At 40.1% G+C, this 72,089-nt stretch overlaps 1 protein-coding gene across 1 annotated transcript; it reads left to right on the top strand.

The window, feature by feature from the left end:
- The first annotated feature begins 18,666 nt into the window (after positions 1-18,666).
- LOC126176876 (uncharacterized) lies at positions 18,667-69,686 on the top strand. Its single transcript, XM_049924070.1, has 3 exons — positions 18,667-18,803; positions 18,908-19,074; positions 68,484-69,686. Exons 1-3 carry the CDS (start codon positions 18,761-18,763, stop codon positions 69,543-69,545), a joined length of 1,272 nt encoding a protein of 423 aa, XP_049780027.1. The 5' UTR covers positions 18,667-18,760; the 3' UTR covers positions 69,546-69,686.
- The last annotated feature ends 2,403 nt before the right edge of the window (positions 69,687-72,089 follow it).

Here is a 72,089-nt window from a genome sequence, read left to right as displayed (position 1 = left end):
TCCTTATTCTAATAATACAGCTTAACTAAAAGCGCCTTTTCAGGCAACAACAACATGCTGCGACTTATGGCGCATCTGATTCTCTCTCTCATTACAGCTCCTTTTATACACGATTGTCATGCGCAGTCACTGACATTTTGCTGTCCAGCGCCATCTGTCGGAATTTTGTGAACTTTGTTTTTTTTTGTTCTAATAAAACCCCATGTCATTCCAAGCATGTGTGTCAATTTTTACCTCTCTATCTACATTATCCTGTGGTTTATTAAGTTTTCAAATTTATACTGACTTTTTGATCACCCGGTATATAAGACAAGAGTTAAAAAAACTCTTTTAAACGTAGCTCTATGTAAAGGATACTACAAGGTTTGACGTTAACAATAAGAAGATTTTAAACTTGTTATATCAATAAGGGAACAATTCCCAAAAACTTTAAGTAGCTAGCTTGTACTAAGCAAAAATAGTTGTCTCTTGCCAGTTACATAACTTATATTTGTTACAAGATAAATGTGCATAAGCCAGCACACAAACCTTCACATTAAAGGCTGTTCCCAAAAAAAATTTTTTTTCTTAGCACGGTGAGGGAGTGACACGTGTAAAGGGGCCCAAATCACAATAGGTGGAATAGTTACTGGTGGTCTGCAGGGCCATAGCAGATCAGCCCCAAAACTTCCATTACAAGCCGCCACCTCCCCGAGTCACTCAAAACCAGAAGATGTAGCAAGGGAGGTGCCTGCACAGACTCCGAACCACAGAGACCCGTGACACCGACCCTAAATCACTCAATCAATGTGTGAATGAAAACGGCCCGAGCAAGAAGCAATTACCACATTCCCCCGGGCAGGCAAACGAAAACTGTGGTGGGACGATCCCAACAAAACCACTGGTGAAGAAACCCATACACTTCACTAGAACTTGAAAACCTTCTCTTTTATAACTCTGTTACATAAAAACAGTACTCAACTTCTCACACTCCATCCCAGTGCCAGGAACACGTTGCACTTCCTTATGCTCATCAGAGCCAACCGCTGCCAGTGGTTTCAATGGCTGATAAGAAGACATACGATCCCATGTGCTGATCTCCTGCGACATAGCTTCTAAATTTCATAATCCACGTACATTCGGGTAGGGCAGACTTAGCCCCTGACAGCCAAGATGTCGGCCAAAGCACATGGCGTGAGGTTGACGACCCCCAACAGCAGGACCCTGCTCATGCCACCACCTCTCTCGGTCACCCCCCAGTACGTACTCCTTGATCGTCACGTGACCATACACTCGCTCCACCTCCTGCCAGTGGGCTGTAGCGATCCAAACAGCGCGCCAAACCGAAAGCGCCACTGCAAACACTATACGCGAAGTGAAAGCACTCCGCCTGGTGAGCTTTTTGAAGAGCTGGACACGACTGCAGCTCACTTTCATTGCTTATGTTTAGGTCATTTACATAGAGTAAGAACAGAACAGGACCCATTACTGATACTTCTGGCACACCATATTTAACATTCAGTTTTCCTAATGACATTATCCCTTTCCTGATCTATTTCTGCATATTGTTCCCTGTTCTTAAGATAAGAGCTGAGCCAGTTGTTAGCTGTTCCCCTAATGCCAAGATTTTCTAGATTGTGTAGCAATTTGTCATGATTTATGGTGTCAAATGCCTTTGACAAATCTAAAAATATTTATTATTTCATTTAAGATAGGTTTATATTTTTTAAAGTAACTATCGAACTCCTGAGTTGTGTTGTAACTTCTTGCACTATTGTGAAGGTACCGTTTTCTAGCACAAGATTTCCTTATACCACTAGTAATCCACTTGTTGTTTTTAGTGGTTTGGCTTGTTTTGGCTTTCAATGGAAAAGCATGATCAAAATAATATTAAAAAATATTCATGAATGTCTGAAACTTATCAGAAATATTTTCTGTTCTATACACTAGCTCCCCTGATTCTTGTTGGAGATAATTCTGGAATGTTTGTACTGTAGTATACTGAAAGTTCTGCCCATGTGTGTAGTCTTCCTCATATAATTATAGGATGGATTAGTGTTTACACCAAAGCTTATAGCCTGTGCATGATGGTCTGCCAGTCCAGCTTTAATTACAAATGATTTATATTTTGTTTTGGAACTAATTATTATTTGGTCTATAGTAGTACTAGAATGATTTGTTTCATGTGTAGGGGAGTGGATTGTAATCTCCAAATTATTGTCTGTTAATATGTTCATCAGCTCAGATTTTGAATTGCTTCGCTTGTTAAAGTCTACATTTAGGTCTCCACATTTAAGAACTGTTTTTCGATTTGTTACTACTTTATTTAGTAATGTATCAAGCCGAGTGTTGAATTTTTTAGGTGACTATCTGGAGATCTATATAAACATGTGACAATTAACTTGAATGCTGGAATTTCTATGCCTGATATTTCAAAATCTTTCTCAGTGTTTAAGGATTCAACATTGTCTAAGTTATTGAATTTGATATCTTTTTTTATGTATATGCAGTTCCCTCCATGTGGAAACTGATTTCTACAAGTTTGTGCCAGTAACACATAACCCATTATTTTAACTGTCTTTAACTCATTTTCTTTCAGCCAGTGTTCAGTTAAGCAAAGTATTTTAACATTTCTGAGTTCAGTTGATAGCAAGATTTCAAGCTCTCTTACTTTATTCCTAAGTGACTGTAGATTCTGATGAAGAAAAGTGACCTGGTAGGATTTTAGCTTTGTTATGATTGTACTTGGTTGGCCACTTACCTTTATTCCTGAATTTAAATTATGTGGGAAATCTTCATTCTCATCTTGAAACATGAGTTGGTTTTTCCATTGGTCATACGAAAATGTCCTGATGGTGAAAAGGGGCAGTTTTCCATCTCTTTGGTCATTTTACTTGTGTGGTCGATGTTGAGGTGGTTTCTGTTTTTGCTGCAAGGACTGCTACTGGAGGTGGCGTTGACAGGTGCACTAGTTATCCTAATTTGGTCTTGAATCTTTTTGGGAGTAACAAATCTTGTAGATGACATGGTCGCCTTACATTTCTTCTCACTGGAATTGCTGAACTTCCACGTGTTGGTGAGGTGTTAGTAGTTGATTGTTGGTGTTCACTGATACATGTAAAATTAGATGTCCTTGGTGATACTTTTGAGACTGGATCTGCTGATGTCCTTAGTGGGTCTCCTGTGGGTACTGCTTCTGGTTTCCAGGACCCAGTTCTTGTCGTATCTTGAATATCTTCAGGTGTGGAACTTGGTTCAGTTGCTTTTTTTGGGTTAGATGCTTTTTCCGGTATCACAGCCTGGTTTTGTCGATGGTAGTTTTATTTTGCTGTGTCTCCTTTGACTGATGAAGGTGTAGTACAGTTCTTTTTTGCGTCTCCTCGTTTATCTTTCATAACTATCAAGTTGGATAACTTCCTTTTTTGCTGCTGATTTTTCTTGTGTTTTCACTGTCATATTTGCTGAAAGGTCTTCACATTGTATGTATGTTAGAGCTGGTATTTGGAGATTGGGACCTACTGCTAGCTGTAAATGTCTACATAATTTCTCTTTGCCTTCCATTGCTTTGTATAATCGCTTCTGCTGAGGAGTGTATTAACATCCATTACCATTACATGCTCATAATTTTTTGCATTGCTCTTTGAGAATTCGTTTGTAGCATCGATTCTGTTGTTCAGTTTTGGTACATCATATCTGTACAGAATTGTGCACAAGATAACTTTTGTGTGGATTTTCTTACGAAGAGAATCTGTTAAGGCACATTTGAAATTTCTTTAGGATGTCGTTTGTCCCACCTATAATGACGACACTGTCATTTTTCGAATATTCGAATATTCTTCCCGTCTATGTTACAAACCACGTCGTTTAACTGTGCGTTAGGTTTTATAACAGAAGGGATGTAGTGTCTTTGACTTTGAGAGCTGATCATAATTTTTGCACAGTGACGACCGTATACAATATAGCCCATTAGAGAGAAAGCAACAGAAGACTCTGTTAATGTTCTTCAAAAATTATTAAGTGGTTATCTGAAAATGGATTCTCTCTAAATTTGCAGTTCTCTGCAGCAGAGTTTGTGAAAGGTGAAGGGGTTGAATGGAGGGCTGGCTGGGTGAGAGGCACACTTAATTTGTGCTAAGAAACTGCCTAAGATAGGGTGCTTCAAACTATTTCACACATTAATAAGTCAAATGTAATGCAGATCTCACATACACTGCACAATTTCATCAGACCTAAATGTCCTGTCAGGAAACATATTAAATGAAAAGTTTGTATCTTATTTTGAAAAGTGTGCAGTTGATTTTCGTGCCAAATACACCAGGGATATTAATACAGTAGAACTAGTTAACGAAATATCTGCTTTCAAGCTCTAGGTGAATGGAATGATTAAGGAATTAATAAGGTCTCCCATTTGAATATTTTGAAGAATTTTTTTAAAAATATGGATTGTGTGTTAAGAGATGCTTATCCAAACATGGAAACAACTTTGAGAATATTTATGACACTACCAGTGATTACTGTGAACATAGGTTTAGCAAACTAAAGATAATAAAAAAAACATTTAAGACTAAGTATGTGTGAAAACAGGGAGTGCAATTTAGTTAATAATATGTTGCTGGTAGAATAATTTGTAGACTTCGATTATTTATGATGAACAAATAAAACCTGCTCTTCGTTATGCATCAGTTATAAAACCAATGTACAGTAGTTGCCATAAACAATAAGATATAGATTTTGTTTTCTTCAAATTTTAGGAAGTTTTTACTGTTTGTAATTTATTTACTACAGTGATACTGTTAATTTCTTGCCACATGTGCAATTTTTTAAAAAGTATAGTTAATTTGAAGAAATATCTTTCATTATGCTTCGTTTTTATTAAGCTTACTTAAGAAATTTGTAAATATCCAAATAAAAATTACGGAAAGGCAATTTTAGGGAGGAGGGAGGTACAGATTTGGCAGTTCTGCCAAGGGCCCAGGATTACTTCGCTTCAGTTCTGTGACGCATACAGTGAATCATCGCAAATGTCATGTGTTCACATGACCCAGCTTTACTCTGTTACTACTTTCTGCCCTCTTACTATTAGTGGTTTGTAAGAAGTATCTCAGATAAAGTAAGAGCTAGTAAAGTACACTGGTCTTAATGAGTGGAGTAGAACATCATTGAGTGGAATATGTCTGAGCTCTGTCATTACACACTGTGGCTTGTGGATGTCACAAAGACAGTTTTTCTCATTTATAGATTAAATAAAGCATTGACTTTAACAATTAAGAGATCTACTGTATTAATAGTACATATGCTATCCTATAACTAAAATACACTCCTGGAAATGGAAAAAAGAACACATTGACACCAGTGTGTCAGACCCACCATACTTGCTCCGGACACTGCGAGAGGGCTGTACAAGCAATGATCACACGCACGGCACAGCGGACACACCAGGAACCGCGGTGTTGGCCGTCGAATGGCGCTAGCTGCGCAGCATTTGTGCACCGCCGCCGTCAGTGTCAGCCAGTTTGCCGTGGCATACGGAGCTCCATCGCAGTCTTTAACACTGATAGCATGCCGCGACAGCGTGGACGTGAACCGTATGTGCAGTTGACGGACTTTGAGCGAGGGCGTATAGTGGGCATGCGGGAGGCCGGGTGGACGTACCGCCGAATTGCTCAACACATGGGGCGTGAGGTCTCCACAGTACATCGATGTTGTCGCCAGTGGTCGGCGGAAGGTGCACGTGCCCGTCGAGCTGGGACCGGACCGCAGCGACGCACGGATGCACGCCAAGACCGTAGGATCCTACGCAGTGCCGTAGGGGACCGCACCGCCACTTCCCAGCAAATTAGGGACACTGTTGCTCCTGGGGTATCGGCGAGGACCATTCGCAACCGTCTCCATGAAGCTGGGCTACGGTCCCGCACATCGTTAGGCCATCTTCCGCTCACGCCCCAACATCGTGCAGCCCGCCTCCAGTGGTGTCGCGACAGGCGTGAATGGAGGGACGAATGGAGACGTGTCGTCTTCAGCGATGAGAGTCGCTTCTGCCTTGGTGCCAATGATGGTCGTATGCGTGTTTGGCGCCGTGCAGGTGAACGCCACAATCAGGACTGCATACGACCGAGGCACACAGGGCCAACACCTGGCATCATGGTGTGGGGAGCGATCTCCTACACTGGCCGTACACCACTGGTGATCGTCGAGGGGACACTGAATAGTGCACGGTACATCCAAACCGTCATCGAACCCATCGTTCTACCATTCCTAGACCGGCAAGGGAACTTGCTGTTCCAACAGGACAATGCACGTCCGCATGTATCCCGTGCCACCCAACGTGCTCTAGAAGGTGTAAGTCAACTACCCTGGCCAGCAAGATCTCCGGATCTGTCCCCCATTGAGCATGTTTGGGACTGGATGAAGCGTCGTCTCACGCGGTCTGCACGTCCAGCACGAACGCTGGTCCAACTGAGGCGCCAGGTGGAAATGGCATGGCAAGCCGTTCCACAGGACTACATCCAGCATCTCTACGATCGTCTCCATGGGAGAATAGAAGCCTGCATTGCTGCGAAAGGTGGATATACACTGTACTAGTGCCGACATTGTGCATGCTCTGTTGCCTGTGTCTATGTGCCTGTGGTTCTGTCAGTGTGATCATGTGATGTATCTGTCCCCAGGAATGTGTCAATAAAGTTTCCCCTTCCTGGGACAATGAATTCACGGTGTTCTTACTTCAATTTCCAGGAGTGTAGTTTCTGCAAAATTGCCGCTAATAAAGTGATGTTTATCGTTATAGAATTTGGCCATGTAAAAGTGTAACAAACAAAATCATTTAAGGTCGATTCATAATAATCAGTGGAATGGTGGATGAAGTCAGCATCAAATGGATGCATGTTCACAATAGATGGAGCATCAATGCAGGTCCTTAACTAAGCCCATTACTGAAAGGTGAAAGTGAGGATTACATGGTAACAACAGTGACACAAAAAACGAGAATATAGTGTCATAATTTAAGAGATAGAAACGATAAAATTTATTAATGGCAGAGCAAAACTCATAATGTATGTCCTTGATAATGATGTTAAGGGGAGCCGGAGCAATCCATCTCCTCCATGTTAATTTTAGCAAATAGAAGGAACATTTTTTTCTAAAACCATTAAATATATTGCTCTGAAATGTGGACTACATGTTCAGCGAATATTTCTCTACAAAGTTATACTGCCATGTTAAGAAATATTTATAGTTTTTGTCTTACAATTTTTTTAAACAGATGCTGATTTTTTTCTCTAAAATTTTGCACTTTTTCTTCTATAACTCTTGAATCATACAATATTTTTTTTACAATTTGTTATAAAAATGAAGGAAAAGAAGTTAACGATAATGTGTATAAATTTCATTGATCTACTGTTAGCATTTTTTGAGAAAGTGTTCCTCAAAGATGAAAATTTTAAAGTTATGGGAAATGGCTTCCAAAGATTTTTAATACATTCCTGCCCTATATAATGGATTATCAGCATCCTCCTCTTTTTTCAGTGTTAGTTTACTTTTCACTAGTCTTTTCTTCCCCTTTGCTGCATGTCGTAGGTTTTGTCTCTTCTTCCTGCAACTCTTAGTCTTTCTTCATCAATTAGGCGCATTGTGGAAATGGTGTTGTGTCCTGGTTGGAAACCTAAACATTTCAGCACATCACATTTGATAATGTTTCCTTCAAAGTATGTTGCCACTGCATCATACACTCCTAAATGCGATGTTTTTATCTGTACAAACACTCTTTTGGGAATCAAAATCCAAATTAAATTATTTACACTCTCATTTGGATTTTGTGTTTAACCATGTAAACACTTTTCCAATAAACTTGGCTGTGATAAATCTCTGAATATCGGCTTAATTACATCAATTACAGATTTGGGCAAACTGTTTTATGGGCATATTCCTTTCCTGACTGGTACTTACACCGTGAGTCTCCACCTGTGGGGCACAATGCATGTTGTGGGTGCTCATTTGTTGATGCAGTATGAAAAAATTATGCCCATACTGCTCTCCTCATATGCTCAATGCCCCTTGTATTTTGCCTAATTGCACACCCATAATACCTCTGCAATCTATCAACTGCTTCACCTGTCAATCTTCTTCTTCCTCCAAGGGTCTTACCTTCACTAAGCTTCTGGGATCCTAATGTCTGCTTTAGTTTGCACAGGAGAGCCCCCATGCGCTTCTGCACATGTCCAATGCACTCCTGTTTTTTAATGTGAATTTCATTGCCATAAGGTTTGAGTTACTCTACAGCTTTATATCCATTAGGATCACCATCTCCTAGACAGATGGTGTATCGTACATTATACCACTCCTGTGATCTGGAAAAAATTGCTTTCACTCCCTCTACTTCCATCACTCCACTCGTGCCATAAAAATTTGCTTCACAATTTTCACTATGTTCGTCCTTGGTATTGCCCTTACATCTACAATGTTTTGAGAGAATAGCAACATCAATTACTTTGCAACTGTCTCCACTGGTAGCTGTCACAACTGCACATAGTGATGTACGACCTCTATGTTGCCATGATCCATCTAAATCAACAGTTCAATCTCTACAATTCCCATTATCTGTCACAGCTTCTTCAACTGCTTTCTTCATTGTTGCTTGAGCAATTTCTTCAGCAGAAGATCCCACCAATTCATTATAAAATGCAAACTTGGTTGGTGGTTTTGGCAAGTTCATAATTCCACATAACATTGTCCTTGCTGCACTGCCCTTGCCAATGCAACGAAAACCATACACTAGCCTAACATTTATATCATACACCTTCTTTCCACTATTACCACTGCGAGGAATACTGTTAGAATTAGAAACGAAACTTTGGCAGCACATTTGCTACACTTAAATAACATTTGATATGCCAAACCAATGTGTGAAGTTAATTTCAATTCGAGTCCTCTTTCTTTGCAAACTTGGCATAATACGTTATGTCTCAAAATATTAGAGAGCAAGGAAATGTCAATTATTTCATTCACATCATTACTGTCACTTCCATAGTTTTCAAATTTTTCTTTGCTGTCACAAAGTTTCTTGCTGGAAGAAGTTCTATCACATTCATTTGGTGTTGTCGGTGAAGCAGTCTGAGCAGCATCTCCCTTTGAAACAACAAATGATTTCTTCTTCCACTCGTTGTGCCTTTTCTTAAGCACTTGACTGCTGAAACGGGGCATACTGATATCCACAAACCAAATACATAAAACAGGCACAAGCAAAATTCGTCAAATATGCAAAATTGAACAGCTAAACAACACAAAGCAAACTCCACATGTCAACACACACGTTATAGCGTTTATGTTTACCGATATGAACAGTCACTTGTCAGAGATAAAGCCATACAACGCTGGAAAACAAAACACTGTCTAATTCCGCAAAGATACCCTGCTTGCAGCCAGCAAGCAGCACCATCAGAGGTGACACACCAACTCACTTCAACCGTTTACGTGGTGCGTCAACTTTACAGCGATAAAAAACACACTTAGACTTCACTTAAAAGGATGAAACTTGATTTGTTTCATTCAGAAAACTCCAAATAATTTTATAATGAAAAAACCAAAAAATGTTAATTGTGTCATTTTCATCGTTCCGGCTCCCGTTAAGTTAAACTATTGAATAGTGCGGCAACAGGAAATGTGTCATCCAAACATTTCAAAACATAGACATTTTCTTTAATACTCAAAATGTATACCTAGAAACACATGAAACGCACCATACGATATTTGTAAGAGAACACATAGAACCTGTTTACCACATCTACTGTGTTTTCTTTTTCAATGTACGACATAACGTCAAAAGCAACTATATTTTTTTCACTGTTCAAAAAAATTAATTACTGAAAATTGCTTCATCAATTTGAATTCTTATTAATAAACAGAGTAGGTCTTTCCTCTGACCAGTTGTTATAATACCTAAATCATTTTTGAATGCAGATATCTGGCCTGTCTTGTGGTAGAAGAATCAATGGAAAAAAATATCTAAGTTTTCACTGAATATTTGCACTGTGCTATGTAGGCAAAGCAAAATAATAAAATAGAAACTGAGGATAAGCAAAACAAAAGTATCTACCACTAGAACACGAGTGAATGAGGCGAAAATTGATTAACTAACGATGTTAAGGAGACCACACTACCATTCTCCTCATCAATATCAAAACTTCCTTCCTGAGAAACTTGATGTTGCTTCACACCCCATTCCATTGAATGCCATTGACATCTGCCACTATGTCATGTCATGGCACCATTATGCGAAGGTGTATTCATATTGGCCATTACATCACTTTACTTAGCCCCATACCTAACGAAGCAAGTGAGGTAGTGAGATAAGGCTAATGCAGACTAGCCATCACAGCACCACCACATGATGGCATCATCATGTTAAGGTGTATTCACACAGTATGTCACGCCATGGCATGTCGAGTTAATTCAGGTCATGTAATCTCAACTCACATGGCTGTCCTCAACTGTTTTTTCATGGGAACTGCGATTTTCACAAGATGATTTTCAGCTGCTTTAATGTGTGAAGTGCACATTAACACAATACAGTATCTTATATATGTGGATACTGCAGTCCATATTTGTATGAAAATGACATTTAATGGACTCAAATGGTTTGCAGCTTGCAGGGAGAGCATGCGTATTAGAGAAGGACGACATAAATGCAATCCAACACAAAAATGAGAGTGGGTCCGAAAAATGTCATTATATTGTACTGAAGTGGAATTTCAGACTTTATAGAAGTATTTTAGAAAGTTGAAGCACCTGTTTTTTCATTTGTTACGTCAAATCGCATCCAGAATTACCAAAAGGAGCACAGTGTTATCAGCTGCCGTCACATCCCATCACAAATTGTTTTGTTTAAGTATAGCTAAAAGTTCAGAGCAATTTTTTGTGCAATAGTCATATCTCCCTCAAAACCTGTCGCTTCAAGGTGTATAGGTTTTCTTTACCTCTTGTATTTGGCTTTTAATAGTTCAAGAGCCTTATTTGCACTGGGTTCAGCCAGTGAAGCTACACAAATATTGACCACTAATGCCTGCAAAACTGTTTCACACACAGTCCAGGTAGCTACTTAACAATTAATAAGCCTGCCACAATCACATATTAATTGATGCATATTTCACAGGAAAAGCATTTTGCCACTGTTGTGGGGTCTGAAGGTTTCAGTCTATATCTTTATGAAACATGACAAACGCCTGACAACATTCAAATTTTTGTATATTGCCTACTCACTAAATATGGGGTGCCTAGGAAACCTGCTTTCTCAGATCGCTAGACAACCGTTCAACCAAATAGTATTAATGAAGCGTATTACAAAAGGAAAGGATTACAATACTTAACTTCGTGAGATACAGACGTGTGGCGAGCTAAGGACGATGGACAAACAAGAAATTCCTTCAGTATATATAATTCGTAATACAAGATGAGTAATACTGTTCCTAAGTAGCTGATATACAAGTATCTATTCTTGATGCCGCTGTGGAAGTCACAGATCTGCTAGTTTTCAACTGGGCAGTGGCCGCCAGTTTGTTTTTCTAGAGAGGGGTCGGTTTGCGTACAGTTGGCTGATGTCTTCTTCACAGACTTCTCTGCTCAACGTTCCCAACTGGCGTGCCGGCGCTTGACTTTACGACGAAACACCAATAAATTCGGCTTACTAATCAATATGATACTATTCAGAGTACGTTTCTCACTTCAAATTGCAAACATATTGCAATGCACTTTATCACAAAATATTCAATATGGTATCGATATCTATAAAATTTCATTTGTTAAGTGGATTAGATGGTAAGTAATTTATTACACTCATGCCATAGAATTTAGACTACTGAGTCACTGCTGCCATTAATCTTTCACCACACATTATATAAAATTATAAATTGAACAAAAATAACAAAATGAAACAGTTCATTACAAATAACAAACATAACAAGTAAAAAAGACTTACACAAAAAGTGATTTCAACCACAAAAACCAAGACAAAAGGAAATATTGAGATTAGCTCATGGCTGGATATTGAGAGGAAATGAGCTTGGGGTGAGACGATGACGTCAGCCATCACAACTTTCTTCCAAAGAAACCTTGATGTTACCCTGATGTGGCATGATGTGGTGTGATGGTCAGTGTGGATTTCACCATTTGAAGTGGATTCAGAATGGTTTTACAGACATGATGGGACATGTCATGAGGCCAATGTGACCTGGCCTTTACGGTCTGTGATACAAAAAGTCGGAGTATAGTATCGGAATTGAGAAACCAATGATGATAAAGTTTTTTAATGGCCAAGTCAGGCTTCATAAAGTATGTTCTTGATCGTCTTTGTGTGATAATGTGCTGAGAAGTGAAACAATATTTCAAAACATCGATATTTATCTGCAAACAGAAATTTAAAGATACAAATGCATCAAACAATACAGAGGGGTCCATGAAAATGACATACCATTGCAATTCTTGCATGAGGGGGGTTTGGGATGATTATTTTATGTGGTTAAAGTGACCCCCATTAGCAGCTAAATGACGATCATGCCACTGAACTATAGACTGAACTATGGCTGCTAGTGTTGCAAGTGTGATAGCTGATCAGAACACCATGATGATTTCTCATGACTCGTTTAGAGTCGCTGTCATGTGTTGATAAATTTCATTTTTCTAGGTCCCCCCATATGTAGAAGTCAAGAGGTGTAAGGTCTGTACACTGTGATGAGTACTCAAGCTCCTCTTCAATATATCCATCATCCACATGGATTTTCATCCATTTAGCTCTGACATATCCTTGGTAGTGCGCCAGAGCGCCATCTTCTTGTAGGTAAAATCTTTCCTTTCCAAACAACTCTAGGATGGCAGGTAAAATCTATGTTTCTCGCATATGGAGCTACATGTCACTGGTTACGGTACTTTCAAAGCAGACTGCATGATGGCAGTCCCCACTACGTGTTAACACAGTAGATTGACGGTTCATCTACGTGAACGTGAGGATTTTCAGGAGCCCAATACATGCAGCTGTGGTAGTTTACAGTCCTGTTAAGTTTGAATTGTGCCTCATCAGACAAGATAACTATTCTTGCAAACAATTCATCCTTGCGAAGCATGCCTTCAAATCACTTGCAGTACTGCATCCTTCAATCTGGGTGGTCCTTGTTCATAGTGCGCAGCGATCTTCGAATGTACACTGTCCACTTTGCAGTCTTCAGAACTCGTTTTACACTCGTTCGCCTTACCCCGTTGCATGTGTACCCTACTTCACAGATTTCTGCAGTGACCTAGTAAAATGCTGCAATGCAGCAGCAGCTGGGAACTTAACTTGTTGATGTTTTTCTACATCTACATCTATATCCATACTCCGCAAGTCACCTGACGGTGTGTGGCGGAGGGTACCCTGAGTACCTCTATCGGTTCTCCCTTCTATTCCAGTCTCGTATTGTTCGTGGAAAGAAGGATTGTCGGTATGCTTCTGTGTGGGCTCTAATCTCTCTGACTTTTTCCTCATGGCCTCTTCGTGAGATATACGTAGGAGGGAGCAATATGCTGCTTGACTCTTCGGTGAAGGTATGTTCTCGAAACTTTAACAAAAGCCCGTACCGAGCTACTGAGCGTCTCTCCTGCAGAGTCTTCCACTGGAGTTTATCTATCATCTCCGTAACTCTTTCGCGATTACTAAATGATCCTGTAACGAAGCGCGCTGCTCTCCACTGGATCTTCTCTATCTCTTCTATCAACCCTATCTGGTACAGATTCCACACTGCTGAGCAGTATTCAAGCAGTGGACGAACAAGCGTACTGTAACATACTTCCTTTGTTTTCGGATTGCATTTCCTTAGGATTCTTCCAATGAATCTCAGTCTGGCATCTGCTTTACCGACAATCAACTTTATATGATCATTCCATTTTAAATCACTCCTAATGCGTACTCCCAGATAATTTATGGAATTAACAGCTTCCAGTTGGTGACCTGCTATTTTGTAGCTAAATGATAAGGGATCTGTCTTTCTATGTATTCGCAGCACTTTACATTTGTCTACATTGAGATTGAATTGCCATTCCCTGCACCATGCGTCAATTCGCTGCAGATCCTCCTGCATTTCAGTACAATTTTTCCATTGTTACAACCTCTCGATACACCACAGCATCATCTGCAAAAAGCCTCAGTGAACTTCAGACGTTATCCACAAGGTCATTTATGTATATTGTTAATAGCAACGGTCCTACGACACTCCCCTGCGGCACACCTGAAATCACTCTTACTTCGGAAGATTTCTCTCCATTGAGAATGACATGCTGCGATCTGTTGTCTAGTAACTCTTCAATCCAGTCACATAATTGGTCTGATAGTCTATATGCTCTTACTTTGTTCATTAAACGACTGTGGGGAACTGTATCGAACGTCTTGAGGAAGTCAAGAAACACGGCATCTACCTGTGAACCCGTGTCTATGGCCCTCTGTCTCTTGTGGACGAATAGCGCGAGCTGGGTTTCACACGATCGTCTTTTTCTGAACCCATGCTGATTCCTACAGAGTAGATTTCTAGTCTCCAGAAAAGTCATTATACTCGAACATAATAAGTGTTCCAAAATTCTACAACTGATCAACATTAGAGATATAGGTCTGTAGTTCTGCACATCTGTTCGACGTCCCGCCTTGGTCGACAGACATGCCTTATGCACGTCCTGAGTATTATCGTGAGCTTCAAATTTATCCCCAACATGATAAATTGTTGTAGCTGTTGGTGGCCGAGTTCTGTACACATCACGCGGGTCAACTGAAGAAAGGGATACAACCCATCAGCTTTGACCAATGACGTCATAGTTTACTCATGGATATTAATGTATTTATTTTAGAGCCTTTACTCATAGATATCAATGTCTTTACTTTCGAGCCATAGACAGTAGATTGGTTATCTGCAGTAGTCCCCATTACTCCATTGCTGTTGTACCTCTATCATGTTTTCGTCTTTACAGTACCACTCCAATTTGATCTTGTGTTGCTCAAATGACAAGCTTACTTCATTCACTGCTGCATTGTCATCTGCTGGAAAACTCTTGACAGCTTACCACTAATAGATTGTACATGTTGACCCCAAGATAATTTATTATCTAAATATATCCACACGAACTTAACATAATCAGATCATCTGACAGAAGCTTGTCTTTCAGACATAAAACCATGTTCAGTGTTTCATCGTCATTCAATAAGAAGCCATTTGCTTTAACCCAGTTGGAAGCTTGGTCCATTGTCTTTGCAACATAACTTTTAAAGCTGCTGATATCATTAGTACAGTGAAGAAAGGTTGTACCATCTGCATTTAGAACTGTACTAGACTTTATATATGATGGCAAATCGTTGATCATTATTAGGAATAAAAAAAGGACCAAATACAGATCCTTAGGGAATACCTACCTTAACTTGTTCTATTCTCGACAGTTCCTTGCCAACACAGACAAGTTCAGTAGATACGACTTCAATAGTTTAAGGCTGTTAACTTCAGTGCCATAGAATTCAATTTTTTCCAGAAGGAGTGTGTGCATTACAAAGTCCAAAGCTTTACTTAGATCACAAAAAGTGGCTTGAGAAAAACCTTTATCCTCAAAACTTGATGTATTTGACAACAGAGTCTATAACATCAACTGCTGACAAATTTTCCCTAAAATAATACTGTGATTCATAGGTTTTCAAAGTAAGCATATAATTGTTGGTAAATTACACATTACAGTACTTAAGAAAAAGCCAGGACTATAGAAATTGGCCTGTATCTTGAAGGTGAGCCTGTATCTCCTTTTTTATGTATTAGAACTACCCTAAACACCTTAAGCTCATCAGGAAAATGTCCCTCAGCTTTGCACTTTTTTATACAATACGTTAAGAGATACACAATACACTCTATTACTTTCTTTAGTTGTTACAAGATATGTCATATATACCTATACTGTTTCATGGTTTTAGCTGTTTTACTATTGTTAGGACAAGACTAGGAGAGACCTTGGAGAAGGCAGACGTGTGTGTTAGTTGGTATTTACAAACAGTTTTTGCAAGAATCTCTGATGAACTAATATCAGGTTTCATAATAAAATTTCCTACCTCCTCAACTGGTTTAGTTTTTGGGGACATATATTAATTTTCTTGTTTCTTTCATTTTTAGCACTACTATTTATTATTTTTGAAGTGGCGTTGCACTTATTGGTGAAATTCTCAATTTTGCTGAAATTGTGTGCTTTTTTAGCTTCCACAATTGATTTTTTTATACTCATACCCATATTTAACGTAGACTGATCTGGCATTGTCAGTCTTGAGACTTTTATATACATTGTGCAACAACATAACTTGATTTTTCAGATTTGATAGGTCTTCACTATACCATGGATTTTGTTTATTTGTGGCCTTGGTTTGGAATCCTTTGTCAATTATTTTGCATTGCTTTATGGGAATGCTGTCATTAAATAGTGTCAAAAATACTTTAAAGAACCTTTCAAGTGTTAGCCTTGTTGACAAATCATTACATAAGTTGTAATGCATGTCACCCTAACTCTGGCCAAATCAGTCTCTATTTGCAAGGGACTTTCAAAACCTGACAATTTTATCATTTGTGACAAGCCTGGTAATTACAACTTTTGGGGAAGGCCTTGCAGTGTTACTCTTATGAGCAGAGAATCTAGTTTTACAACTTAAGGATACAGACTCATGGTCCGAAAATGCAAATACTGTTGCATCACATGATTCTTCTGTAGTTTAAAATTGACAGAAATGTTGACAAGGCTTGCTTCATTTTTTGCGGGTCTGTTATTGATAAAATGTAAATTGCACAGTTGTAGAACATTTTTCAGCACAGTGGCACAATGCTTGTGTGTTGTTACATCAAAATCCGCATTCAGATCTCCACTTATTACAATGTCATAATGCAACCATTTTGCTGTTCTAAATACATGTAACGGCATGTCCAGTTTTTCTAGAAATACACTGATGATACCCTTTGGTGATCTGTACAAGGATATTACTACTAACTTAAAAATTCTGTTTGTCACACAGGTACTCTAGATCCAACATATTAATGGAATAACTGAGTGACTGGTTAGTATAGATTACTTCACAACCTCTTATTTACAGTTTTCTACAGCAACTATTAGCTACGTTAGCCTTATCTGTAAAATGAGTGAGAGTGACCAAAGAAGGTCAACTTTCGATGCTAGCAGGCGATGGCAGCGTCAAATCTTTCTACCCTAGTTGTCTCGACGTTACGTGACAATCCGTTAATAACCCGTTTGAATGTCGCTATTTTAAATACATTGTGGAACAGTTTGACCTGACGTGGTGTGATAATTAGTGTGAAATGGCCTACAAGTTAAAGTCCAGTTCACAACAGCCGTCACGTCACGTCGAAACAGTCCATACTGCGTTTCAACTGCTGGCATTCATATAGGCTGTAACGGTACATCGTGTTACGCCTAGTTTTCTTCGGAAGGAATTTTTGGCTGTCTCATCGCCTGCTAACATAGGAAAGTAACTTAATTTCGATGTGCTCACTCGTTTTAATGGTAGTGGATTTCGTACTCCTCCTTAATCTGTGTCTTATTGTGCTTTATTTTCGTGGCAAAAATGGAAACGTTCCATAGAAACTTGGATAATTTTACCATTGAGCGTTCTTCCACGAGTGGGATCAAATATCTGAAAGTTAAAAATTATATTCGTTTTACAGCAACAGAACAGATCTGATGCCTACATAGTATAAAAATGTCGTAAGCTGATAACATAAATTTCGTTAAACGACATTTTAAGTGAAAAAGTCATCTCTAAGAAAGGGGAAAAATACAATTGTGTGTATCGTTAATCATTATGTAAGAAAAAAATATAATGGATGAGATAAAGAGGCTCTACTTATTCTCCTATAAGAACTGATTGATGTATTTGTGTGTATATATTTTCACTAGCAAACAAATGTCGCTCTTTTGAAATGTTGATTCATTTCTCGGCACTTTACCACACAAACTTGTTCAAGAACATACGTTATGAAGTTTGCTTTTCCATTACTAAACTTTACCGAGAATTCCAATACAGACAGACTTTTGGTATCACAGATGGTAAGTCAGAATCTCACTTTCACCTTTCAATACTGGGCTATGTGAATTGATGTGATATGACAGACAGAGTGAATACGCAATGGAAGTATAAAATTCTTCACTCCATGGAGTTCGCCCTGACGTGACGGTGCCGAGACGTGACGCGAAGACCAATGTGAATTGGCCGAAACTAACGATGTTAAGAAGACTGCATCACCGTTCCTCTGGTCGGCGTCAAAACATACTTCTCCAGAAACTTTGACGTTCCGTACATTCCCAATCCGTTGAGTTGATGGATTGCTTAAATAGCGCCATTTGAAAAAAAAAAAAGAAAAATTATACGGTGATGTTTAAGAGTACAAATAGACGTACAAATTAATTTTCAATACGAATGTAAAATGACTCGTTACACATCATGACGATTTATCGTGCAAAATGATCCATGGAATGTAACCAACTAACTGAATGCATTGTGGGATGTTCCGACGAAGTTCCGGCCCATTTCGCTCCGATAAGTGTAAATCGATCTTTATCGTGAAAGAATGTTGATGTGTAGTTTTTGCTTCGTTGCTAGTTTGCTTTGGTAATATTTCGCGGTATGTTTGAATGTCTGTTGCTAGGCAACGACGTATTGAGGACAGTTCTGCATTTGTAGCGAGTTTATTAAGGAAGAAAACGTTTGAGTCCAAAACTGTTATAAAATGTCAGTCTTCTAAAAATGTATTTTGAGACAGTTTATGGATTTATGATTTTTTATTTTTGTGAGTATTATCCAACCTCTTACACTGTAGTATATAAAACTGTAAAATAACCTGGTCGTGTTTCCATTTTCTTGTGTTACGTATGGGATTGTGTGTTGTTACAGGCATTGAAAAAGTAACAGCGCTTTCATATCGACCAATTAATTGGAGCAAAGCACCAATTAAGAGTATTTATAATAAAGAACGAATGCGTTATCATCCAGCCTACAATGAAGCTATCCCAGCTTTATGTGATTTAACGGAAAATTGTGATATCTGTTGTAGTGATCCGGTAAGAAATTCCAGCGTCTTTTAAATCAGCGTTGATATGATTATCAAATTTACTTTTATGTAATTTTAATTTTGTATTCCTATTTTCTGTAGGGATTTTAAATAAAATGTTGAATAAGGAACTAAATTTATATGCTGATCATTTCACCACAGATGAATGTTGCATAGAGGTGTGAGAGTTAAAATCCTAATGATATTTTGTAATCAGGCATCCCTCCAGCACAAGATTGTGTCCCATTTTGCCGAATGATGCAGTAATGACACGTAGAGCCCACATGTACTGCTTTTATTTGGAAAAACTGGGAGTCTAATTTCAGCCCTACAAACTGGGTCAAGATCTTAAATCGCTCCTTTCAACTGTTACACACTGATATATTTTATTACTTGTGTCACTGTTAATAAGAAAGTATATGGTTTTGCAGATGTTATTGTTGGCAGAGAACATCAAGGGATCACGAAGAATCAACATTATTCATGTGTTTGTTTTGAAATGCCTAAATTTTTAGCCATAAAAATCTAGATGGAACAGAATAACAAATGAAATAATACAGAACTAATAGACCTGTATCTGCTTATATGTGATACATGAGATCGTAACATTAACAGAAACCACAGCTTGCAGCAAGGCGTCTGCTTGGTCATTTATATGTGCTTTTAATCTATCACTGATAGCATGTTACTTATGTCACTGCACTGTTATTTATTGAGAATAACATATAAATACTGCTGTGTTGAAAACTGACAGGGCAAGACCTTGTCTGTGTGAAAATACAGCTTAATTCCTACAATAAGATGAAGGCAGCTACATGTCACTGTTAAAACAATGCCATTTATTATATGCAAATAGCATTGTTACTTGTTTTGAACTGATTGGTTCAGTGTCAGATGGCTGTTCCCATTTTAAATGGCAAAGGTAATACTCTTGGAATCTGGAATACAGAGATTCATTAGAGAATATTCATACACGTTCCAGAAGTGAGTGGATAACTGCCAGTTGTCTTGGGGGATAAGCTGTTTTTGTGTCATCTACAAAATTTGGCTAAGACAGAAGGGAATTACAAATGTTGGCTGCAAGTGGGCATTGATTTAAATCAGTGGGGGAAGTTGAAAATTTGTGCTGGACCAGGATTTGTGTGTGTGTGTGTGTGTGTGTGTGTGTGTGTGTGTGTGTGTGTGTGTGTGTGTGTGTGTGTGTGTGTGTGTTTTTGTTTGTTTGTTTGTTTGAAAGAACAGCCCCACCATTTTGATGTACCAGCCACTATGAGTTAAAGAGACAAAAGAATTATGGTCATTGGCTGTGAATGGGCATTGATTGAAATCAATAGGGAAAGTTGAGAATTTGTGCTGGACTGGAATTTGAATGTGGGTCTGCTGTTACTAGGCAGATGCTCTGACCCATAATTGGACACAGTGGCAACTGCACAGACTACCCTATCATGCCTGTGTCTGGTTGGGTTAGTGGTCAGAGCATTTGCCTAGTAAGCAGGAGACCCGGGCTTGAATCCTGGTCTGGCACAAACTTTCTACAAATCAGTGCCCACTCGCAGTCATGGTCTGTAATTCATTTGTGTGTTAATTCATAGTGGGTAGATCATAAATGGTTTTGTCGGTGGAGAATACTGCAAAACACTGCACTGATAACAATAGCTGGAGTCACAAACAATGGCAGTCAAGTTTAGGCTTGTTGTGTGCAACTATGTCTTGCATTCTCTGGCGGCCTATGATTGTTCAGTAGTGTCCTGAGTATTCCGCTGTGAATGTAGTACCTAGTGTGAGGACCTGAAAATGATTGTAATGAGTTATTTAGTGAATTGTTATTCAATTTGTTTCAAGTTATCATGGCTGTTGTCAGTGGCAAGCGACAAATTCTACGCAGGCACATGAGAGACATAATTTGCAGGGTACATGCTTTCGTCAAGTGTAAAGCATGTGTATGTGTGCAGTGCACCTGTCGCCTGGAACTGGCAACAATGCAATCCCTGTCCACATCTTGACCTATGCGAATTGCCATTGTTCATGGATCACTTCTTAGAATCATTGGGGACAAACTGTAATTGGATAATGGGAGTGGAAAATGAGGCAGAAATATGGAAGCAATACTTCGAGGAGCTTACAGACTCGAAATCAATGAATTTCACAGGACTGGTGAAACATCAGAGGGAGGGACTCTTTAACTTGCATCAAGTGAAAAGGTAGAGCGAGCACTATATAACCTCATCATCTTAGGATTACCATTTTCCTTGTCTACTTTATAGGTCTCTCTCTTTCCTTCTGGATTGTATCTCTGTACTTTATTGTATACTTTCATCTCATTCTATCCACATGCAGTTTTGCTCAACAACTGTATTCATTTGTTATCTTATCAGCAAAAACATATGGTGGACATTGGGAGTTGGTGATGTGCACACTTACTGCTGAATTGAGATTGCGATATCATGTGTGTTGGTGTTTACAGAAACATATATAAGGCTGAGAACTGAATTGTGAATGGCTGGGTTTACGTGATAATAGTTATAGGTAAAAGTAAATTAGTTTGTGTGTGGGTTGGTATGGTGATTTACGTTGGAGATCTTCCAGGGGTGCCAGATGGCTACTCATGGCATCAGAGTGGGCTGGGGCTCAACATCTGCTGAGAAGTGCGGCATACTTGGAGCTCCATCTGTGGCAAAATTATGTGATCCTGAGACTTGGTAACTGGGGAGACCAGTAGATAACACAGAACCAAATTTGACTCAGAAGTGTAATGACAGTCTGTTCTCGTTGTTGGTTGTAAAAAGTTCATGTCAACTGGAAGTTAAACCAATTTGTAATTGGAATAATAAACCCTTGTTTGTGAACCCATCAGCACCTGTTACTTCGGGATAGTAGTCATTTCACAGGAGAAGTCTGATGGATGGCAGGATCCCTCCGAAACGAGTAAGAAGATCGCTTCAAGAAGGAGAGAACTCTCACAATGGCATACTCTATACTACTCTACGGAGGTCACCTTTGAAAGTTGTTGGATAGTCAGTGGTTGAATAGGGTGACCGTGAACATGTCTGTCAAGCTTGGCCCACAAATGCTTGATGGGGTTTCGATTAGGACTCATTGCTGCCCATTCCATTCCTCATTGTCCAGGTGTCACAAGACATCCGGAACCAGAACGTTATCTTAATGACGATCCACTCACTGTAGTGGAGACATATCAGTTCTTAGGACTGGTTTTCAATGTCCAATTGACGTGGCTTCTTTTATATCTTCAAATTTAACACATATTTCGGACAACACAACAACACATACGTCACTGAGTAAGTTGACCTGTGTACAAGTCAGCATTCGATCAAACACTGAGTCTCGGTCTAGCGGCCGCTGGTCGGCTGGCCGCTTAGGTGGCGCAGCTGCTACCTGGCTGGCAGACAGCGCCGCACGTAGAGGACGTGCGTAACTGCGCGGCGGCACTTTGAATAATCAGCGAGTCACAACACTTTTCCCCCCTTTGAAATTGTTGCACTGGTCTTGATGGAGGTGTCCTGGAGATGGCTAATGTCCATAGGCGTTGTTTGACTCGCCGTAAAGTCTCGAGGAGGAGGCTTCCCGTACGGACGGAAGTGTCTCTGATGATAACGGGTCGAGATGACAGGAGACGTAGGGGTTGAATCTGCTGGGGCCCCCTGCACCAATCTGCCCGTTGCGGCAAGTCCAGTTGATATGACAGGAGACAGGGGCGATGTGTCGGCGTCTGTTGGAGGAGGAGGCGAGTAGATGTACTTTGACAGAGGACGGTCCTCCGGTTCCTGCATGGGCACGTCTCCTGGTGGCGTCCGTTCTGGTGCTGGCATCGCGATGACGGTGAGAGGGCTGCGTTGTGAGTATTGAGAGATGCCAAGATCCCGAGCATCAGGTAGAGCCAAAGGTGGTGTGGCGGCATTCGGAACAAGCGTTGCTGGCACCCGAGGCCGAAGCTGGTCCGAATGATGCACTGCAACACCCGTGTCCGTCTGGATTTCATACAGGCGTCTGCCACGGTGTCGTAAGATGCGGCCCGGGCTCCATTTTGGCCGCCTGCCATATCCCCGTACCCAGACGAGGTCGTCGGCGGTGAACCGGCCAAGTGAAGGCACCCGCGGCCGTGAGGTGGGAGGCCGCAGAAGATGAAGTAGCGTCCGGGGCTGTTGGCCATGTAAGAGCTCAGCCGGGCTGTGATCGCCCATGGGGGTGAAACGGTAAGACGCCAGGAACTGGAGAAGCGCGTCATCAGCAGCAGAAGAATTCAGAAGTTTCCGCATCTGAGCCTTAAATGTGCGGACCAGTCGTTCAGCCTCACCGTTGGATTGTGGATGGAACGGCGGGGCCGTGACATGCGTAACGCCGTGACGAGCACAAAAATCCGCAAAGTCGGAAGAGGCAAATTGCGGACCATTATCAGTAACAAGAGTAGAGGGGAGGCCTTCCAAAGAAAAAATGCGGGCGAGAGCACTGGTGGTTGCCGCGGTGGTAGGTGACGTGCAACGGACAATGAAAGGAAAGTTAGAATAGGCGTCAATTACGAGGAGCCAATAAGTACCTATAAAGGGTCCCGCAAAGTCAGCATGAATGCGCTCCCAGGGCTTCTCAGGCGAAGGCCACGGTGACAAAGATGACTTCGGGGCAGCGGCCTGTGACGCACAAGGGCCGCAGGCAGCGACCATGTGTGCGATGTCAGAGTCGATGCCAGGCCAGTACACATGACGGCGTGCCAGAGATTTTGTGCGAGACACACCCCAGTGCCCCTGGTGAAGGAGGCGCAAGACCGAAGCACGCAAAGACGCAGGTACCACAACACGCGGCGAAGCATTGTCAGTGGAGAGGAGGATAACACCATCCCTAGCCGTGAGGCGGTAGCGCAAAGTGTAGTAGTTCCGCAACGGATCAGAAGTCTTAGCGGACGTGCGATCTGGCCAACCCTTCTGAATACAGCGTAAAACCCGGGAGAGGGTAGGGTCAGAACCCGTAGCAGCCGCCAGCCTGTCCCCAGTGATGGGGAACCCGTCCACAACCCGCTGCTCGGCAACATCCAGGTGGAAACACAAAAGTTCGTCCCTGTCGAATGCCTGATCAGGACCCATGGGAAGGCGAGACAAAGCATCAGCATTTGCATGTTGAGCCGTTGGCCGGAAATGAATCTCATAATTGAAACGGGACAAGTAAAGAGCCCAACGCTGGAGGCGGTGTGCAGCCTTGTCGGGAAGGGATGTTGATGGATGAAACAAGGAAACAAGCGGTTTGTGATCCGTAACAAGATGAAATTTTGAGCCATATAGAAAAACACCAAACTTATGAAGAGCATAAATGATGGCCAAAGCTTCTTTCTCAATTTGAGAATACTTTTGTTGGGCATCCGTGAGCGTTTTGGAGGCATAAGCGATGGGTTGTTCCAAACCGTCAGAAAAACGGTGCGCAAGGACTGCACCGACCCCGTATTGAGAGGCGTCTGTGGCAAGAACAAGATGTTGGCCAGGTCGATAAGTAGCCAGGCACGGGGCCTGTTTCAGCATAGTCTTTAATTTCCGGAAAGCCGCGTCACATGACGCGGACCAGTGAAAAGGCACGTTTTTATGCAACAGGCGATGCAACGGCTGAGCCACCGACGCTGCAGACGGTAAAAACTTGTGATAGTATGCCATTTTCCCCAAGAAAGCCTGCAGTTCCTTAACAGATGTAGGGCGAGGAAGGGCATAGATCGCAGCAACAGTGTGTTGAAGTGGACGAATACCATCCCGAGAGAGTTGAAACCCCAAGTACGTGATAGATGCCTGAAAAAATTGTGATTTCTGAAGATTACACTTAAGACCGGCAGCCTGTAAGACATTAAAAAGTGTGCGGAGATTTTGAAGATGTTCTTCAGTGGTGGAGCCAGTGACAACAATGTCGTCCATGTAATTGATACACCCCGGGACAGGGAGCAATAATTGTTCCAATAATCGCTGAAAGAGAGCAGGGGCGCTAGCAACCCCGAATGGCAAGCGTTGGTATTGATAGAGGCCGAAAGGCGTGTTACGGACCAGAAACTGCCAGGAAGCAGCGTCGAGAGGAAGTTGATGATAAGCTTCCGACAGATCAATTTTAGAAAAATACTGTCCTCCAGCGAGTTTAGTGAACAGTTCTTCAGGACGGGGCATAGGGTAAGTGTCGATGAGGCATTGAGCATTTACAGTGGCTTTGAAATCGCCACAGAGACGAATATCACCATTGGGCTTAGCAACTACAACGACAGGAGAGGACCACTCACTGGAAGTGAGAGGAAGCAAGACCCCTGAAGCAGTGAGACGATCCAACTCCTGTTTTACCCGATCACGAAGGGCCACAGGAATGGGCCGAGCCCGAAAAAACTTAGGCCGCGCCGTGGGTTTGAGCGTGATATGAGCTTCAAAGTCGTTTGCACGGCCTAACCCAGGAGAAAAAAGGGACGAAAATGTCGTCGACAAGGAATCCAGTTGAGCATAAGGAATAGCGTCAGAGACAATATTGACAGAGTCATCTATGGAGAACCCAAAAACGCGAAAGGCATCGAAACCAAAAAGATTTTCTGCGGTGCTCTGGTCGACCACAAATATGGGAACAGTGCGAACGACGGATTTGTAAGATACTTCAGCATTAAACTGTCCCAAGAGAGAAATCTTCTGTTTATTGTACGTCCGTAATTGCCGAGTGACGGGGGACAGGAGTGGAGAACCCAGCTGAAGATACGTCTGAGAATTAATTATAGTGGCAGCAGAACCGGTATCCACTTGCATGCGAACATCTCGACCAAGGATTTGGACAGTGAGGAATAACTTCCCTGAAAGGGAAGAAGTGCAATTGACAGACAACACAGAATCAGAATCAGCGTCATGTTCATGAACATCATGTATGCGGTCGGATTTACAAACGGAAGACACATGACCTTTCTTTTTGCAATTGTGACACACAGCCCAACGTTGGGGACAATCCTCGCGTGAATGTTTCGTAAAACACCGCGGACATGAAGGAAGTTGCCGGGGATTTTGCTGCAGTTTCTTAGTGGGTTGTTTACGGCTAGGCCGAGGCTGCGCGTGGGAGCGTACTGCGGCCACGTCGGCCGGCGGGGACGCGCCGCACGCGTCGTCAACAGCGCACAGAGGTTGTATTTCCCCGACGTCACCCCACGCTTCTATTTGCGCCCCAGCGGCGCGAGAAATTTCAAAAGACTGCGCAATGGAGAGAACTTCATCTAGAGTCGGATTCGCCAACTGAAGGGCACGTTGCCGAACTTCTTTGTCGGGCGCCGACCGGATAATAGCATCCCGTACCATGGAATCGGCATAGGATTCTTTGTGAACGTCAGTAACAAATTGACACTTTCGACTGAGGCCGTGAAGTTCAGCAGCCCAAGCGCGATAGGACTGATTTGGTTGTTTTTGACAGCGATAAAAGGCAACACGAGAGGCTACCACATGCGTTTGCTTTTGAAAATAGACAGACAGAAGGGAGCACATTTCAGCAAAGGACAAAGACGCAGGATCCTTCAAAGGAGCCAATTGCGACAACAACCGATACATTTGAGGTGAAATCCAGGAAAGGAACAGAGACTTACATGGTTGTTCGTCCGTGACATGAAATGCCAAGAAGTGCTGTCGAAGACGTTTTTCATAATCAGACCAGTCTTCCGCCGTCTCGTCGTAAGGTGGAAAAGGAAGTACAGCCAACGACGAGAAACGCCCCGCATTGGACGCCGCGACGAAATCGCGAATCGCCGCTGTTAGAAGCGTTTGCTGTTCAAGGAGATTTTGCAAGAGCTGCTCGACAGTAGCCATGGAACCCTGTGAGTCAACGGTGAAAAGGAAAAATCCACTACCTCGTTGCCAATTTTATATCTTCAAATTTAACACATATTTCGGACAACACAACAACACATATAAGTTACTGAGTAAGTTGACCTGTGTACAAGTCGGCATTCGATCAAACACTGAGTCTCAGTCTAGCGGCCGCTGGTCGGCTGGCCGCTTAGGTGGCGCAGCTGCTGCCTGGCTGGCAGACAGCGCCGCACGTAGAGGACATGCGTAATTGCGCGGCGGCACTTTGAATAATCGGCGAGTCACAACAGCTTCCTTATCTTCGTCAGCTGAAGTGGAAGTGCTGCCAGCACCTGAAGCCCTCCACTGCCTGAGCAACACCAACTGGGGTGCAGATCACTCTACGCTGCTGCAGCTCTACAGAGTCCTTGTTCAATCCCGCCTTGACTATGGGAGTCTGTTTTATGGTTCGGTGGTGCCCTCAGTGTTGCGTTTACTTGACCCAGTGCACGACTGTGGCATTTGACTGGCAATAGGTGCTTTTAGGATGAGTCCAGTAACCAGCGTCCTGGTGGAGGCTGGAGTCCCTCCATTGAAGGTTAGATGTGCACAACTGCTCACCAGTTACACTGCACACATTCATAGTTTCTTGAGCATCTGAATTACTGTCTCCTTTTCCCATCCACAGCGGTTCATCTCCCGCATCGGAGGCCCAGGTCAGGGCTTAAGATTGTGGTTCACGTCTGATCTCTTCTGTCTGAAGTGGAGTCCTTGCCTTTACCACCTATACTCAAGGTCCATTCATGTACCCCTCCGTGGTGTACACCTAGGCAGCTTCTCCTGGACCTTTCACATGGTCCTAAGGGCTCAGTTAACTCTGCGGATCTCCGCTGTCACTGCCTCTCGATTCTTGACATGTACTGAGACCATGAAGTGGTTTATACTGACGGCTCGATGGCTGATGGTCACGTTGGCTTCACGTATGTTCATGGAGGACACATTGAACAGTACTCCTTGCCAGATGGCTGCAGTGTTTTCAGTGCAGAGCTGGCAACCATTTCTCATGCCCTTGAGCGCATCTTCTCATGTCCTGGCAAATTGTTTCTTCTGTGTACTGACTCCTTGAGCAGCCTACAAGCTATCGACCAGTGCTACCCCCACCATCCTTTGGTAGTGACCATCGAGCAGTTCATCTATGCCCTGGAACAGTCCAGTCATTCTATGGTGTTTGTGTGGACCCCAGGCCATGTCGGAAACCTAGGAAATGATCTTACCGACAGGCTGGCCAAACGGGTTACATGGAAACTGCTTCTGTAGATTGGCATCCCTGTAACTGACCTGCGGTCATTATTACGCCGCAATGTTTTTCAGCTTTGGGAGACGGAATGACATAATCTCAGTATTCTCAACAAACTGTGTGCCCTTAAGGAGGCTACAAATGTGTGGAAGACCTTCATGCGGGCCTCTTGCAGGGACTCTGTGGTTCTCTGCCGGCTACACATTGGCCATATGTGGCTACCTCCTCTGTCGCGAGGACCCACCTCGGTGTCACAGTGGCTCACATACGACTGTCATCCTCATCTTGCTGGACTGCACACTTTTAGCCGCTCTGCAGCAGATTTTTAATCTTCCCAGCACCCTAGCTTCGGCGTTGGGCGACAATGCCTCAACAGCAGATTTAGTTTTACATTTTATTCGTGAGAGGGGTTTTTATCATACTGTCTAAGGGTGGGCATTTAGCCTTCTCTCTGAGGTCACCACCCTCCCTCCATTTTAACTCTGTCGCACTTTCTTTGCAGTTGTTTGTCTTGGTGGTCGTCTTTTCACTACATGTGTTCATCTTGCCTTGTCTTTTTGGGGTGGACATTTTAATGTGTTGCAGAGTGGCTGGCTCATCCTCTTTTATTACTGTGATCAGCCAGCCCAGACCATATGCTCTATGGTTGTAATGCCTTCTCCTACTTTTCTTTGTGGTGTGTTTTCCCCGTTTTCTGTTCATTCCATTCGTTTTCTTTCTAGGTGTGGTGTTGGGTGTTTTTGTACCTTGAGTCTTGATTGCATCAATAAAAAGGGACTGATGACCCTGTAGTTTGGTCCCTTTATGCCCCAAATCAACCAACCAACAGCCCTTGGGAGATGACTCGTATTTTATCTGATCAGTTGAACGACATTTTATAGACACTTAGCAGCAGAGTAAGAGAGGAAAATAGAATAGTTGCAGTCAGCAGTTAGGTATAGGAATTTTGACAGCAGCCAATAATGATTCAACATCAGTTATGTAAGTTCTCTTTCAGCTTGAGTAGCAGTAAGTATGCAATCCGTATTAAATTTTTAACTACCAAAAGTGTCCTTAAACTGCTATGACAATTCCACATGCATTAATAAATGTAACATAAGCAAGTATTTTGAAATAAGCTAACCACAGAATTCAGTTTCATTCATTTCATTGGCTAACCCTGATCAATTCTTGAAATTTTTTCCCCCATTTGTTACTACGTTCTCTACTTTATTGGTCATAAAGATAATTATAACAACATTACCATGCTATTCCATACCATTGAAACCATACCATACTATCCATTTTCCGAGTGCTCTGGACCTCTGTTGTGCAAAGGTTAATTACATTGTTTCCTTTTGTTCACTTTACAAGTAGCTGAGCATTCAGATGTGTCCACTGAGGACGATGATGGCTAGAGCTAATGAGCTCCTCGCAAGTTCTGTGGAAGGGTGAACCCACTCTTGGAGTTAAATAACAAGTCATTTAAGTTATTTCATTTGGAGAAAAGTACTGTAGAGCAGTTGGGACTAAGGTTCAGAGACTGTCTAATGAAACTAACCTAAAGAAACTAATGATGAAGGCTGTGGCCGAAACCTGTGGTGTAATTGTCTTTTTATTATGCCTGTTTGCAACTTAATGCATCATCATTACAATAAGTAGCAATTTATATTTTCCTACAGTGTTGACATGCCTCCTTGGAGTTTCCATTTTTTAATCATACAACTAAGAATATCGGGTAGTCAAATGTGTATCCATTTAGAATAAATGTAGTTAATAATTCTTCTTGCACCAGTTTAACATTGGTTCTCATTATTCCAATAACCTTGACTCTGCTTACGGGAAGTCTAGGAAATGTATGTAAGATGTTTTTTTGTTCGAAGAGGCTCTGGTCTGTTACACATACCTCTCTGCCTGAATCTAGAATTTTGTGTATTGGTACATGTCCTACTAAATGCTTGATTTTTGATTGGACATATGTTTTGAGGGATTGCTCATTTTCCTCTCATAGATCTTCTATCAAATTATTTTTGTCATTGTAATGAATTAATCTGGAAGTTACTGATGTGGCTCATTTTCCAATGCTTCTAGGGACATGACCCTTCATGGGAGGTTATTCATTTTCTCCGTCCGTAATTGGGTTGTTATTATTGAATGTTCTATTTGGGTGTTCCCTGTTACCAGTTCCTTTTCTACACCTAGTTGCTGATCTGTTATACTCCTGATCATTGCGTCTACAGTCTCCTAAATGGGTAATGTCATTCCTCATGATCCCTTATTGTAATCAGTATCATTTGTATGTAGTATTTAGGCTGTTGTTATTATTGCTATTATTGTTGGATTGCCATCTTTCTGCCTGTCTTTCTACCATTTATACCTGTTCCAGATATCCTAATAAGTTACTGATCTTGCTCCAGTCATTTTTAGGACATTGGTTAACTTTTTATTTGCAACTTCCATTTTAATAATTTTGCGGCTTTATCACACTCACTACATTAGGACGGGTGCTAAAGACCTTGCTGTCATGCAGGCTCACCATCATATCATCGTCACTGCCTAAAAGTTTGTACCTTACTCTCCATGGTAAGTGGCTGATAATCACTTCTATCAAATGTTCTTCCCATATCACGTCTAGGTACTTTACTTTGTTAAGGTGTAGTTCTTCAGCTCTAAGTGATCCATCCTGCTGTTTACATGTGATGTCAATTCAAGCGACCTATGATTCATTTTCTCCACCCTTTTTTTTTTTGGGGGGGGGGGGGGGGACACTTGGGCTAATTGTTGAAGTATTATTATCTGCATAAATGACTCCTTCATCATTTGCTCATCTGTGAAAGCAATACTTACAAAGTAATTTGTTATTGTTATTGTAAGTAAATTAAATAAGTAATAATGATGGTTAAGTGTTCCCTAATAGTGTAGCTACTCAAGCACTTCATAAATCATGAGAAAATTGTAAGCCATTCATTAACACTGCATCATAATTCATAATGACTTCACTGATTACAGCTTAATATTAATAAGACCCATTGGGCTCTTGGGTGAGCTGTGTAGCAGATGCATTGGTAGCTACTGGCTGTGTCATTGGTCTTGGACTATTGCACTGTGACATGGTGCTGTGCTGGAATGGAACAGAACTTGTCAAATGCTGATGACCATCATTGAGGTGCTTGTGGATGTTGGCAGTGTATGAACACAGTCATAGTTACGGACTCTTCTGTTATAACTCACTCTCGATGGGAGTGTGGAAAGAGATGTTGCAGTTAATAATTACTTTTATGTACAGCACCTGATTTTAATTGAGGTGGTTTCCTCCAGTTAAATATTCTTGATACTTTTTTATGGAAAACTTGTTTATTGTTGTTTAATAGCCTGCCAGCCTCTTATTTAATGCTGTTGTCAATCTCAATTTCTTCGTGCTTGGTTCAAAATTAATGGGCTAACTCAGGTAAATTTTTGGTTAACAAATAACTGTTAAATATACCATGTGTCTTTCCTAAGAGTTGTTTGGCGCATTTTCTCTAGCGTTTGCCCAAACAAATACTGCTCATCATTTCTTCCAAGCGATGCCCAGTGTTGACAGAAAGTGTTGGTTTGTTTCCTGTTGCAAACAAAATTATTTGTAAAGCAAAATTTTAAGTGCCCATTCGATATTGCTGTCCCGTATTCATGTAGTGTGATATTTGTTTTATCAGTATGTATTAGCAGGGACAGTATTACACTAAGAATAACCAGCACTTCGCAGTGACTGAACAGTGTTGACAGGTAGTAGTAGCTGTCAGCACAGGCCAGGACAGTGCTGTTGTGGACTGATAGCCTTTGTAGTCTGGTCCCTTCAACCCCACAAACCAACCAACCAGTGCTGTCGCTGCTGGAGTACTGGTTATTCTTCATGCTTTACTGTCCCTGCAAAAAACATGCAGATAAAATAAATGTCACACTTAACTAATTTTCAGCTGCTCTGTTGAATGGGCATGTGTAATTCTGTTTTAAAAATCACTTTGTTTAAAACAGGATACAAACCACTGCTTTCCATCAACACTTGATATTGCATGAAAGAAATGATGAGCAGTACATGTTTGTGGGAGAGAGGCCCTGTGTACAGTGTAGACATTGTATCTCTAATGTTTATGTTCTGTAGTTATTAACACTGCAGTACAATATCGCAGCACTGTTACTATAACTGTACAAGCTGAAAGCTTCGATTTAATATAATTCTTCTTCATTGTTCTAATAGTTTCTTATTGTCAGTAAGTGTCTGAAAATATCAGGCTCCCTAATTGACACTTTTTAGACATGTCTTCTTCTTTGTTAAAATATTTCAGCTTTGTATTTGTATCTTGATGTAAGGCTTGAGACTTTGTTTTTGAATGCATGGTTTTTCTTGGAGCAGTCATCACTTGTGAGGGATCCGATGCTCTTTGTGTACGTTTTTTTTGTAATTTTTATTGGAATTTTTACTTCTTCCAGACTTCCTTCGTATACCAATCTCTACTTTCTATACGAGAGGCATATTGATAATAAGAAAGGTTGGTTTATTCCAGCTCAGTAAATAACTTTGAGTGCTTGAGTTCTTGCAAAAAAAATCCCCTTTTTACATTGAGTATCTTTTTTTTTCTTAGATGTCTGCATAGATTATACTAGCTGGGAAACACAGCTTTGCCCAGTATTTATTTATGCTCATGCCTGAGACAGTGTATTTATTTTTGACTTGAAAAGCTTCTTTGTATACATTGTTTGAACAGAGAGCTGGTTTGCATCACTAACATCGAAAAGAGCCATGTGGTTCTGGCTGTGTGAAAAGCAACTGACACACATGTGCACAACATGCAGTGTCTGGGCTTGTGTTTTTTTTATGGTCATAGTGTAACATAAGTTGACTGGGAATTGTACAAGTTTAAAGCGAAATAGTAAATTGTTTGGAATAAGCAGGATTCAGGGTATAAAAACCCGCTTGTCTGTGCCACTTCCTGACAGAATTTCCGTTTCTATGATGTTATGTTGGAATTAAGTAACTTTAAGCCTCCGTGAATGAAGGAGTCTGAGAAGTGAGAGAAAGCATGATGCTCTCGGTCACAGGTACATTGTGCCTCACTTCTAATAGGAGTTTGCAAAGAGCACATTAAGGCCTAATCCTCTCAGGCCACAGCAAATCGTGCCTCATGATCTTCATTAGATTCTTGAGACTGCATAGTCATCAGTCTTTTAGCCATTCTGGTGTGTTTAGAAAGACTTAACCATTTTCTGGGCAGTAGGCACCCAAATCATGAAGCAAACATAATAAATTTGTTTTCATGAGAAAAGAATATAAATAAACCCTACTGAAAGAAGCAAAGCACTGTCATAAATATTTTAATGCACAAAGTGAAATCAGTAAATCCATATATCCTAGCCAAGTAAATTGTCTGTTAGTTTGCATTCATAAAGATAAGATTGCTGCACTTAGTTCTGTCACCAATGTAAACTATGGAAAATACGTCTGTTACTTAGTTAAAAAAAAAAAAATAGTGCCATCTTTTGGTTCTTGAGCATACTACGAAACTAAAAGTGCCGTCTATTGGTTCCTTAGTGTGCTATGCAATGATGATTGAATGTCCGAACTTCTAAGCTGAGCAGAGGAATTTAGATTAAACTCTAAATTATGATGTCTTTTATTTTTTGATCTGGTTCTGGTGAAATAAAGCTTACACATCACGTGTTAAAACCCAAAGAAAATTAATCATCTAGTTTTGGAGATTAGCTTGTTCAAACATACAGATACAGCAGTCTTAGATAAAGCTTTAAAACATGAAACATTTCTTTTTTATGATCCTATTTTGATGAAGTAAAGCCTATATGTTGTCTCAAGTTATGCTCAAGTTACCTGTGAAAATCCCATGGAAATTTGTCAAGTAGTTTTGGAGGTTAGCGTGTTCAGACAGACAGACATGGCAGACTGTGGCATAGTGTATGGCATTGCAGACTCCTAGTAAATACTTGCGTTGATGTCAGTAAGCTGAATGAGGTCCTCAACTGCCATACGACACCCCTGCAGCATCTTGTACAAAAATACACCAAATACCCACAGAATGCAACAGTATTATGAAAAGGATACTTCTACTCACCACATAGTGGAGATGCTGAGTTGCAGACAGGCACAACAAAAAGACTGTCAGAAAGTGAGCTTTCGGCCAACAAGGCCTTCATCGGAAATAGCCCCTGCCCTTGTCTCCCCCCACACTGTGTGGATGCTCTCTAGGAGCAGATTTTTTGAAACTTAGTCTCGAAAGGTATTAAATGGAATTCAAAATTTTGTTGTCATTCTGACTCTCAGTCTAAACTATTAGACTTAAAAATATGAAAGTATGAGAGGACATTCATTATGTAATGAAGGTGCCCACTACAGAAGGTTTTGTAACACTCAACCTACAACGAGGCTAAATTTGCATTTCAGTAGTGCAGCTCAATGCCTGGCATGAATCACTGGTTGTAGAAACATGAAATTTAGAGGGAATATTCAGTATGTATCATAGGTACTATCCAAGAAAACATTTTTCCGTAATTCAATACGCGAGGGGATAAATTGGGTATGAAGTGTGGCAAACACTACAAACTAATTGACAATGTAGGTTGCATTGTGGACCTGGTAGTGATGGAGCAAGAAAAATTTGTTCGTGGAATATGATAGGTATTGGCAGTTTACTTCATAATTTTGTTGGTAAACAGCAATTGGAGACTGTATTATGTGGACACTAGATTGTGGCAGTTTTAGATGGGGAGTTTTTTGAACTGTAGAGACTGGTAGGGGTTGCCAACTGCACAAACAATTGCACTGTAACCACTACCAGTGCTTTGTGTACTCGAGTTTGCTTTATGTTGTGGATTGCTTGTTACCTGTTTTTCTTATTTTGAAATGAATGAAGAAAGTAATTCTGGTGCATAAAGGGATTTGAATGTGACTCTTCCCACAACAAAAAGAATCAACAATGCCTATGACCATTATGTCAGTTATGCTTTAGTGGAAGCACAGAACCTGGACTTAGGGTGACAGCCTTTTGAGGTGGAGAGAGGGCTTATTCCCCTGCACTGTTCCTCTCCCCTCGGGCAGTCTAAATTCTCATTTGTTTATGATTGTGGCTGACTGACACAATATACTGTCCGCATTTTGCTAGTCTTGCGCTTAAGAGTTTAAAGTAAACAACTTTATTATAATCTTTTATTTGGTAGTTGTGTAAAGGAGGAGTACACCCAGGTGGACTTCTGTGCTTGCTGTGAATTGAATAACTGACTGCTACTATTAATTCAGCCCAAACATCCATGGCAGTAGAAAACTGTTTCCTTGTTGTTGTTTTTTAATGGTGGCTGAGTTGTATGCTTGCAGGTAAACACTTGTTTGATGGGGTGGCACTACAAAAGAGATGTGGCAATACAATTAGGAATAACAAATTACATTTATTAAGAGTATGTTACAAAATGGTACTTAACTCTGGTACATTTTGATGTGTGGCACTTGATGTCCTAAACCTAATATGATGAAATCTAAATAACTTTGCTGTTTCTTTATTACAATATTGTTCTTGCAACAGAATGTAATTACATAGATGCCCTGTCAATGGTTCTAGTTTAGTCTTGAGAGTACTGTACTGAGCTGACTGCAGGTACTGCCTGTACTAATTGCTGTCGTGGAACTGTCTATGTGTGTGTGGCACTTTGTGCCAAGCCTGTTGACGGTAGAACATCCATATCTGCCAGCACAAAGTGTGAGTGATGTAGTCTGCGACTGATAGCATTCTTTATTGGCTGTCCACACAACTGGTGGATGTGCAAGACATGCTAAAGGAATGGGCACAAAATCAGAAAGAGGTCTGTATTAGTGAGTGCCATCTGGAGGCTGTTGCATTGAGCTGAGGCACACCAGGTGAATGGTTGCACCTGTGTGGTGGCAGACCCTCGCAGCATTAGTTGTGCACCTCTTGCTTAGTACACAATAGTTCTCTCTACACTCAATGTGTAATGTATGAAAGCACTACAAATGGCTGTAGAAGTGATAAATATTAATGGGCAAAGTGCAATGACATATTGTTTTCCATTATTGGCAATGAAGCCTGCCTGTTTCATTTCCTCCCCTTTTTTGTGTTTCACATGAGGAAATGGTCAGAATAATGCATGTGAAATCTTCAATTTTGTTGAAAATCACTGGAATGAATTTTCAGTCACATTACACTATAGTGGCAGTGCTAATGGCAATACACAGAATGAGCATAATGATGATATTATTCAGCCTTCAACATATGTGTTGACTGCGTGAACTGATTGCAGTAAGTGGAATGTTGTGTATGTTTTTTGTAGATTATTTTAACGGTAATCTATTTGTTGAAGCAGATACGAAGGTGGTTACAAAAGCTTTGTCAAATGGTCGTTTTGATGCTTTCCTGTCCGATGAGGAGAAATTTTCTGAACCAGCAAATAATTCTACTCCAAAAGTAAATTGTGCTCTAGATAATAAATCAAACAAAGTACATAAAACTGGTATTTTTTTAAATTTAGTTTGAGCATCTTCTACTGAATCTTCTACAGTTTGGCCGGAAGTCTTCAACAGTCAAATACGGAAACCGGGGGATGGATGGATAGATAGAACACTTAATAAATAGTGTGTTCAGTAACTGGCTGTCTAAGGGATACCATTACTTATATATCTACAAACAAAGATGATGAGACATACCAAACAAAAGCGCTGGCAGGTCGATAGACACACAAACATACACACAAAATTCAAGCTTTCGCAACAAACAGTTGCTTCATCAGGAAAGAGGGAAGGAGAGGGAAAGACGAAAGGATGTGGGTTTTAAGGGAGAGGGTAAGGAGTCATTCCAATCCCGGGAACGGAAAGACTTACCTTATGGGGAAAAAAGGACAGGTATACACTCGCACACACGCACATATCCATCCGCACATACACAGACACAAGCAGACATTTGTAAAGGCAAAGAGCTTAGGCAGAGATGTCAGTCGAGGCGGAAGTAAAGAGGCAAAGATGTTGTTGAAAGACAGGTGAGGTATGAGTGGCGGCAACTTGAAATTAGCGGAGGTTGAGGCCTGGCGGATAATGAGAAGAGAGGATATACTGAAGGGCAAGTTCCCATCTCCGGAGTTCTGACAGGTTGGTGTTAGTGGGAAGTATCCAGATAACCCGGATGGTGTAACACTGTGCCAAGTTGTGCTGGCCGTGCACCAAGGCATGTTTAGCCACAGGGTGATCCTCATTACCAACAAACACTGTCTGCCTGTGACCATTCATGCGAATGGACAGTTTGTTGCTGGTCATTCCCACATAGAAAGCTTCACAGTGTAGGCAGGTCAGTTGGTAAATCACGTGGGTGCTTTCACACGTGGCTCTGCCTTTGATCGTGTACCCCTTCCGGGTTACAGGACTGGAGTAGGTGGTGGTGGGAGGGTGCATGGGATAGGTTTTACACCGGGGCGGTTACAAGGGTAGGAGCCAGAGGGTAGGGAAGGTGGTTTGGGGATTTCATAGGGATGAACTAAGAGGTTACGAAGGTTAGGTGGACGGCGGAAAGACACTCTTGGTGGAGTGGGGAGGATTTCATGAAAGATGGATCTCATTTCAGGGCAGGATTTGAGGAAGTCGTATCCCTGCTGGAGAGCCACATTCAGAGTCTGATTCATAAAAAACCTTAATCCTACTCCCAACATCACCACTGCTGAAGCCCAAGCTATCCGTAATCTGAAGGCTGACCGTTCCATCGTCATTCTTCCAGCAGACAAGGGTTCCACGACAGTGGTACTTGATCGTCGGGAGTATGTGGCTGAGGGACTGCGTCAGCTTTCAGACAACACCACATACAAAGTTTGCCAAGGTATGGACTTTAGAAAAAAGGACGTAGCTGGTGGAATACTTAACTTTAATCCATTAATGATGAGCGTCACTCTTGACTGTACATAATTCAGTATCAATAGTAATGGCGCCTTGCTAGGTCGTAGCAAATGACGTAGCTGAAGGCTATGCTAACTATCGTCTCGGCAAATGAGAGTGTATTTTGTCAGTGGACCATCGCTAGCAAAGTCGATTGTACAACTGGGGTGAGTGCTAGGAAGAGTCTCTAGACCTGCCGTGTGGCGGCGCTTGGTCTGCAATCACTGATAGTGGCGACACGCGGGTCCGATGTATACTAACGGACCGCGGCCGATTTAAAGGCTACCACCTAGCAAGTGTGGTGTCTGGTGGTGATACCACATTCCTACCCCGCAAACCCGCAAATCGGCACACGGTTGTGGCATAAGGCTTCTGCCCGCCGTGGGGAGGACCCCATGTTGACGTATGCGACGAGGTGGGGAGCCTAACAACAGGCAAGGCTGTGCCACCCGCACTCTGCCATTCGGACTGTGGGGAGCTAGGAAATGCCTGAAAACCTGCTCCAGGGTGCACGCCAACATGCGGTGTATGCGCCCGCAGAGAGACAGGAGGGGCTGAAGGGTCGACCTCCATCGGGCCGGGGCACCCGACGGGCGAAGACCGAAGACAACATATGGTCCGGAGCGGGCAAGAGTTCCATGGCGGAGGACAACTGTTCACAGGAAGCGATCGGCGGCGCGTGACCCAGGGAGGCGCCCGACGGTTGCAGCGATGTGTCCACTGCGGGCGATGCCGGCGGGAGAACAGGCGGCGGTGGCGGTGGCACATCGCCATGGGGCAAAATGGAAGGCAGCGTCGGTAAGACCTGGGGCTGAGGTGAGCCAGTAGATGGATCCCCAGGGTGCTGACCGGACGGCACCGTCGCTGAAAGCAGACGGGGAGCGGCAGATCCCGTGCGACGACAGAGGTGCAGCTGATTGAGATGCCAACGCATCTCACCAGAGGTCCCCAAAACCAGATACATAGCGCGGTCGAGGCAGCGAGGAATGCGCCCTTCGAGCCAACGCCGTGAACCTTGATAGTTGCGGTAGGAGACAACGTCGCCTGGGGCAAAAGCAGGTGTCTGCCGCTGCACAGGAACCTGATGCGGTGGATGTAGCAAAGACATCAAGGTTCGATGAGGGCGACCGTGGAGCAACTCAGCCGGCGAGCAACCATCTCAGGGCTGAGAGCGATACGAGGACATAAAGAACAATAACGCGTCCTCCCGAGAATGGGACTTTTTCAACTTCAACATCTGTGACTTGAAAGTCCTGACCAGGTCAGTGGCACCGTTCGACTGTGGCGAAAATGGCGCGGACGTCAGATGTTGAATACCATTGGCCGTGCAGAAGGACGGAAATTCTGCGGACATGAATTGTAGGCCATTGTCGGAAACAATAGTCTGTGGAAGACCTTCAATGCAAAAGATAGCAGATAACGCTTGGATTGTGGCAGATGACGTCGTGGAAGACATCCGGACAACAAAAGGAAAATGACTGAATGAATCTACCACAACCAACCATCTAGCATTCCAGAATGGACCAACAAAATTGATGTGTAAGCGTTGCCAAGGGGAAGTGGCTTTTGGCCATGCAAAGAATTTCCGTGGTGGTGCTGATTGTTGTTTGGCACACACCATGCAAGAAGAGCACATATTCGTAATCGCGGCATCGATTCCGAACTAAGTACAGTGCTGACGAGCAAGTTGTTTTGTTCTCACTATACCCCAATGTCCTTGGTGGAGAAGCTGTAAGACAGGACTGTAACGAACGTGGGACCACGACCCTGGACCGATCATTATCTGAACGCAACAGCAAAACACCACGTCGTACAAAAAGTCTCTCCTTGTGAGCAAAAAATCGGCGAACCAGCGGATCCCCAATCCGTGACTTTGACAAGGGCCATTGCGTAGCAACAAAACGCAGGACAGTAGCAAGGACAGGGTCGGCAGCTGTGGCTGTAGCTACACGACGAAAATCAATCGGAAATTCGACCACGTCATCGGTTTCCGAATCAATGAACATGCAAGCAAGTTTGGAGGAATCGAATGCTCTGTCCTCAGCAACAGGCAAACGGGACAACGCATCGGCATTTCCGTGCTTAGCAGTGGACCGATACAAGATATCGTAGCGGTACTGCGAGAGGAAAATAGACCAGCGAATGAACTTTTGCGCTGTACGTGGAGGTACAGGCTTGGTCGGATGAAAAAGCGATGTCAGAGGTTTGTGGTCTGTGATGATGGTAAAGTGATGACCATACAAGAAATCATGAAACTTTGTAACACCAAAGGCGAGAGCCAATGCTTCTTTCTCGATCTGTGAATAATTGCGTTGTGCAGACGAGAGCAATTTGGACGCAAAGGCAATAGGGCGATCGTGCGAACCATCTTTGTGTGCAAGCACAGCACCGATCCCGAAATCCGATGCATCCACCATCAACAAAAGGGGCTTCCAGGGATCAAATGGCGTAAGGCAAGTATTGGAAAGCAACGCCAATTTCAACTGGCGAAAGACACGTTCACATTCCGTCGTCCAGACGAACGGAACACCTTTACGGCATAAGCATGAAGCGGAACTGAAATGGAAGAGGCATGGGAAACATATTTGTTATAGTAATTTATTTTTCCCAGCACAGTCTGTAGCTACTTCAAATTCTGTGGCGAAGGCAAGTCTTGTATGGCACGGAGGTGCTCTGGACTGGGATGTATGCCTTGGGCATTGAGTACATGTCCCAGATAGGGTAAGTCACGAGCAAAAAACACACATTTGTCCTTCCGCAAGCGAAGACCATTTTGTCGCAAGACCTGAAATAATGTTCTGAGATTGGCTAAATGTTCTTCTCCCGTCTTTCCGGAGATCACAATATCGTCCAGATAGTTTGCTGCAGTAGGGACCGACGCACAAACAGTTTGTAGATATTTGTGAAACAATGCAGGGGTGGATGCACATCCAAGTCACAGCCGTTTGAATCGATACAAACCAAGATGCGTGTTAACCACCAAAATGCGCTGGGAGTCTTTGTCCACCGGTATTTGCAAGTACGCATCTGCTAGGTCCAACTTCGAAAAATATTTACCCGGGCACAGTTTGTCAAAAAGATCTTCCGGGCGGGGTAAAGGAAATAGTTGCAGTCACTAGTTGTGGATTCACTGTTGCCTTGAAGTCCACACAAAGTCTCAATTTTCCGGAAGGTTTTGGCAAAATTACTAAGGGTGATGCCCAGAGAGAAGCCTGCACACGTTCAATTACAGCTTGTGATTCCAAATCGTGTAATGTTTTTGCGACCTTATCACGCAATGCGTGGGGAACATTGCGCGCTCTGAAAAATTTCGGTTGCGCGTTTATTTTCAGTTCCAAATGTGCTTTATAGTTGTTAGCGCAACCGAGACCCGGTGCAAAAATGTCTGCAAATTCTTCACATAGACGAGAAACACTGTCTGAAGGCACAGTCTGGTTCACTGATAGGACCTGATTTACTATAGACAAGTTAAACAACTGGAATAAATCGAAACCAAACAAGTTCACTGCAGAAGAAGAACGAAGGACGTAAAATGAAACAAGTTTTGTTTGTCCCTTGTATGTTGCAAGAAGGCTGCACTGTCCTAACACAGGGATCTCTTGACCTGAATAGGTACTTAACATTTGCGACACGCAACGGAAGTGTGCCCAGCAGTTTGTAAGTGCCTCGATTGAGCAGCGGCCCCAGTATCTGGAATGGTATCACTTTGCCGTTAATGTCCAAGTCCACAAAAAGTTTATTGTCCTGCTGACGACAAGAGCGACTGTCTCGTGCAACGTGAACTGACACTGGTACAAAATCACTTGCGACTTGACGGGAGTGCCGGCGACGTCGACGCACACTATTTGTGGGACGAACACAGTCACTGTTAGAGAGAGTGGCATTGGGCAGAGTGGAATGAACTACATGGATTTCCATGGGTGAAGTTTCGCAAGCCGGAGTATCCTTGGTTCGATTCCGATTCTGGTGCGAAGCAAAGGGCCTGGAATGGTTTTGAGCTTCCATTCTGAGCTTTTTCTGGCAAACACTTTGAACATGTCCTTTTTTATTACAGTAAAAGCAAATAGCCTGGCGTGATGGGCAATTCTCACACGAATGTCTAGTAGCACACCGCGGGCATGATTTTAGCACTGCATTTGCTTGCCGGCGCGGCACATGTGGCTGAGAGCCTGTCGGCAGCGGCGCGGTCGGGCGCGAGGACTGTTTACTGTTCCGTGCAGCTCGCCCGGCGGGCCTGTTAACCTGACACATGGGTGGCGAAGTTTCAAATGATTCCTGAGCAAAGTCAGGTGTGTCCTGCCGATCCAATATGTCCATCACTTGTTGAAGGGAGGGATTGACTAGTTTCAAAATCTGTTCCCGTATACGAACATCAGAAACGTTCTGTGCAATTGCATCACGTACCATAGTATCTGAATAAGGGAGTCCACATTGACACTCAAAAGCACAATCCCTAGTAAGGCCTTGCAAGGTTGCAACCCACTCCCGATTAGTCTGACCTGCTGTACGTTTTGTACGAAAGAAGGTATACCTTTTCGCAACTACATTGACTGATTCTTTGAAATATGCATCTAATGCAGACAAAGTCGTAGGACAGAGTTGCTATGTCGCGCCGGGGAAATAATTTGACTATCACACGGTACGTGTGGACCCTGACAGAGGACAATAAAAAAGGCTGCCGCTCGTTACCTTGAATTCTGTAGGCGGCGAGATGGAATCCAGATTGGCGTGACCACTCTGTCCAGCTTTCCAGTGCAGCATCAAAAGGACGAAAAGTTGGTGCAACTGCGTTTTGTGGCTGCGTTAGCTGTGGAGCGGCGGCTGCCGCGTCGTTTTGCATTGCACGGTGACCCTGAACGAGCTGTCCAAGGGCGTCCAGTAAGGCCTGCGTCTGCTGATTCTGTAAGCGATAAAATTCGGACAGTACATCTGGACATGGTGGCGAAGCCATTACACAAGTAAATCAGGGCAGTATAGTTACGAACACGGTGTTGCCTCGTCGCCAATGTTGTGGATTGGCAGGAGAGCCAACACAGTATTATTAGAGGAAGCCGAAAGGCACACGTTTTAGCTCACGCAGATGGGCGTGAGGTCTGGAACAGGACAAGGAAATTAGACTTTAGAAAAATGGACGTAGCTGGTGGAATACTTAACTTAAATTCATTAATGATGAGCGTCGCTCTTGACTGTACATAATTCAGTATCAATAGTAACTGGTAATGGCGCCTTGCTAGGTCGTAGCAAATGACGTAGCTGAAGGCTATGCTAACTATCGTCTCGGCAAATGAGAGCGTATTTTGTCAGTGAACCATCGCTAGCAAAGTCGGTTGTACAACTGGGGCGAGTGCTAGGAAGTCTCTCTAGACCTGCCGTGTGGCGGCGCTCGGTCTGCAATCACTGATAGTGGCGACACACGGGTCCGATGTATACTAACGGACCACAGCCGATTTAAAGGCTTCCACCTAGCAAGTGTGGTGTCCGGCGGTGACACCACATTGTTGTTGTGGTCTTCAGTCCTGAGACTGGTTTGATGCAGCTCTCCATGCTAATCTATCCTGTGCAAGCTCCTTCATCTCCCAGTACCTACTGCAACCTACATCCTTCTGAATCTGCTTAGTGTATTCATCTCTTGGTCTCCCTCTACAATTTTTACCCTCCATGCTGCCCTCCAATGCTAAATTTGTGATCCCTTGATGCCTCAGGACATGTCCTACCAACCGATCCCTTCTTCTAGTCAAGTTGTGCCACAAACTTCTCTTCTCCCCAATCCTAGTCAATACCTCCTCATTAGTTACGTGATCTACCCACCTAATCTTCAACATTCTTCTGTAGCACCACATTTCGAAAGCTTCTATTCTCTTCTTGTCCAAACTATTTATTGTCCATGTTTCACTTCCGTACATGGCTACACTCCATACAAATACTTTCAGAAACGACTTCCTGACACTTAAATCTATACTCGATGTTAACAAATTTCTCTTCTTCAGAAACGCTTTTCTTGCCATTGCCAGTCTACATTTTATATCCTCTCTACTTCGACCATCATCAGTTATTTTGCTCCCCAAATAGCAAAACTCCTTTACTACTTTAAGTGTCTCATTTCCTAATCTAATTCCCTCATCATCACCCGACTTAATTATTTATGTATATTGTGAAAAATAATGGTTCTAGAACACTTCCTTGGGGTACTCTTGAAGTTATGTTTGTGTCTGGTGTCTTCTCTCTATTGAGATGATATACTGTGGCCTGTTTGTTACAAACTCTTAATCCAATCACACAATTGATCTGATACTTCATACACACATATTTTATGCATTAGGTGGCAATGTGAAACTGCATCAAACACCTTCTGGTAATCAAGGAATACAGCAGCTACCTGGGCATCTGTATCTACTGCTTTCTGTGTCTTGTGGACAAACAGTGTGAGCTGGAATCCATTATGATTCGTACAGAGGTGATTTTTGGTTTCCAGAAATGTCATAATAGGCAAGTATAAAACATGTTCCAAAATTCTACAATAGACTGACATCAGAGATATATGTGTCTGTTCGATGACCCATCCTGCAAACAGGAATAACCTGTGTTTTTTACCAATAATTAGGAACGTTTTCTCCCCTAGAGACATATGGTACACTGCTGCTAGAAGAGGAGCAATGGTACACTGCTGCTAGAAGAGGAGCAAGTTCTTTTGCTTACTCTATGTAGAAACGTATTGGTATTCCACAATGTTCGATGGCCTTTTTTGTGTTGAGTGATTTCAGTTGCTTTGTTATGCGGTGGTCACTTTCTTTGAAATCTTTTATTTTGTCATTGATGTGACAATGTAAAGGAAGAATCTTCCTCTCTGAAACAGTTTTGTAAAAAGATGTTTTGTATTTTGGCCTTTTCTGTTTCCTCCTGTGTTTCAGTAACATTACGGTCACATTGTCTCGACAGATGGCTTTGATTGTTTACTGATTTATCAAGAGAGTTAAAATTGGGATTTTCTGTCAAGAGCCGGCTGCTGTGGCTGAACGGTTATAGGCACTTCAGTCCAGAACTGTGCTGCTGCTATGGTCACAGGTTCGAATCCTGCCTCCGGCATGGATGTGTGTGATGTCCTTAGGATGGTTAGGTTTGAGTAGTTCTAAGTCTAGGGGGCTGTTGACTTCAGATGTTAAGTCCCATAGTGCTTAGAGCCATTTGAACCATTTCTGTCAAGATGACAGATACAATTTTACTTTCGAAATTGCTAAATGCTTCTTGCATGGTTCTCCTTATGCTAGTTTTGACTTTTGTTAAGTTTTTGCTTGTTCTTGAGGTTTTGGCTGTGTTTAAATTTCTGGTGAAGCTATCTTTGTTTTCGTAGCAACTTTCTAACATGGCTGTTGAACCACAGCAGGTCTGTTTTATCGCTCACAAATTTGCGCAGCACATACCTGTCAAAAGCATATTGTACAATACTGTTGAACTTCATCCGTTGATACTCACCATTGTTAGTGCTGAAGATGAAATTTCCTAGCTGGCTGTTCAGGTAGCTGAAATCTGTTTCTTGCCGCTTTTGCTAAGCGGGATCTTCCTACCTTCCTTTGTATTCCTATTTACAGCTGTATTCAGCGATATTGTAATGGACTCGGTAATGGCCTTATGATCACTGATTCCATATTCCATGCCGAGTGGGAAAGTTCGAATCTGTTTGTCACCAGCGTATTTAAGATGTTATTGTCCTGTATCAGTTCTTTGGTTAACTGCTCAAGGTTATTTTCAGATAAGGCATTTAGAACAATTCACACAATTCACTGTCCCAACTAAGTGTCCTGATCACTTGAGTCTCCCAGTCCACAGCTGTTAAGTTGAAATCTCCAACTAGTACTATAATACAACCAGGAAAATTACATGAAATATCTTCAAGTTTCCCCTTAAATATTCAGCCACTACTGCTGCTGAGGCAGGAGCATCTATAAAAGTATCTGATGATAGTGTTTGATCCACCTTTAACATTTGTCTCCGCCAAAATTGTATTGTATTGTATTGTACGAGGGCTATCCACAAAGTACATTACGTTTTGGAATTAAAAATAAATAAAGTATTGGAATTTTTTTATTATATACAGATGAAAGCCACACTTAAATACTACTTTTCTACATAGTTGCCATTTAAATTAAGGCACTTATCGTAGCAATGGACGAGCTTGGAAATTCCTTCGTCGTAAAATTCGGCCGCCTGCGCCTTCAACCACGTGGTTACCTCTTCTTTTGGGACAGAAAAGGTGTGATTTTTGTGGATTTCCTGGAAAGAGGCACTACAATAAACTCTCAAAGGTATTGCCAAACTCTGCACAACGTCAGAAGAGCAATACAAAACAAGCGCAGGGGAAAGTTGGGCTCAAAGATCTTGCTGATTCACGACAACGCCCGGGCCCACACGGCAAATGCCACTCGTGAAGTTCTCGAATCTTTTAAGTGGGAGTTGTTTCCTCATCCGCCGTACAATCCCAACATGGCACCGAGCGACTTCCACTTATTCCCAGCAATGAAGAAGCGGTTGGCTATGCAGTGTTTTGATGACGGTGCACAACTTCAAGGAGAGGTAACCACGTTGTTGAAGGCGCAGGCGGCCAAATTTTACGACGAAGGAATTTCCAAGCTCGTCCATCACTACGAGAAGTGCCTTAATTTAAATGGCAACTATGTAGAAAAGTAGCATTTAAGTGAAGATTTCATCTGTATATAATAAAAAAAATTTCCAACACTTTATTTATTTTTAATTCCAAAACGTAATGTACTTTGTGGATAGCCCTCGTATATTTATTGGTCCTGTGAATTATACACTGAACAGGGGTACATAATGATATAGGACAAGTCAAATAATTTGCAATAAAGTTTAACAGAAAAAATGTTGTATGGTTTTCAGTATATAGCAATATAACTCTAACATATGGGAATAACATTTCACAAATACACAAATAAATTTTACACGCACAAATTTCGTATTTTCGGTCTTGATTGTACAGACACATACATATATGTAATAGACCACATATAATACACAGATATATCTACATGTACACATTTCTTATTTTGGCCTTAATTGTATAAACTATTTAAATTTTTCACATGTTTACATTGTAGATAAATATTCATTAACACTATAGTAGCAATTCTGTAGCAAGTAATCACTCACTGCAGTTTTGAACTTATGCATACGAGTTATTGCCTTAATTTTTTTGGGTAGTTTGTTATACTATTTTTTTCCTGCTTGCAAGGGTCCTTTTTGTTTTAGTGTTGTATGTGAAAACTGCAGATGTAAATCTTGATTATTCCTTGTGTTGTATGAATGGATATTTTGGTTTTTTGGAGAAATCTTGCTATTTTCATCTACGATTTTCCTTATAAACATTATTGTTTCTAGGATATATATGCATGGTAATGGAAGAATATGAAGCTTTTTAAATGAGGGTTTGCATGAAGATCGAGGTGCTGAGCCTTCCATGGCTCTTATAATTCTTTTTTGTGCAATAAAACAGCTTTTGCTGGGTGGTGAATTTCCCCAGCAAATTAAACCATATCTTCGTAGTGATTCTGCTTGGGCATAGTACATATTTTTTATGGCTTGCATTGATGTGCATCCAGCAAGAATTTTTATACTATAACAAATGGTATTTAATTTACTACATAGATGTTGTGTGTGTTTCTGCCATCTTAGGTCGTCTTGGATCCAAACTCCCAAAAATTTGGTGCTATTTACAATTTCAAGTCTTTTGCCTAACAGTTCTATGGTTGCAGTTAAAGGCTGTTTATTCTGCACTGTGTGTAGCTGCATAGTGTTTGTTCATTGCGAACCATTCTGATACATGTGAAGTGCTCTTTTTTATTTCATTTTGGAGCTCTTCTGGGGTCTTTCCTTTGATAAGTGTATTTGTATCATTGGCATATTTAATGTGCTTTTAGTTAGGGCTGGATGGTTCCAGGTCATTTACAAACAACAAGAACAAGATTGGTCCCAGTACGGAACCCTGCGGGACACCGTATTTAACACACTGTTTTTCCGGTTGATAGGAAGTTAAATTTTTTCCTTCTTTGTGCAAGACTTCAACTATTTGGTGTCTGTTTTGTAGATATGACTTTACCCACTCATAGGCTGAGCCTCTGACACCAACATTTTCTAGCTTTATTTTGCTATGGCTATAAATGTGTCTCCACCACCAGCATTCAACTTGTCTTTGCGATATACCCTGCCGGTGCTGGAAAGATGACACTAATTTTGATCCCATGATGGCATATGCCACCTGCAGGTTTGAACATAGTCCAATCGAAGTTTGGAGTTTAATTGCTATTAACATCTGGTTGCAGCCAGTTTTCTGTCCCTAGTATTATCTGAATATTGTTACTGTTTTTAAACAAGGCTAGTTCTGGGACCTTTCCATTAGGTGTTCTACAATTAACTTATACTAAATAAACATTTTATTTCTCCTATACACTGTGATGAATGCTACCTTTAATCGGAATGCATGTTATCAAGTTTGTGGAGATTTCTCTATCCTAAAAAACCAACATGTGCACGCCATACATTGTCTGCTATCCTAGTAACCACTTTCTGCATGTAGTGCCTGCCTAACCTGTTAATGAGTTCCTACAATTCTCCATCCAATAGTAGAGGTTGGGAAATCCACATCTGAGATAGCCACAAGATCATCTGAGCCTCTGGTTTAAGGCTCCCTCTCAGCTTCAAACCAGACGACAGTGATCAATTCTGGGGACTATGCTGCAGAATACTAGCTCTGGTTCCACCCCCTGAATGAAGATAGATGTCTTCACTTAAGCAGCCAACCACCTGTAAGAACCGAAGATGGCCTCTGATGCCAGGCGACAGGCATCATTCATACCAACGTGAACCACAATTTGCAGCTGAGTGCATTCTGTCTGCTCACTTGCCGCTGACAGAGCCTCCACATCTCAGACAAGGTCTCTAAAAAGAAAACACAGAGGACATCGCCTTTCTATCCCAACCTGACATCGCCTTTCTATCCCAACCTGCCCACTGTATCACTGATGGGCTCCATCACTAGCCTAACATAGGAGCTCCCAATGACGTCATCTTTTTCACTGAAAGCCTTGTACCAATCTAAAGTTGTCATGGATTTATTTTTCAGAGGTGAATGATAGGCGTACCAATTTTTGGTGTTAAAAGGTGAGGCGGCATACCTGGCAAATAAAGTGACTGATTCATTACGGTGTTGATGGCTGATACATTGTTGCTTCTCCTGGTATTTCATTTTGAATGCTGAAATTGATGGCTTTGACATCACTGTTTTTGGCTGTTAATATAGAACATACAGTGAGCCACTGATCACTTTTGTAATTCTCTGCAATATTTGAGAAAACTTTGTTAGTCAATTCGTCTGTGGTTACTGTGGTTTTACAGAAGTTTGTTGGCACTGTGATATATTGTGTGAATTCGTAGTTTGTTATTTTATCATTCTCAGTATCCAGCAATTGTTTTATAAAACATTCAGCAGATGTGTTGTGTTGTAGTTGTAGACAGACATTGGCCTTTAAAGTGAATTTCTGCAGATTTTGCTTCAAAACTGATGATTGAGACAAGCATTAAGTTCATCAGTGGCTGCTGAATGCAGTGTAACTGGTGCAGTTTGTCGAAAATCGCTAGATGATAAAATGAGTGCCCCACCGAAGAGAAGTTTCTTAATTTCCCCTAAAATCTCTGTGTATGATGAAGTGCTTCCTAACCTTTTTTGAGTGGTAGATTATGTTTGTCCCACATAATGAGGTGACATGATTTGAGCACTTTACCCATTCCAGAATTTTTGTTGATATTACATGTTGATATCTCATTGATTTGCATATTCAGTGGCAATTTCAGTGTTGATTGTACTGTTGGGCTACCATCCAAAACAGGTGCCCCAATTCCAGATGATACGATTGGCAGTGCAATGTCTTTTCATGATCATATGGTTGCTAAAATAAATGAAATGAGAAAAGTTTTGCCTGTAGCTCTGGGTGCATCTAGGAAATACAGTCCACTGCTTTGGTTTTGGCACAGTTCTGTCATAAGCTATGTGTTGTACTGGAAACAGTTTTAGATTTCTTTGCCAACTATAAATGTCACAGCTTCATCAGTAGTTGGTGCATTCTACTGTCTTTTGTGGTGGCCAGCGGATGTTTTCTCAGCTTGAATCAGCTGGTATTTGTTTAAGGACAGTTCCGGACAATTGAAATAATTTGTTGTGTTGATAGAACGGAATTTGTAGTACAGTGACAATTTCTTTTTTATTACTCATATTGAATTGACACCATTAATTGATTTGTTCATCAGAATTTTCTGTGAAACAAATTTGAAGAAATTTGTGATCTACCTTTGGCGGTGGTGGTAGTGATAATGAACAATTGTAAATTTGCCATTGTACTTTGAATGTTCTTACGTAATTCTCACACATGATATTTGTTGCACCAAATATGTCATTTGGGGACATAAACTGTACTTGCATATGTGTGTCAATAAACGTATAGGCTAACTTGTCACATGATACCACTATTGACAATGGTTTGGGTTGAATTTGAGGGCACTGTAATACACACGTAATTTACCCATTATTCATAACCACACTTGGATGAAGATTGTTGTCATAATTAGTATTATAATGGGATGCATCTAGATGTAACTCAGTGAGAGTGTTCATCTAGATTGAACAATGTGTACTCAAAAAGTATCCAGTATTGCTTCCCATTGCTTGTCTGTTGCTGAAGCTCAAGATGCCTTTTTCTTTTCTGTTTGAGGTATAAACAAAGCAATTAGGAATTGCTTCAGTGGGCATAATTGATTTAGTTATGTTCATTCAGTAATCAGTTATGGTATTATTTTCTGGGGAAACAGTACTCAGAATTTACAAACAGTATTTAAAATGCAAAGTAGAGCAGTAAGAATTATAACAAAAAGCAGTAAGTGGGCCAACTGCAGAGAACTTTTCAAAATATTAGAAATTCTAATTGTTCCTTGTGAATTTATATTCTAAACCATAGCAGACATAAAGAAAAACATAGAAAATTATAGCACAAATAGCAGTTTTCATATAGTACAAGAACAAGTCACTGTCTTCACCTAGACAGGAAGAATAAACATAAGACTCAAAAATAGCTTCTTGTATGAAGGTGTAAAACTGTATAATAAACTGTCACAGAAAATAAAAGAAACAGATAACATGTACCACTTTAGGAAAAATCTTAAATTGTTTTTGCAGGATCACTGCTTTTACACTATAAGTGAATTCCTTAGTACACAATGATTGTAAATAACTCTTGTTTCACAATATTTAACTAAATGTAATGTTTTGATAAGGACTGTAAATAACTTATATGTTACAATGTTTAACTACATGTAACAGCAAACTGTATAAATATATGAATGTACATAAACTGACAACATCCATACATTTTCAAATGTTCACAGATGGCTAAATAAATAAATAAACTAGAGACTGGATTATATGTATCATAAAAACCTTAAAATATGTATGCAATATGGGTGAAAAATGCTTAAAAATGAATGAAAAATGTCAAAATATGCAAGATCAAATAATATAAAAACATGGTAGTTACTGCATGCATTATATCTCAGAGCCGAACCTGTGCGTATCAATTACGAGGAATTGCTACATTTAGAACACTGCTATCATTTTCTGAATACCTTCTGGTAGAGGTTAGGAAGGGGACATTTTTGGGTTATTTTCTAAAAATTTGCAAAATGGGGACAAATACTGTGTTTCAAGAATTGTTCCTTCTTAGCTATTGTTGTCGGTAACAAGTGGATGCGATCGAATGAGTCGCAGCAAAACAGTCGATATGTACAGGACCATCTTCGAGATGTATTACACGTAGAGGTGCACGTACAAAAGTCTGTAATATTTTATTTAAAAAACAAAAGACAGTCACGAATTTTTTGAACAGCATTAACTTTTAATTAATGCCATTGCCCCAAAAGATCATTTCCAATTTATTTTACATTTTTCTGCTATTGTAAACATAAATGACCAAGTACTGTTCCAAATGTTTGGAAGTAAGATTGTGTCTTCGATCACTCAAAACATCTTTATAAGCAGAAAAGGACCGTTTTATATCAACTGAGGTAACTGGGCAGTATTTGAATTTGGGTGCTATGTTGGCACTTATTGTTTCTGGTTAAAGTTAAGCCATCCCATTAATAAAACTATTAATTTGACACAATGGTTCAAAGTCTGGGTTATTGTTTGAAATGTTTTCAAACTTCTTTAAAGTTTTCTTGGGAATACCTGTGGCAATGAAGAGTTCACTAGAATAATTTTATTCATTAACTGAATAGATTCATTCAGTGCCAATACTTGAGTTTCAAGTTTTTTAATACTTTCAGGTATGTGAGAAAAATGAGTGCTAATCACAGCAATGTCTGTTTTAATACTAGAATCCTTAAAAACTTCCTTGCACTGGCAAACTGCCAAAGGCTCTGCGATATGGAAGTTGTTTACTACCTCTCTAATGGCCTCAAAATGTTCATTGTAAAACAACACAGCTTTGACCCATTTACCCCAACGACTTACCACTGGTCTGGAAGGTAAAGGCACATTTGGTAATTTTTCTTTGTAGGTCTTGTGCAGGCAGAAGCCTTTAGAAACACTTTCTTCATGGATGAAATCAGTTTATTTACAGTCACAAACGTGGAACATACTTCTTCAACAAGGTGATGTACTCCATGAGCAGAGCACGTCACATGAATCAAATTGGAATAAAATACTCGGAGGACTTATCTTGCTTTGATCATACAGGGAGCATCAGCAGAAATAAACCAAACACCCTTTCATCTGCAGAAGATTCTGAAAATATTTTTCTAATACCCTTATTCACAAATGTGGCGATTGTAGAATGATTTACTTTTTCAAGTTCTTTGCAGGCCTCTGAATAGGAAGAAGAAGGCTCTTCTTTTAAGGCACCAACAATTAAATTTGCAATACAGCAGTCACAAGTGTCTGCTGTTTTGTCAACTGAAATCCAAATAATTGAGTTCATTGTGTTTTTCTTCCAGAATATTTACGTATAATGTTGGTATGTACTTTTTACACAATGTTGATTCATCTGGTTTATTTTGATTTAAGCAATATTTTTACAGGAAACCTTTGAGGATAGGGTCTGTAAGTCTGTGAAGAGGAATATTGCTTGCAATGAATGTTTCACATAGCTCCATGTTAAACCAAATTTTTTGGTTACCTTTGGACAAATCCCTGCTACTGCAAATTGCAGCTGTCAGAAGTTGTTGTGGTCCTTTTTTCTGCATCCCTGTGATATGAAGACTTGTCTTGACATGCTGGTCTATTTGAAACTTTGTTTGCACAAAACGTTTTTCTCGCAAACTTGACAATATAAAACAATTCTGTCATATGTAAATGTTCCAGGATGGTCAGGTATCCATGAAACGAAGTTTCTTTTCTAGGGCGGCATGGCACCCAACAAATTACACTCCACATGTCGTAAACATGTTCAACTGTGTACAAGTAAATGGACAGCTAAACTGAAACAGTGGGCGGGCGACTATAAGCTTGCGTAGTTTAATTTAATTGTTGCCAACATGTACGGTATGGCGGTGGAGGGGATTAACTGGGGGTGTGGATGCAGGAGCATTGACTCTGTCTGCCTGTTCCTGTTCCTCTCCTGTAATTTCGCTAGGCAGTGGCCTCTCGGTTAGTGATTGCACGCAGTTCTAGGTCGCAGTAAATCTGTGAGGCATCAAAACTAGATCGAGCTAGAGAATGCCCGTCTAAATTTTTAAAATATTGGAAACATAGAGCAAAAATATGTATCGTCACTAGTTTTTAGTTAAAATATGCAATAACTGATGAAAAGGAGCCAAATATGCAAATGCATATAATATGGTCTCTAGTGATTACTACTGAAAAATCACTTGGAAAAAGAAAGGAAAATGAATGTGATATCTGTTATCTAATGTTGATGAGTATTTGGAATTTCACATTTAACACCACGTTTTGTATCATATATTAATTGAAATGGCACTGTTTTTATTTAATTAAATTCAATGATGTCGTATGTGCACACTCATGCACTGGAAACACACCAATTGTTGCTAAACTATATACTATTGTGTAAATGATTTTGTATATGTCTCTGTGGCAATGCCTCAGTATTATCACAGCTCCATAGAGTATTCTTTTTGCTTGCAGCCATTTGCGGTTAAGTTGAAAGCTGGCAGCAGCACTGCCAAATGTCAGGAATCTTCTTTGTCACCTCTACTAAACTCGGAAAACTTTGCAGACTTGAACACAAGTACTCAACAAAGTTTCATCACAATCTGATGAATGGTGTAGGAATGCATAAGGGACAATATTTATGTAAAGTATGGATCAAAGTGCAATCTCACAAGATAGGTAACAAGGAGCACCTTTACCCCTAGCATGCAGTTGTCAAAATTGCTTCCATGAGTATGTCATTGTACCAATAAGTAAAAGTCAATGCTATGCATTAAAAAGATGCAATTTATTATGCACTTAATGTTTTATTACAATGGTGATTTTTTTATAATGTCTTCATATTGATCAACTAGGACCACATAACAACTCCAGTGTCTTTTCTTTCTTTGTTGTTTCCTATGATTCCATCGCTCCTTATATTTTCTCCCCATAGTATCTTTTCCTTTCGTCTGTCCGACTTGTTTCTGATTTTCCCAGAAAGTGTCCTTTATTTAGCATTGTTTTTTTTTTGTTGAGAAATACAGAAATATTCATTTCATTAGACTGTACTCATTCATTATGGAGAGGTGCCTAAAGAAGATTAATCTTTGTTTTGGTTTTACTTCTGATATTTGCTGTGTATTTTGGAAGATCTCATTTTCCAACCATCTGTAGTTGGTATTACAGCAATTATTTTTATAATATTTTATCTTTCAAGTGTTTCTGTTCTGTTCATTGTAAATTGTTAATGGCATAGTGTTTCAGTTTTGTATTTCTAGAGGTGCATTACTTGTATTTTTAGTTAAAGTTTAGTATCCCTGCCAGCAGACATTGAGATGGATACAGAGCTGCTGGATCATATAGTTTACATGTGTGCCAACAGGATGGTTTTTGGAGTACAGATACTAAATAAACCACATGCTTTTTCCATTTTTTCCAACTCTTAAACCTGTTTCAAATTCTTCTAGTCCATTTTACTGTATGGCTACTTCAGTATATTTAAATGTACTAACTTCCTCTATTTTTACCTGTTTGTAATTCTGTGTATTGTGGTGCATTTTACATATTTGTCATGAAATTTTATTCCAGGTAGAATTCTGAGTCCAGCTCTACTGTCTGTTCATTCCAGAAGATTTATTCTGTCAGATCTTCTGAATTTGTCACAAAATCATTTGCGAAGCTAGACAGATTACCCTAATTCCGTTTGTTTTCTTATCAGAATTATTGGTTCCATTTTTTGCTGTTTTTATTTCAAAATTCCAGATCATTACAATTTTTTCTAACACACAGTTAAACAGTAAAGGTGATAAGCCATTCCCTTGTCTAACACACGATTTTATTTGAAATGGGTGAGACATTTTCCCCATGAATTTCACTTTACGTATTGTAGTTGTTAGAGTTTCACAAATTTTATATGCTAGTTTTGCTTTAAAAATAAGTTCTCCAATGATGTTATCGATTATTTCTCTATCTGCAGAATGAAGTACTTTTTTGAAAGCAATAAATGATAGTATTATGGGTTTTCTGTTCAACATTCTGTGACAATTTATCGGTTATAAGTTAAAAATGTGTTTTGTGCAGTATCTTCCCTTTCAAAAATGAGCCTTATATTCTTCCAGTTGTTTATTCAACTCATTTCAGGAAAATTATTCATAATATTTTGTGTGACACTGGTAGAAGTGACACTCCTCTGCAGTAGCTGACATTTTGTTAGTCTTCCTTCTCATGTAGTGGATGGATTAACACAAGAATGGTGGAAGGGGTCAAAATGACTCCTGACACATATTTTGGTTGTTTCATATAAAGTTTTTTTTTACTTTGTTCATGAAATCTTATGACTTTTTCTAATTTTTTCTTCTCTTGACAATGATGCATTGTGATATGCAAAATGTTTATATTTTCTTGGCCATTTCATTTGATTACTTAAAATGGCAGAGGGGGCTCAATGTGATCTTGCAAGTGCATATTCAAGTGTGCCACAGTTTATACGGTGTCGTTTGGATAATATTCTTCGTGTATGAAAGATGTTTTTCAACAATCTCAGCTGCAGGGACCTTTTGATGGAGCAATGTTACATCTCTTGAGAATTCCAATGATGAATTGGAAATTGACTTCACTGATGAACATGAGTATTTTGTATCAAAGACAAATGAAGATGAAGACACTTTGATTGAGGTGGGATTAGTGGGAGAAAATTCAGGTGCAGATCTTAATCAGTCCTCACCTCATTTGTCACAGGAACTGTGGTTGAATGCCTCTTAAACAGGTGGTCACTAAGGATGGAACAGAGTGAGAGATTGCCAATTGTTCTTACTCTGGAAGGAGGTCTGCTGTAAACATTCCAAAGGACAGAAGAAGTCAGACTACTTACGCTTGCTAATGCGTAAATGACTCTGTCATCAGTGTTTGGTATGTCTACGGGTGATTTGTGGTTGCATTTTTGGACTCCCACTTTTATCTAGGGGCAGATGTGTGGAGCTTTTCAGATTTCTCCGTTTCGATGAAAAATCAACCTGGACTGAATACCTAGTAGCCAACAAATTCACTCTTGTATCTGAAATTTGGGGAAAGTCCATAGAAAAAAAGTATTCATTCTTACTGCGATGGAGAAAATATGACCATAGACAAACAACCATTACCAAGCGAAACAAGATGTGGGTTCATTCAACTAATGCCCAACAAACCCGACAAATGTGCTCCCAAATAATAGTGGATCACAGCCAATGCAACAAAAAAGTACATAGGTAATGCTTTCTCGTAACTTGAAAAGAGAACTCACATAAAGAGATGTAACCACTTTGGGACTACGTGTTTTGTGTCTCATGGAGCCATTTGCAAATCAAGGAAGAAACATGATGACAGACAACTTCAGGTCTCTTCAACTTGCTAAGAAGCTCAAAGAAAATAAAGTCATTAGTTGATACAACGAACAAGAACTGTTGTGAAATCCCCCATGAGGTAAAGAAGCTAAATGTTGAAATACACTCCATCACCATCTTGCACCAGATTGGCCATAGATACTGCACCATGACTGTGTACCAAGGAAGTAAGAATAAAAATGTCATCCTTCTAAGTACACTACATGCTGAAGCAGCAATAAGCAGAGAAGGAAAGAAGAAACCTGAAACCATAACATTCTACAATGCAACTAAGTGTGGGATGGATGTGATTGATCATATGACTTGTAAATATGCTACAGAGATTGCATATAGGAGATGGCTGATGCGTACCTTTTACAATATCTTGGAAATAGGGGCAATAAAGACGTGGGTCATCTGCAAAATAGTAACAAATAAGAAAATGGAAACAAGTCCATACTTCAGCTGGTGAGGGAACTCAAGGGAATGAAAGAGCAGTAAGCAGAACAGACAAAAGCAGGGGTATTGGACCAAAATCATCTAGGAAGTGGAAGAAGTGTCAAATCAACCTCTGTAAAGTCAAAAAGACCAATGACAAATCTATAGAGCGCCACAAAGCTATGTGCGGAAAATTTGTACATAAAATAGAAATCACATGTGCTAAGTGCCTACAGTAGCTTTCAGTGAAATGAGTAAAAATTGCAAGAGTGCTGTGCATAGAGCACAAAATATTCAGCCAAATATTTATAATATTTCAAAGTGGTGCAGAGATTGGCAACTTTTTCTAAATGTTCAGAAATATAAAATTTTGCACTTAATAAAACAGGAAAACTTAGTATCCATTGACTATAACATCAGTGAGTCACTGTTTGAATCAGCCAACTCATTAGGTTCAGTTGTGGTTAAAGCAGGTGGTAGACTTTGGGTATGTTGGTCGAATACTGGGGAAGTGCAATTGGTCTACAAAGGAGATTGCTTACAAATCACTCATGCAACTGGTTCTAGAAAAGTGTGTGGGGCCGATACCAGAAAAGACTGACAGGCGTTATTGAACGTATACAGAGAAGGGAAGCATGAATGGTCACAGGTTTGTTTAGTCTGTGGGAGAGTGTCACAGGGTAATGAAGAAACTGAACCGGAAGACTCTTGAAGATAGGCATGAACTATCCTGACAAAGTATATTAACAGAGTTTCAAGAACTGGTTTTAAATGATGGCTCTAGGAATATACTACAGTCCCCTATGTATTGCTCAGATAGGGGTTGTGAGGATAAGATTAGAATAATTACTGCATGCACAGAGGCATTCAAACAATCATTCTTCCCTCACTCCATACATGAATTGAACAGAAAGAAACCCTAATAACTGGTACAGTGGCACATACACTCTGCCATGCACCCCTTGCAGAGTACAGATGTAGATGTTTAAGTCAAATATAAAAATATTTTATGCATTGTCGAAAAGACCCATTTCCTCAGTTATGGAATGTCAGAAACTCAACTATTCTATTGTTAATACTATTTTTCACTCTTCTTGACCTTTCTCTGTTTTTAAACATTCCAAAATGCAAATATAGATCTTGTAAGCCTTCTTTCCAAATTAGCGACAAAACTACATAATTTCATTTTTCTGAATCTCCAAATCTACCTGAGTGTTGTTAAGCAGAGCTAGAGGAAACCTGGAAGTACAAGTGTAAGAATACTAGGTACAGAAAGATGATTAAACAGTTGATAACAGTGAGATTTTTGTGGAAAATTTAAGCATATATCAGAAAGATAGGCTAATGAGCAATAGAGCTGATGTATTTGTTGCAGTAAAGAAGAAACTCAAATCCACCGAGATAGAAATTGAAACTATGTGAAAGATTGTTTGGGCAAGATTCAGTGTCCGTGGTTTAGGCGTTTGTTATGTTGATTAGTGCTGTTGTGCCTCACTGTACTTGACTCTGGTTGTAACCCCACTTGCTCTTTAATAACAGTTATTAGCTGGACCTTGTAATCAGTTCCAATGTAACTTCTCACCGTGCTTGGTAACTTCTTTTCTGTACTGCGAATGCCACACTGAAAGAGAATGAGGTTTCTGCTACCTTTAGCTATGTGAATCATTTATTTTAAATACAGTATTTTCTTCCATGAGCTTACACAATTAAAATTTGCAACCATGTAACAATAACTTTTAATTTGGACCTCCACCCATAATCAACCAGTCTCTTTTATGTCTTTACTGTTACTATATTCTTGAAGTGGTCTGCTTGTGTATTCTGTGGCGGGCCCTCCAAAGCACCCTCAGTAGGTGGCAGCTTGGAATAGTGCACGCCATCAGCAAGTGCTCCCAACAAATGTAAAGCAGCATGGGATATCATCAACCAATATAATTCACAAACCCATACACAAGATGCAATGCTGGTCCCAGAAGAAGTAAATAATTACTTCCTAACCTCAGTGAGTGAGCAGAAAAACAAAATCAAGCAAAATGGCACTTGTGCACTAGATCATCTTAGTGCTGTGCCCCATAGTATGTATACTTTCCACTGGAAGGTTGTCACCCCAGAGGATATTGTAAAAGCTGTGGCAAGGTTCACCAACTCCAAAAGTATGGACTGTTATTGGTTTTCTAACTATGTAATGAAAAAAATAATACACCTTATCTGTCAACCTCTTTCTTTCATTTTTAATATGTGTTTAGAATCTGGAGTTTTCCCAGATGCACTCAAAACTGCTAAAGTAATACCAGTCTTTAAAAAGGGAGATAAGCATCTGCCCCAAAACTATCGACCAGTTTCTGTTGTCCCAATTTTCTCTAAAGTTTTTGAATATGTAATGTACAGTCAACTAAATAACTATTTTGATAAGCATGATCTCCTCTCCAACAGACAGTTTGCATATCAGCATGGTAAAAACACCACTACTGCTGTCACTGAAGTTGTTAACCAGGTGTTAACAGCATTCGAAAATAAGGATCTAGTATCAGTCGTACTGTGCGATCTTAGCAAAGCCTTCGACTGCATACCATCTAACACCCTACTTGCAAAACTGGAATTTTATGGCATACACAAACCATCTTTGGATGTAATCGAATCATACTTAAGTAACAGGAGACAGTATGTATCAATTAAAAATAGATGCTCCTCACTGAAGGAAGTTCGGACTGGAGTGCCTCAGGGCTCGGTCCTAGGTCCTTTTCTGTTTATCATTGCAATTAATGACTTGCCTTACCATGTAGGAGCAAATTCAGTTGTCTGTTATGCAGATGATACAACGTTGCTCAATACACACCATGACACAACAGAACTGCATCAGGCAACACAGGAAAAACTAGAACTAGTAATGGATTGGTTTTCTTCTAATGAGCTCCTGTGTAATCCTGATAAAACACAAGAACTAATTCTGGGTTTAACTACAGCTGTTGAAAGCAAATCAATAAAATTGTTAGGATTCCACATTGACTCAAAATTAAACTGGGGGGAACACATTAGCCATATCTGCAAAAGAATAGCACGAGTGTGTTATCTCATCTGGAGACTGACAGATGTAGTCACTGATGAGTATCTAAAGGTGGTATATTTTGGCCTCTTTCAGTCACACATTTCCTACGGCATATTGTTATGGGGACATTCTTGCTTTGTCAGTGAAATTCTGAAAATTCAAAAAAAAGTAATCAGAATAATAAGCAAAGCTAAGCCCAAGGAACACTGCCGTCCCCTCTTTATCAAGCACATGATATTAACTGTGGTGAATCTATACATCTACACAGCACTGCTTTATGTCAAAAGCAACTTAAATGAGTTTGAGACCAGAGAGAACATACATCCCCACAACACCAGAGGCAAACTGGACTTTGACATACCAAGACACAGACTCACAAAGACTACAAACTCACACAAAATAATGAGTTTAAAACTCTTCAATAAACTTCCAGCATCTGCTCGGTCACTGACCAATAATATTTTCAAACGTAAGGTTTATGACTGGCTTCTCAAACACCCATTTTATAAGATAACAGAATATTTTGAAATAAGCATTGACATTAGTATATAAGGATATTCCTAAGAGAAAAGGAATTAAATTGTAAAAAACTTTACTGTAAAGTTATTGTTAATTGTATATTTAATGTTCAGACCTATTCCGCTGTAAGTGGTCAATGGTGAATAAACTGAATACTGAATACTGAATACTGAATTCACTGTTCAGGGTGCACACACAGGTAGGGCCTTATTTCAATTGCTCTGTACAAAGACACACCTCTGGTCAGTGTATTATTTTTACAAAGTGCATCTAAGCTAAAATAGTTTTTGAATTTTATTCATGTGGCTGTCCTCTATACTTTGAAGAGCCTAATGGTATGCCATGGCCATTCTAACAGAAATGTTATGGGGCACCACATGGTGGGCATAAACTTGAAATTGGATTCTTCTATCAACCAGCTGACTCACCTTTTGACGTAGTGGTGTGTACAGTGTGTGGAGGGGGGAGGGGGTAGCGGGGTAATTTGAGGCAGGTCTTTCGCATTATTAGCCTCATGTATGAAAAGGATGCCTGACAGAAATCCCAGCACTTGGGTGGCTTGTGTGAGGTACCAGTACAAAATCCGTCACTGTGGATGCAAGTCCATAGGTAATAAGGCCTAGACATGTTGTAAATGATAAAGATTGTGACAGCTGTCATGGAGAATGGTTCACATGGTTGTCTGGCTTACCCCTTGCTGGCAAGCTAACTGCCTGTTGCTGATACTGTGTCACTATCAAAAATCTTTTAACTCTACTTTCATGTGGGTGCACCTTCCTTGGAATGCATTTCCTGCCATATGACCACATGAATTTTTTGCTCCTGTCACGGATCGTTTCCTGCAGTTTGGCCCTATTTAGCAGAATCACACAGTCTTTGAATGAACAAGAATTGAGATTTAACACCCAGTTGATGTTGAGATCATTGTGTATGTTTGAGCCTGAAAGTGAAAATGACAGATTGTTTTGGGGAGAACCTGCACTGAAATGTCTCCATGTAGTTGATATTGTTGTTATTGTTATGGTCTTCGGCCCAAAGTTAGGTTTGATGCAGCTTTCCACACTTGTCTATCCTATGCAAGTGTCTTCATCTCTGCATAACTTCTGCAACCTACATCCATTTGAACTTGCTTGTTGTAGTCATCTCTTGGTCTCCCTCTACAGGTTTTAACTCCCCCCCCCCCCCCCCCCCCCGGCACACACACACTTATCCATTACCAAACTGATGATTCCTTGGTGCCTCAGGCTGTATCCTACTGCCTGAACCCTGTGCCATAAATGTCCTTTGTTCCCTGAGTTTGATTCAATACCTCTTCATTAGTTATCTGATCTACCCACTTTCAAAGTCCACATTTCAAGAACTTCTATTCTGTTCTAGTCTGAACTATTTATTGTCCATGTTTCAGTTCTGTACAAGATTACACTCCAGACAAATACCTCTAGAAAATACTTTCTAACACTTTGTGTTATTAAATTTCTCTTTTCCAGAATGCTGTTTTGCTATTGGCAGCGTGCATTTTAGATTCTTTTGTCTTCAGCAATTATCAGTTATTTTACTGCCAAAATAGCAAAACTCATCTATTAATTTTAGTGTCTCATTTTCTAATCTAATTCCCTATGCATCATCTGATTTAACTTGGATACTGTACCCTTGTTTTACTTTTGTTAGTATTCATCTTCTAATCTCTTTTCAAGATACCTCCCAATCGATTCAACTGATCATCCAACCCCTTGTCTTCCTTGACAGAATTACAATGTCATTGGCAAGTCTCAGCAGTTTCTGTGTCTTCTGCCTGAACTTGAATTATCTTTCTAAATTTGTCTTTTGATTTTATTATTCCTTGCTTAATGTACAGACTGAATAACCCTGGGGATGAGCTACAACCCTCACTCCCTTCTCCATGACTTCTTTCCTTTCTTGTCCTTTGACTCTTGTAATTGCAATCTAGTTTCTGCACAAGTTGTAGATAACTTTTCACTTCATGTGTTTTGCTTTCACTAGGTTTGAAAAATGTTATAAATATCGGTTTCTATTTCTACAATCTCTTCTTCATGTGTTCCTACATTTTTCCAGAATCCAAACTGCTCATCCTCTTTTTCTACCAGTGTTTCATTGCGTCAATAATTTGTGTTTTTAGTTTGCAATCACAACTTGTTCAGTTACTGGCTGTGTAATATTCACACCTTGGAATGGAACTATTACATTTTTCTTTAAGTCTATATTCTAAATAAACTGAGGTTTTATGGAACTGATGGTATAGCCAACCAATGGACACTGAGGTTTTATGGAACTGATGGTATAGCCAACCAATGGACAACGTATTACCAAAAGAAGGTAGAAAGTTGTACCTATTAATTTAGTTGGTGTAAACAGTGGAGCTTATTCTAACCGGAGTGAAATCACTGATGGGGTCCCACAAGGCTCTGTCTGAGGCCCCTTATTGTTTTTCGAATATGTAAACGACTTTCCTTCTAATATGCAACAAGCAGAATTAGTTCTTTTGGCGGATGAGACTAGTATTTTAATCAATCCAAATATACTTAATAGCAACAGAAGAAAAGTTTTATTGAGTGGTTTCCTGTGAATAGTCTCACTCTGTTTCAAAAGACACAACACATTCAGCTGTGCACTTCTAGAGGTACTAGACCAGTGATATTTAAGTGTAACACTGGTGAAGTAATAATAACAAGTAGAAACTTAAAAAAATTGGTGTTCATATTGACGAGAACTTAGTGGAAAAAAATTGGAGTTCTTAAAACAACTTACTTCAGTCACATTTGCACTTAGAATCACTGCAGGTCTTGGGGAGAGATGAATCAGTAAACTGACATATTTGTGTCTTTTCATTCAATAATGTACTATGGAATAAGGTTGTGTGCCAACTCATCTTTAAGAAAGAAAGTTTTTATTGCTCAAAAACTTGTTATAAGAATAATATGTGGTGCTCACCCACGATCATCTTGTAGGCATTTTGACTACTGCTTCATGATAATTTTTTCCTCCACAAAGTTTGTTGTAAATAATCCACTACAGTCCAAAAAGTACTATGATGTACGTAATTGCAATACCAGAAGAAAAAATGATATTCATTACTCAATATTACGGCTGTCTCTAGTACAAAAAGTGGTGCACAGTCCTGCCACCAACATTTTTAATCACTTATCCAGTGACATAAAATGTCTGATAGACAGCAGAGTTAAATTTGAAAAGAAACCAAAAACGTTTATCCTTGACAGCCCCTTCTATTCTGTTGAAGAATTTCTGTTACTGCAGTGTGTAAAAGGAGGTGGGTAGGGATTACTAGTTCACATCTTTATTTTTTTTTAAAAACTTGTGATTGGTAAGCATGTAGCCATATTTTCAAATGAATGTAGTATGTGAGTATAAAATGACTCGTTCCATATCATTATGATTAATTGTACAAATGAGCCATGGAACATGAAATTTACTGGGGGTACTTCGCTCATCTCTAACATCCTATAAGGAATATGTAATAGTTTTGTTATTGTAAGTTCCTTATGGATTTCAATAATTCTGAGGGGAAAGTCATGTATTTCACATGCTTTGTTTCAAATTAGATCTTTCAAAACCCCATCAAATTCTTTTTGCAGTTTGTGCATCTGATTTCCTCTTCATCTGCATTGCCTTCCTTTTTCATGATATTGTCTTCAAGTTCATTTATACTGTAAACAAAAGAAAATGTACATTTTATGTTCAAATTTCCTTGGTTCATTGAATGAAGATATGTCCATGACTTGTTTGCTTTTGTGTAGGCTATCACCACCATCATAAATAAAAATAAATATTTTAATGTTTCCCTTTTAATATAAAAAAACTTAATGGTAAAATGAAAACATGTGGTAGCCACTGCTTCCAATTCACTCATGCATGTGGCCAATAGTTATCCAGTTTCACTGGTTAGACAACTAGTTCTCAGATTATATTCATTAAACTTTCTCCCTAAGAAGACTCAGCAAGGTGGCTGACGGGAGTAGCTGTTTCAGTAGAAGTTGGAAGACATGTATAGCCTAAGCGATATTAATATGTTTCAGAAACATGTCCAAATCTTCATTGAACATACTAATATATTTAATCTATTTCAAACTCCATTACATATAATATTTCTGTGATCTTTAACTCCTTCCATTACATCTGCATTTGTGTACATAGAAGCACTGAGTGGGCGTTGTCTGCTAGCTAAGTTGACTACAGGCCGATCCATGAACAATGGCAGTTCGTGCAGGTTGACATGCATATGGGGACTACATTGTTGCCATTTCCAAGCAATAGTTGCGATTCGCACATATAAATGCTTTACACTCGGTGAACGCCTGTATTCTACAAATTATCTCTTTCACTTGTGTAGAACTTTAGCTTACTATCACTACCAGCCATGACAACTTGCTACAAACTAAATAAAAATTCACTAAATAACTCACTATGATCAAGTTTAGGGCTCGCATTGACTATGACATTCATAGCAGAGCACTCAGAACACTACTGAACACTACTGAATGCCCACTGGCTGTCGGTGAAGGTCTAATGTAGGTGCACAGAACAAGCCCAAACTCCAATGTCATCATTTGTGACTTCAGTTGTAGATGGGATGTGCTGAGAAAGCTGTCATTACCAAAGGAGGCCATATGACTTCTATAACACAGCTATTCCTCATAGCAACATGGCTGAGAGTCGTCTTAGATTGAATAGTTTGTAGTCACTATGAGTAACACAATAAGACCGCACTAAGGTAAAGCGCATCAGGCAATACCTACAAAATACTGATGCAATTAACAATTCGTCAGATAAGCAGAAAGCATGTTTACGTGATGAATTGCTGTCTGCGTCATTTATTCATAGACAAAGAATGTTTGGTCCTGCCCATCTCGCAAGCTTAATGCCCTGATTTAAAATATCTAATGTGGTGATGTGGCTTCTAAGCTACGAAACGTTAAAAGAGCAACCAAGCAGTTATTATTCAAGATGTCTATTGATGGCTACAGTTGTCTTCTCATATGAGATAGTGTGTAACTTACAAACTATTTCTGCAGTTAATCGTATGGATGAAGTGACTACAAAACTGGAGAAATTGAATTCTGAAATTTATTGACTGTTGACTGTTGACAGTTGACTGTTAATTAGCTGGTAGTTAATATTTTTGGCTCATTTTTTATGTGCTTATTGTAAAAGCTGTGAAAATTATCAGTGTAAATCAATTGTATGGACTTACTTGTTAGGGTATTCCTCAAGATAACTTAATTTTACAAAAGTGTTATTTTTAGGTATTCTGATTTCTTTGATGTTCGTCTATATGTGATAGACTCTGGCTTTCTGTAGTCTGAGATCATCTTTGACTCCACCAAGCAGTGCCTATGTTTTAGCTGGTAGACAGAAGACTGCCTTCGCTTGGTGCTTCCAAAGAAATTGTCCTCCTTGCCAGATAATTGTCACAAAAATGAATAAATGCAGGAGCTGCATCCTCCTGAGACTTATCTTCTGTTTTTGCCAGTTGTAAAGGGGTTGTAGAACGTAGGACTCTATGAATTTTCCACTTTTTGTAGACCTTCTTCCAGAATACCATCATCAGATGTTAAAGTTTTTGGTTAAGACCCCTTGTCAGAAAGGGAGCGAGCACTATGTATCAATATTTTTAGCTTGCCATTCCTCTGCACAGGGTGGTAGCAGCTGTCCGTGTGTAGGCATAGGTCTTCCCAATGTGCTGTCCCCTTTCTTTTTATCAGGACATCCAGACTTCCATGGTAAAACTTGTGTTTTGTTGTATGGAACTGAGACGTGTGTCATCGAGCATCTCTCTTCCAAGTGGCCATATGACAAAGACATTGTTGCTTATCAGAAGAAAAGGTAGGTTTCCTTTGGGCTGATTCCAGGGCTTCCTCCTCAAAATGTTTCATATACATGTCAGTGACGACTGGTAAATGTGGACCCCCAGGCCTACTCCTTTCGTCTGCTTGTAGTAGCCACCTTCAATAAGAAAGTCTGTCGACATTGAGACATGCCTAAAAAAGGTTACTTGTCAGTGTCAAATTTCTAGCAAATAAGTTCTAAGGATTCTTGCAAAGGCACTCTGGTAAAAGAGAAGCAACGTGAAAGCTCACAAGGATGTCAGTACTCATAAGCCTAAAGTTGTTCAGGCATCTAGAAAAATGCCTGGAGTTGTGAATATGATGTGAACACTTCCCGACATAAGGGCTAAGCAAATTCTTCAGGTGCTTAGAGTGTGAGTATGTTGGGGTACCAGTGTTGTTAACAATGGGGCATAGACTGTCCATAAAATCTCAGTGGATCTGTTGCTCTCCATCAAAGCCTGGTAATAACCTCATCTGGCAAGCCAGATTCTTTGAGAATGGCCATTGTCTTCCTCGATCCCCTCTTGGTGGGTTCAGTGTCAATTGTCTGGTATGCTCTGCAGGCCCCTCGTTTTCTGGGTGTAATCCTGATGAGATAGGACCACAGTTGTGTTACCTTTGTTGGCCGGTTACACCATGATATCGAGATCTTCTTGTACTTCCCGTATGGCTGCCATTGTCCTGCTAGAGATGGTTAGTTTTGTAAGTTTTGTTCAAATGAGAATATAATAGGTTATGTGAAATACTTCTTCAGTTGCTTCAAGTAGAAACCATACAGCTGCCTGTTCCGCTGTGCTGATGATACCCAAGTTAGGTGTGGATTTAGGTGTTGGTGCCAAATTGATTCCTTAGTTTAAGAACTGAAACCACACCCTCATTGTGTTGCTTGGCTGTGAGATTGATGATAGTATTGCAGTGAGCATCAGAAAGCTGCTTCTGATAGTAGTTTGGCATATAGATAAAGCACCAATTTGGTGGGTACAGGCACTGTGTTGTAGATTCATGTTTTTGAAAACAAATCTGAGGAGAAACTCAAGTCTGTTTGGTACAAAAAGAGCAAAATGTTAGGAAATCATAAGTATGACAAAGTTGGAGGCAATCCTTATCTGAAGTTGATGAGTAACAGTTTCAGAGTAGAACAACCCATTTATAGTTTAGGACAACTGACACTTGTAGTTGGTAGAAGGGTTTAAGAATACTAATCAAATGTAACAAAAATAGCACTTGTTGAACAAATAGTGCTTTGCAGGCTTCATTTCACAACTGTCACAGACAGAATTGATGACCTACATCCATAAACTGCTTTGGTATTTACACACATCACTTCACACCAACTGTATTAAATTCAGTGAAGAGTAGTAATGTATTTACAATGTAATGTCTATACTCTGAGAATTCCAGAATGGTGTTCTCTAGGAGATTAGATGATTCTGTTGAATACATTCATAATTTTTATTTCTTAGGTACCATAGATTACAGCTTATATTTATTGTTTTTTTTTACAATAATTATGAATTTTTCAGGATTGCAGTCAGCGTGACAAAGAAGTCTTCATTTGCACATCAAACAATGAGGTGCAGTCAGATTATGATTCACTTGCATGTGAAAAGCATCACCTACATTCTCTGCACAATGGATGGTTTCATCTTCTGTGCTATGTTACTGCTAATTCACCTTACTTGGGCCAATACTTCATCGAAATGAAGAAAATTGTTTCACTCCCAGTCCTGAATGCATTGGTGGAACAAAAGGAGAGAAAAAACAGTTTCTACAACGATGCCAACTTGCCATCAGATGCAGTAATCAGGAACAGTCAGTACATATACGGGGAACCAATTAAGCTGATATGGAACATTGGTTCAGACTTTTCTCTCAGGTACAGCAGCTATTTTGAACTACCTCAAAATTTGTTAAGCATGGGTAGTGGGTCATGTGTTCTTTCACAGGAAGTAAAATACCTAGTTAATAGTAATGCAACATGTGTTAGGAAAATATCAAAGGAAACATGCAATAATAATATAAGTTCTTATTTGAGTGTTGCTCCATATGCTTTGTTAGGAGATGAGGATTTTTTCACAATTCAGTTACCTGCTGTTGCAAAAGGTAAGTTTTCCACAGACTCAACAGAAACAAGAACGAAGTATGTATGTTTGAAAAATGGATCAGATTATGTGACATTTTCAAAGAATATATTCATGAAGGCTGCTGCTGAATCAGATTATCAAGTGAGTGATGACTCCAATACTACTGATTGTGAAGATGTAAATGATCAGCTATTGTCTACTTTCTACAATGATTCAATAAATGTTTGTGGGAATGTGCTTGTTTCTGTTGATTATAATTTCATCTGGAAGGGTAGTGAGATAGTGATGTTAAATGTTGTATATATGTTGACTGATGTGTTCTTACCTGAAATATCAATGGGGAGAGGTAGAAAAGCACCAGCAGAAGGTGTGGGAACTACTAATATAAACAGTCCAATACTAAGTGATACAATAGAACTGTATGTCACACAATATTTCTCAGTCAGTTATCATTATTATTCATATAATTCATCTGCTTATAATGAAACTGAAACAGATTAATTACTTCCTGATTATTGCCTGTAGTAATGAGGGTAGTGAGTGATAGTTTCAGTAATATTTCATATGATGAGACACTGGTGATATTATTCAATTTTTAATAAATTGCCAAGTTTGTGAACCTGTTGCCATCAATTTCAGTAATACAGCAAATACTAATTTCTGGTTTGGAAACAAATCTATAATCTTTTATAGGATTTTCTTGTACTTTATTATTGGAAAACTGTTAAGGAAAGAAATGTAAATAAGTTTCCAAACCCAAGACCAACTGCTTATTTTACATAGCTTTACCACAATATTTATTTTTCAGTACTGAAAAGGGAAGTGCTGTATCTTGAAGGTATTCTGAGAAGGTATTCTGAGAAGGAGTTTAGGGAGCAACTTCTGATACACTGCATATAATTTAATTGAAAGAAAGTAATACAGAACAGTTACATGATGCATAAAATCCGTGTTTACATAAAGAATGTTAGGAATAGCAGCAATGATAGAAAGATTTGCGTCTATCATGACTTATCATTGGTTGAAAGCTTCAAAGCTAATTTGTGACATAATCATAATGAAACATATCACCACAGGCTCCTTTTTTTGTTATTCCATTTTTTTTGTTATTTCGTATTTTCTAAATATTTTTAAAACACTTTGTACCTTAATTTGGCATGGTTCGTCATTGTACATCTACATGTCTATTCTGCAAGACATCTCCTGATGTGTGGCGGAGGGTAGTGGGTGCATCATTCCCAACTGCCATTGTCCCTCTCCTGTTCCAGTAGTAAATAGTGTTTATGAAGAACAACTATCAGTAAGTTCCTTCTTAACTTCAAGTTTCTCTTATTTAACTGCATTACTCATATTGTGAAGTATATGCTGTAGTAAATTATATTAGTTTGAGTTGTCTTGGAATGAGTACTCTTCAGATTTTAAAAATAAACCGATATGATACCCCTTTCTTGCTATATCAGGCACAAGAGAAGAGAGGAGCATCTGTGTGACACTCTCACTGGAATGAATCTCTGATAAAACTTGCAGTTTGTGTGAATTTTCATCATTTCTCAATTAATCCTATCTTGTTGGTCTTCTAGACCACTAAAAAAAAAAGCTCAAATTATGGTGCAGTAAATTCGCTACTTTGTATCTCCAGTGTCCACATTGCTTGAGGAACTGAATTTTATATGGTACATAATACACCAATAAAAGTAATTGCTTAATTCTTGGATTAACAGGAAATCATGTGTCTCTATAAGAAACAGATGTTCTCTGACGAAATTTGTTGAGACAGAGGTACTACAAGGATCAGTTCTCGGACAATTCTTTTTCATAATTGCAATCATCAATTTTCCACATCATGTTCCGCATTCCTACATATGTAGATGACACAACAATAACTGCAACCCATCAAGACACACCAGTCTTACAAAAAATGTCACTGGAATCACAAGAATCTGCTGTGAAATGGTTCTCCTCTAACAAATTTTCTGTTAGAATTATCTAAAAATATAGGAAAGAGAACAATTAAACTTACAGGATTCTATATTGGCTCAAAGTTGACACAGAGAGGACACATCAGTCATATTTGCAAAAGAATATCATGGGTAAACTTAAGAGACAAAGTTATTAGCACTTCTGAATATTTAAGACTGACATATTTTGGACTGTTCCAATCCCACAGTCCTTATGGACTGCTGGTATGGGGACTCTTTTCACATATAAGTGATATATAGAAGATAAAAAAAATCACATGAGAAATGTGTGGGGCTGGACTGAAAGACTATGCTTGACCTCTGTCTAGAAACCATAATGTAGTCACAACTGTAAGCCTGTGTTTCTGTATATGTAGGTAATCATTGCTACACATTAAACTGAATGTAAAATAATTTCAAATCAGAGGAGATTCACCAGAACAACTCTTTGATGAAAATTAAACTGGGTATTCCAAGACAGAGACTGCTAAAAGTAGCCCCCTCAGACAGAGTTAGCCCTCTAAAAATCTTTAATAAACCACCACTCTCAGCATGGTCAGTTTGTATTTATTGGGCTGAAAAATCTACTTTATAATATAACAGAATTTTTTTAAGTACCAATTGTGAAGATATGTTAAAATTCAAAATGTATGAATAACTGTCAGTAATTGTGTCTGTAATTAAGTACAGTGTACTCCCGATTATTCATGTGTGGAATATTCGGATAGTGGATTATTCATGCATAAAAAAAAAGCACATGCGTTGCACGGGGGTACCAGCTTACGGGTTGCCGGCCGCAAGGGGCAATGACGCACGCAATGAGTTTAAATTTCATAGAATGGCTAACACATGAGTTACAGTGTTAATTCAGCCGCCATGTTGACAGTTGTCAGAACATTGAGATGAGCCAGTCTGTCGTTTGTCTGTGTGGTAAGTGAACTGCTTTATTTGGTGAATCCTTTAATTTATCTTTGCAGTTTGTTCAGTGAAATATAAATTAAACATGTCTAATGTGTATTTAGCATTCAGTTGCATGAACTAATTTAGAGATGGGCAGAAAATATGAAACAGGACATTGTTTTGAACT

The sequence above is a fragment of the Schistocerca cancellata genome, chromosome 3 (assembly GCF_023864275.1).
Source record: "Schistocerca cancellata isolate TAMUIC-IGC-003103 chromosome 3, iqSchCanc2.1, whole genome shotgun sequence".
NCBI lineage: Eukaryota > Metazoa > Arthropoda > Insecta > Orthoptera > Acrididae > Schistocerca > Schistocerca cancellata.
This window is presented reverse-complemented; position numbering and strand designations above follow the sequence as displayed.

Bases quoted from the DNA above. Each gene is read 5' to 3' on its own strand.
- LOC126176876 (XM_049924070.1), top strand. From the start codon at position 18,761: ATGTATTTTGAGACAGTTTATGGATTTATGATTTTTTATTTTT. The intron at 18,804-18,907 runs GTGAGTATTATC...GTGTTGTTACAG, and splicing joins ATTTATGATTTTTTATTTTT to GCATTGAAAAAGTAACAGCG. The intron at 19,075-68,483 runs GTAAGAAATTCC...TGAATTTTTCAG, and splicing joins ATATCTGTTGTAGTGATCCG to GATTGCAGTCAGCGTGACAA.